The sequence below is a fragment of the Mus caroli genome, unplaced genomic scaffold, assembly GCF_978045245.1.
Source record: "Mus caroli unplaced genomic scaffold, Mus_caroli_1 scaffold_18, whole genome shotgun sequence".
Classification (NCBI taxonomy): domain Eukaryota; kingdom Metazoa; phylum Chordata; class Mammalia; order Rodentia; family Muridae; genus Mus; species Mus caroli.
The window spans coordinates 57,182,889-57,240,391 of NW_028227273.1; the positions used below are offsets into that span (position 1 = coordinate 57,182,889).

The 57,503-nt window shown below is 41.0% G+C and overlaps 1 protein-coding gene across 4 annotated transcripts; it reads left to right on the forward strand.

Moving 5' to 3' along the window:
- Positions 1 to 11,683: 11,683 nt before the first annotated feature.
- Positions 11,684 to 18,993, forward strand: LOC110287975 (class I histocompatibility antigen, Gogo-A*0501 alpha chain-like). Of its 4 annotated transcripts, none has more exons than XR_015045952.1 (7): positions 11,684 to 11,822; positions 12,054 to 12,323; positions 12,585 to 12,860; positions 13,437 to 13,712; positions 13,841 to 13,951; positions 14,405 to 14,482; positions 18,737 to 18,993. XR_015045952.1 is itself a non-coding variant. In XM_085833173.1 (6 exons), the coding sequence occupies exons 1-6, from the start codon at positions 11,750 to 11,752 to the stop codon at positions 14,738 to 14,740; spliced, it is 1,011 nt and encodes a 336-aa protein (XP_085689299.1). In that variant the 5' UTR covers positions 11,685 to 11,749; the 3' UTR covers positions 14,741 to 15,419. The 4 variants fall into 4 exon arrangements, 2 of the variants coding, with proteins under 2 accessions (XP_021010106.1, XP_085689299.1); XR_015045951.1 differs by lacking the exon at positions 18,737 to 18,993 and adding an exon at positions 14,736 to 15,420 and having other exon boundaries at positions 11,685 to 11,822; XM_085833173.1 differs by lacking the exons at positions 14,405 to 14,482; positions 18,737 to 18,993 and adding an exon at positions 14,736 to 15,419 and having other exon boundaries at positions 11,685 to 11,822.
- Positions 18,994 to 57,503: the final 38,510 nt, after the last annotated feature.

Below are 57,503 nucleotides of genomic sequence, written 5' to 3' on the forward strand. Positions count from 1 at the left end.
AATTTTCCAAGCAAATGGTCCAAAGAAACAAGCTGGAGTAGCCATTCTAATATCGAATAAAATCAACTTCCAACCCAAAGTTATCAAAAAGGACAAGGAGGGGCACTTCATACTCATCAAAGGTAAAATCTACCAAGACGATTTCTCAGTTCTAAATATCTATGCTCCAAATGCAAGGACAGCCACATTCATTAAATAAACTTTAGTAAAGCTCAAAGCAAACATTGCACCTCACACAATAATAGTGGGAGAATTCAACACCTCACTCTCACCAATAGACAGATCCTGGAAACAGAAAATAAACAGAGACACATGGACACTAACAGAACGTATGAAACAAATGGATTTAACTAATCTATAGAACATTTATTTAATTAATCTATAGGACATTTTATCCTACAACAAAATGATATACCTTCTTTACAGCACCTTATGGTACCTCCTCCAAAACTGACCATATAATTAGTCAGAAAACAGGCCTCAACAGATACAAAAATATTGAAATTATCCCATGCATCCTATCAGATCACCACGGACTAAGGCTTATCTTCAATAACAACATAAATAATAGAAAGCCAACATTCATGTTGAAACAGAACAATACTCTACTCAATGATATCTTGGTCAAAGAAGAAATAAAGAAAGAAATTAAAGACTTTTTAGAGTTTAATAAAAATGAAGCCACAACATACCCAAATTTATGGAGCACAATGAAGGCAGTCCTAAGAGGAAAACTCATAGCCCTGGAGTGCCTCCAAAAAGAAACTAGAGAGAGCATACACTAGCAGCCTGAGAGCACACCTAGAAGCTCTAGAACTAAAGGAAGCAAACTGACCAAGAGGAGAGTAGATGGCAGGAAATAGTCAAACTTAGGGCAGAAATCAAGCAAGTGGAAACAAGAAGAACTATACAAAGAATCAACCAAACCAGGAACTGGTTTTTCGAGAAAATCAACAAGATAGATAAACTCTTAACCCAACTCACTAGAGGGCACAGGGACAGCATCCTAATTAACAAAATGAGAAATGAAAAGGGAGACATAACAACAGATCCTGAAGAAATCCAAAACACCATCAGATCCTTCTACAAAAGGTTATACTCAACAAAACTGGAAAACCTGGATGAAATGGACAAATTCCTAGACATATATCAGGTACAAAAGTTAAATCAGGATCAGATTAATGATCTAAACAGTCCTATATCCCCTAAAGAAATAGAAGCAGTCATCAATAGTCTCCCAACCAAAAGAAGCCCAGGATCAGATGGGTTTAGTGCAGAGTTCTATCTGACCTTCAAAGAAGACCTAATTCCAACTCTCCTCAAAATATTCCACAAAATAGAAACGGAAGGTACTCTACCCAATTCATTCTATGAAGCCACAATTACTCTGATACCTAAACCACACAAAGATCTAACAAAGAGAGAGAACTTTGGACCAATTTCCCTTATGAATATTGATGCAATAAAATCCTCACAAACTGAATCCAAGAACACAACAAAAGGATCATGCATCATGACCAAGTAGGCTTCATCCCTGGGATGCAGGGATGGTTAAATATATGCAAATCCATCAAGTTAATCCACTATATAAACAAACTCAAAGACAAAAATCACATGATCATCTCAGATGCTGAGAAAGCATTTGACAAAATCCGACACCCCTTCATGATAAAAGTCATGGAAAGATCAGGAATTCAAGGCCCATACCTAAACATAATAAAAGCAATATACAGCAAACCAGTAGCCAACATCAAAGTAAATGGAGAGAAGCTGGAAGCAATTCCACTAAAATCAGGAACTAGACAAGCCTGCCCACTTTCTCCCTACCTATTCAATATAGTACTTGAAGTCCTAGCCAGAGCAATTTGGCAACAAAAGGAGATCAAGGGGATACAAATTGGAAAGGAAGACATCAAAATATCACTATTTGCAGATGATATGACAGTATATATAAGTGACCCTAAAAATTCCACCAGAAAACTCCTAAACCTGATAAACCACTTCAATGCAGTAGTTGGATATACAATTAACTCAAACAAATCAGTGGCCTTTCTCTACACAAAGGATAAACAGACTGAGAAAGAAATTAGGGAAACAAAACCCTTCACAATAGTCACAAATAATATAAAATACCTTGGTGTGACTTTAACTAAGGAAGTGAAAGATCTGTATGAAAAGAACTTCAAGTCTCTGAAGAAACAAATTGAAGAAGATATCAGAAGGTGGAAAGATCTCCGAAGCTCATGGATTGGCACAATTAATATAGTAAAAATGGCTATCCTGCTGAAAGCAATCTACAAATTCAATGCAATCCCCATCAAAATTCCAACTAAATTCTTCACTGAGTTAGAAAGGGCAATCTGCAAATTCATCTGGAATAACAAAAAACCTAGGATTGCAAAAACTATTCTCAACAATAAAAGAACCTCGGGGAATCACCATGCCTGACCTCAAGCTGTACTACAGAGCAATTGTGATAAAACATGCACAGTACTGGTATAGTGACAGACAGGTAGATCAATGGAATAGAATTGAAGACCCAGAAATGAACCCACACAACACACCTCTGGTCACTTGATCTTTGACAAGGGAGATAAAACAATCCAATGGAAAAAAGACAGCATTTTCAACAAATAGTGCTGGCACAACTGGTGGTTATTGTGTAGAAGAATGCAAATTGATCCATTCTTATCTCCTTGTACAAAGCTCAAATCTAAGTGGATCAAAGACCTTCACATAAAGTGGGAAACATTGAAATTTATAGAGGAGAAAGTGGGGAAAAGCCTCAAAGATATGGGCACAGAACTGCAGTGGCCTGTGCTGTAAGATCCAGAATCGACAAATGGGACGTCATAAAATTGCAAAGCTTCTGTAGGGCAAAAGATACTGTCAATAAGACAAAAAGGCCACCAACAGATTGGGAACGAATTTTTACCAATCCTAAATCTGATAGGGGACTCATATTCAATATATACAAAGAGCTCAAGAAGCTAAACTCCAGAAATTCAAATAACCCCATTAAAAATGGGGTACAGAGCTAAACAAAGAATTCTCAACTGAGGAATACTGAAGATCTCAGAAGCACTTAAAAAACTGTTCAACATCCTTAATCATCAGGGAAATGCAAATCAAAACCACCCTCAGATTCCACCTCACACCAGTCAGAATGGCTAAGATCAAAAATTCAGGTGACAGCAAATGCTGGCGAGGATGTGGAGAAAGAGGAACACTCATCCATTGCTGGTGTGTTTGCAAGCTTATACAACCACTCTGGAAATCATTCTGGTGGTTCCTCAGAAAACTGGACATAGTAGTACCGGTAGGTCCAGCAATACCTCTCCTGGGCATATAACCAGAAGATGTTCCAACTGGTAATAAGTATACATGCTCCACTATGTTCATAGCAGCCCTATTTGTAATATCCAGAAGCTGGAAAGAACCCAGATGTCCCTCTACAGAGGAATGGATACAGAAAACGTGTCACATTTACACAATGGAGTACTACTCAGCTATTAAAAACAATGAATTTATGGAATTCTTGGGCAAATGGATGTATCCGGAGGACATCATCCTGAGTGCGGTAACCCAATCCCAAAAGAAGTCACTTGATATACACTCACTGACTAGTGGATATTAGCCCAGAAACCTAGAATACCCAACATACAACTTCCAAAACACAAGAAAATCAAGAAGGAAGACCAACTCGTGGATACTTAATTCCTACCTAGAATAGGGAATAAAATATCCATGGAAGGAGTTGCAGAGACAAAGTTTAGAGCTAAAACAAAAGGATGGACCATCCAGAGACCACACCACCCGGGGGTCCATCCCATAATCAGCCACCAAACACAGACACTATTGCATATGCCAGCAAGATTTTGCCGAAAGGACCCTGATATAGCTGCTTCATGTGAGGCTTTGCCAGTGCCTGGCAAATACAGAAGTGGATGTTCACAGTCATCTATAGGGTGGATCACAGGTCCCCCAATGGAGGAGATAGAGAAAGTACCCGTAGCTGAAGGGGTCTACAACCCTATAGGTGGAACAACAATATGAACTAATCAGTACTCCCAGAACTCATGTCTCTAGCTGCATATGTAGCAGAAGATGGCCTAGTTGGCCATCATTGGAAAGAGAGGACCCTTAGTCTAGCAAACTTTATATGCCCAGTACAGGGGAAAGCCAGGGCCAAGAAGTGGGAGTAAGTGAGTAGGGGAGCAGGGCGGGAGGGGGTGTATTTGGGACAGCATTTGAAATATAAATGAAGAAAATATCCAAAAAAGAAAAAAGGAAAGAAAAGCAGACAATGGACATGCATTAAATATGGCCATATTTGAAGAAGGGCAAAGAGGTCCAGAGAATCCCACTGTTTCCATAGGTTCATCAGTAGGATGCTGACATGAGTCAGCATGTCATTAGAAGTCCTCCATCCCTTTACCCCTCTTTTATTTATTTATTTATTTATTTATTTATTTATTTATTTAATTATTCTGTTTTCTTATTTAAAAGTTCTAATGAACTAGAGATGAGTGGACATCAGTCATCTCATGTGATGGTAATCTCCTAATTTGCCCCATCTTATTCCCACCCCTATCATTCACATGCTGACTCTACAGGTGTGTGCTGTTTTTATCTAGGATTCTGAGAAATTTAAAAATTTGCCAACTCATCCAAATCTATAAGAGAGGGAGGGAAGTTAGCAATTGACATATTAAGTAGAAAGTGTAAAATTACAGTGCAATCCTTTTTGAGCAGTATTATCCTCCATTTTATGGAATCTATTAACATTGAAAAGAACCAATGGCAAAAATTTAGAATTGCTTACCAGGGAATGACATGGAATGTGGCTTTCGCTAACCTCCCAACATTTGGGCACAAGAGGAGCTCTGGGCTCCTGTGCACAGAAACTGAATATCAATCCTGGAAACAAACAAATTCTCTTAAAGAAGAACTTGTCAAAAATTGAGACACTGCACCAACTGCTATTCACATCATCTGGATCTTGTCTTCCTGTTTACCCTGAACTCCTTTTAAACATGCTTATCAAATATATTCTCATCCCCCTATATTATTGAATGTGGATCAAACAGTAGCCCAACATTTTCCCTAATCAGGTTCAGAAAGTATAATATGTAAGACCTCAATGAAACAATTGAATCTTGGATATTTGAATTCCTTACCCTAAATTTAAAATCTTCTTGTGCTTACAAAACTTGATGTGAAATTTGTGGTGATATGGATGGTGATTCTGCACAGGACCCAAGAAAAAGATTATAGAAAGTTCACCTGGGTCCATAATTTCAGAGATGTTAAATGGTAGCCATAACACGGGTGGCTGACATTTTTAGAAGGTCCTGTGAATGTGCAGAGAATTGTGCTGCATATCTGGGTCTTGAGAGTATGTGGGAGTTTAGCCCAGTGTCATAGGAAAACATTGGAGAGATTTTTGAGATCTGTCAGTAGTACATTATCTTTCTCAGCTCCTGGCACTTCTTTCTTGGCCTTTTAGGGACATCGTGGTCAAGGCCACTGGCAGAGTAGCTAACTTCATTGTACATTGCCATATCCTTCAAATTTCCATGATTTCTCATGGCAGGAAGCCAAGGCTTGGTGTAGGCATGTAGGTTGATGACCTGTGCACAGACATCTTGGTCCGCAGTCGTGCACAGGCCTTGAAAGCCAGAGACCTGGTAATATTTGCCTTCATGGGATGGTAGAAGTTTGCCCATGGCTCATGTATCCCTGGCTCCTGTTACAGCTATAGCTCTACAGCCCCCCAAATCCCTGCAGAGAAGTGTGTGGCCATTTGTCACAGAGGAGCAGCACCAAGCCCTCCCACATGCAAATCAAGTTTCCTCAAAACTCTCAGACCAAGCCAATGAGAAGTACCTATTGTCAATCCCTGTAAGAATCCTATTCAGAAGGATTTAAAGTGTGCAAGAACTACTCAATCATCTGAGACCTTCTGTCCTAAGAGCTATAACACTTGGGAAGAGGCCTGCTCTCCTGAAATACCCCTTGAAGCTCAGCAGCATTTTTCTCTGGCTAGTTGACCTCTCATTCACCCTCCCTGACCTGATTCAGTGCAGGGCAGGGCAGAGTATCAAGGGAGAGACAGAGGCAGAGCTAACTGCAGCATCTGAAGCAGAGGAAATGGTTTGCCTTAGCAGGAATTCTCGCACCAGACCAGGCCAGAGGTCTCCGTGATAAACTCACACAGGTGTCTTTAATATACCACTTAATGTCCATGATATTAAGATGCAGAAGTGATACCCCAGATGAGGAACCAGAATAGACACTTCAGTGAGAGATATTGGTCTTTTTTTCCCTTTCCCTTTCTTTACTTCATTGATTCTGTCAGCCAGATCAGTATCTGGTCTAGGATTCAGATGAATGTCAACAAGACAGGTATAGGCATCAGGGCAAGCAGGCTGTCCCTAGGCACTGCTGCCAGAAAACCAGGGACCATATTTGCCTTTGTAGTGAGGAAGCAGGGCTCTGGAGATTTCTCTCCCTAGTACTTAATCCTTCCATGGGCCTCTAGGTCTAGGTACATCCCACAGGACATCTCAGAGAAGCCTGGCAGCCTCATACAGAAGCTCAAGTATATATATAGTGATAAAGAACCAGTCTTTACTAAATCAAAAGCATCATGTAGGAAGAAGAACTTGTCTCTCCTATCCATCCTCTTGCTGCTGGCAGCAATCCTGGTCTTCATTCATACTTTCCCAAGTGAATATAGATCTTCAGAAAAAGAACCTCCTTGTGAAGCTGCATGAATTCTATGTAGCACCACCACATGCAAGGACACCTAGCCTTAGACCTAGATTTCCAGATCTTCCAGGCTCTGTATTCTATCTGTCCCATCCTGACTTCCTGCCCCATCAATTTCCAGAGTTCTGTGCCCTGTTTACCACCCAGCTTTGTGAACAACTTCAGGTCCCAGGAAGTAGAAGAATCCTATTGTGTTTGGCTTACTGTACTTGCAATATCTTTTCCCACATACATTCTTGTGGACTATTCATCCGTGTCATGTTTTACTCTACCCTCAGGAAGTGGGCAACCCTGCTTAGTCTGTTTCTGTTTTCTGTACCTCCATGAAAGGAGACCAGTATTCAGTATTTAGTATGAGTGTGCTGTCTTTCTCCTCAGGGTGTCTCTAGTTTCTGAGAGCAACAGGATCCTGTCTTTAATTGCCCCACAATGCAGCACCAAGCCCTCCCACATGCAAATCAAGTTTCCCCAAAGCTCTCAAACCAAGCCAATGAGAAGTACCTGTTGTCAATCCCTGACCCACCCCAAAACTGTATATGAGAATCCTATTCAGAAGGATTTAAGGTGTACAAGAACTACTCAATCATCTGAGACCTTCTATCCTAAGAGCTATAACACTTGGGAAGAGGTCTGCTCTCATGAAACACCTCCTGAACCTCAGCATCACTTGACCTTGACCACACACATCCCCATGGTGTTATTTTCATCAGAACATTTAGGGCCAAAACTTGTTTTCTGACAGCTGTAAGAAGCTAGGATCTTCCAACACAAAGGATAAAGAGACAAGCAGAAAAAAAAAGTCTTTGTTAAGTGTTACCATATTTGGAAGAAAAGCCAAAACCACTTCAGAGACTCCCTCTGTCTCTCCAGGTTTATGATTCATATTCTGACCTGTGTTTTAGTGCCTCAGACCCTCTGGGCCCCTTTGTCTGTGTGAAAGGAGTCTCTCGAGCAGATGGACAAAGAGTCGGATGAAGTGACAAACAGACACACACACAGGAGAGGTGTTGAATCTGAATGTAATGTCTGATCGAGCATAAGACTATTATATTACAGCAAATTATCAGGAGCTACAAATCACAAATAAGACAAGGTACACTGAAATTTACCAGATACAACAGAAAAGAATTTGCAGGAACTAATTAAATGTTTACATTAGGGATAACAAGCCCTGCCTAGGATCAGCCTAATGCCAGGCAAGAATTTCACACTTTAGTGTTAATAGCACCAGGGGGTTTTAACTCTTGACAGGCCTCAAGAATAATGTGGTGTCACGGAGCTCTAAATTCTTAGGTCTTGTAAAACTTTATCTTGTCTGGAGAATTCCCCATTTATCAGGATAGTATATCAACTTGCTCTTGACATGGAATGTAGCCTGTAGTAAAGATTTCTATCTCAGTGAGAGTCCCAGGCTCTTTCTGCAGATAACTGAGTTAATGGCCCTGATTTATAGTAACACTTAATTAGTTACTGAATAGGTTAGACTCCTTGCTATAATCTGGAATTTTGGAACACTGGGAAAGGCTTAACTATGTCAGAATACAATCTTAAAAGGCACTTATTATAGGGTAATGCTTAACAGAGGGCACGTGGATCCATACACTAGACTAACGTGGGAGTGGAAAATTAATTTTATGGGTTAGGGGGATGGCCAAAACTCCAGGAGGAAGTTTCCTTGAAACTCTTTTCCTCATGAGAAAGCTTCCAGACTTTCATCTGTCAAGCTGACTCAACTGGAGAGCTGGTTTTCGCCAGACTCCAGGAGGAGAGCTTCCTTGAAACTCTTTTTTTCCTCATGAGCAGCTTTTAGGCATCCCTGCCTGACAGGCTGACTCGACTGGAGTGTCATGGAATTTTAGATTTAAACATAGATATTGGAGGACTTTGCTTTCCCCTTCTGTTTCTTTTTTTCTTAATTTTAAGTTACTTATAACCTGGAGATGCTTAGACATCACTCATCCCTTCTGATAGCAGTTGCCTAATTTCCCCCAGAATTTTCTTTGGGGATTCTTGAAAACTATGTTTGAGTTTCCTTCCACACCCTGGGTCTCTGATGTTCGAACTTCTGATTTTTTTCTTACCCTACCTTTCAGGTGTCTACATTACAGGTGAGTTCTGTGACTCACAAGCTTTCTGTGTAGGTTTAATATCTGTTTACTAATCAATGATTATAAGAGATGGCAGGAATCTAGCAATTGACCTAGTCAGGTCAGTAGTGTTCAATTGCTGTGTGATTTTTTTTGGTTATTATTGTGGAATTGAGACAGGATCTGACATCTTTTATTATGGTCTTTATCCAATTGTATTTCTTTCCCTTTTGCAGGGCTGTATGTATGCATGTATGGGCCCTGTTCTTTTCCAATATATGAATTGTGGAACTATACAGACAATGTACATTTTTTTTAATTTAAAGGGTAAGAAAGAGTTTTTTGTGCAGTATTAACCTCTAGTATGGACTCCACTTGTATTTATAATAATTAATGGCAAAAATTTAGAATAGTTTATTTGGCATTGAGAAAGAATGCATCTTATGTTAACCTCCCAACATTCAGGCACATCAGCAACTCTGAACTCCTCTCCACAGGGATTATGGTGTCCCTGTGGAGAACCACCTCCAGTAGTGGTGAGTGTCAAAACTTCTACAGCTTCTTTTGAAAATAATATAGGGGTTATCAAAAAAATAAGAAGCAGGAGTAGTTCTACCTCAAGACCTTGTTATACCTCTAATGGACATATTCCCCAAAGATACTCTAGTGTACCACAGGGACACTTGCTCAACTATGTTCACAGCAGATTTATTCATAATAGCCAGCAACTAGGCACAACCTAGATGTTCCTCAACTGAAGAATTGATAAATAAAATGTGATACCTATATACAATGGGTTACTCTTCAGCCATTAAAAGAAAAAGATTGTGAATTTTGCAGGCTCATGAATGGAACTTGAGAACACCATCCTTATGAGGGTACCCAGACCCCTAGAGAGAAGTGTATATTAGTCATAAAGTATAGAAAACACAACATACATTAAAGAGACTTATAGATGCTTGGAGAGAAGGCTCAACCAAGAATGCTTGAATCTCATCTAGAAGGGGGAATAAAATGATCATATGAGGCAAATGGAGGGAGGAAACTGAGTGGTGGAACAGAAAGGGAGGGGAAGGGTAGGTTTCTGTATCAGCTTTAGAACAAAACAGAAGAGAAAGCCAGAAGGCCAGGAGAATGAAAGGAAATGTGCAGCATGTTTGGGCATGTGATTGGGAGGGTGTATTGAGGATATCTCAGAAGCTTGTGATGTTAAATATTCCTTGGAATCAATGAACCCCACCACCACCACTAATTAGCTGAGACTACCAGGAGATGGGACATTAAACATTTGGAGACCATGTACAAATTGTAGCCAGCCAAGTACTCCATTGTAGTAATAGGGACACTAAACACCACAATTTTTTTTTTTTTTTTTTTTTACCAAAAATGTATCCTATCTACAAGAAATGTGGAGACAAGGGATAAATCAGAGATGAAGGAATTTCCACCCATTAACTACCGTAAGTTCAGACCCATGCCATGAGAAAGTGCCAATCACTGACACTGCTAATGATGCTCCTTTTTGCTTGCAGACAGGATGCTAGCATAACTGTCCTTTGAGGGGCTATATCCAGAAGCTGACTGAATCACATGACGAGACAGACCCACAGAAAACATTGGATGGTGCTTGTGATATCTCATGGAAGACTTGACTGAGGAACTGAGGTCTGTGAAGAGGACAGAAATTCCACAAGAATACCAACAGAGTCAACTAACATAAACATCTGGGGGATCTAAGAGACTGAACTACTAACAAAGGAGCAAATCGGCTTGGACCTAGGCATTACTTCATCTCTGATCTATCTCTTCCCAATCATACCCCCAAACATGCTGAACTTGTACATATATTGCAGATATGGAACTCCATCTTCATGTGGTGCCCTCAACAAGTTGAGCAAGCTCTGTCCCTAAAAGTGTCATCAGTATGTGGAATACATTACCCTAATTGGAACACCTTTTGTGGCCTCAGTGGAAGAAGATGCACCAAGTACTGCAGAGCCTTGATGTGCCAGGGAAGAGATAAAATTTGGAGGGCCCTCCACCATTTCAAAGGAGATGTGAAGGGGGATACAGCAGGAACTCTGTGAGGGTATCTGGGGGACAGCATCAGGATGTAAATTGAATAAACATATTTTTAAAATCCCAAGGATATCTAATAGGAAATGTGAGAATAAAAAAAGGCAGAAGTTGTATTCAACTCAATATTGTATTTTGGAAAATAGTTGTTACTTTTTGTAAACATTCTCTTCTTATGTACTTTTTTGTTTTTTTTTTTTTTTGTCTTTCGAGACAGGGTTTCTCTGTATAGCCCTGGCTGTCCTGGAACTCACTCTGTAGACCAGGCTGGCCTTGAACTCAGAAATTCACCTGCCTTTGCCTCCCAAGTGCTGGAATTAAAGGTGTGCACCACCACGCCTGTAGTATTTTCTTAATATGTTTGATGAAGCAGATTTCACAAAATTAGAGGTTTAAATGTGATGAAGATTGGTTGACACAATCCACACAATCATGATTCACTCTAAGCAACATTCTCTTTGTCAGCCATTGTAGACATCCTGACATTAAAATTGGTGAGTCTTACTGAGTCAATGGTCTATCACATTGACTCAGAAGAGCATTTTGTTCATGGCTAGGAGTTCAAGCATCAAGGTAAACAACTTGTCTTACCACACACTGCACTTATGATCCCACGCCCCAGAGCTAGATCTGAGCTGGCGATTCAGGGCCCTAGGGACTGCTCTTACAGGAGTTCATCTTTCCATGCCTCAAAGCAAACACAGTTTATCACTACCATTGGGATTTCTTAGAGAAGCCAATCAGCCTCCTCCTTATCAAGATTATAAAATGAATACCTACTAGCAGAAACTCTGTCTGAACTCACCAAGAAGATGAAGAACTTTGAATCCCAGCCTCTCCTCTTGCTGTTCATGGTCACCTTGGTCATTGCAAAGCATTCAAATGGTGAGTGTGGGAATTTGAAGGAAAAGGACCAAACATGGGGAATTAAAGGGACTTTATCCCTGGGGTTGCAGTAACTAGGAAGCATTTCTCTTCCCTAACCCAGCAAGAATTTCTGTTCCCTTCTCCATTTTGCATCCTGCCCCTTGCTCCCTACCTTCCTTGGGAATAGGCCTGTGGACTGGCATTGGCTCTTAGGTGAAGAGTGGAGATTTAAAGACCCACTTCCCCTAGGTTCACACACTCTGAGATTTGTGTCCACCTTCTTCTCATGGCCTCGGCATCTGGATCCGCAGTTTATCCTTCTCATCTATGTGGATGAAACACTGATCATGGGATTCAACAGTATATCAGAGAGTCAGAGGATGGAGAGTCGGGTACCATGGTTGAATGAGCTAAATGCAGAGTTTTGGGAGTTTGCAACACAGGGTGCCCTGAAAGAAAAAAACTTGATGGCAGAAATTATGAACAAATTGCTTCACATCTACAATGATAGCATGGCTGGTGAGTAAACCCCAAGCAGAAATTCCAAACATCAAGCTGCCCATGTGTTTGCTCCTATGTGCTACATCCAGGCTTTATACCCAGAAAATGTGACCAATGGTTACTATGCTGCAGAAAGCTCAGTCACTGACTTGGGTTTCTGTGCAGTTTAAATCCAAGTTCAAATCCATTAGGAAAAGTCACATGGGCTGGGCAACCCACTGAAGATTCACACCAAGTAACATGCCCTGTACAAGTGGCTGAGAGTGAGGTCTTTTCCAGGATATCACATAATCCAGGAAACGTATGGCTGCCAAGTCAAGCAGAGAATGTACTTCAGTCACGCCTTCATGGAATTAGTATTAGATACACATGATTACATCACACTGAATGAGGATCTGCAAACATGGAGAGCGGTTGGCAAGGCAGCTGAGATACTTAAGGAAGTGTTTGAGAAAGTAAATCTTGTAAAGTCATCGAGGTCTTTCCTGCTGGGTGCATGTGTGGAGGGGCTCCTTCACTACCTGAACTTTGGGAAGAAGTATTTGCTGAGAACAGGTAAGGACAGAAACTGCCCCATCTGCTCTGAGATTGTAGCTCCTTTCCCTTGATGATGCTTTCCTCCTCAGCAGAAAGCAGCTGGAATGCCAACTCAGTCTTGCATCAAAGTGAGAAGTGTGCTTCTGGTTTTCTGCATTCAACTAGACAGAGTAACTCTCCAGAGAGCTAAGGCTTCTCTCAGCACAATTCAGTCTGTGAATTAAGCAGCAGTTCCTTCCACTTGCATTGTTTACCAGGGCCACACTCAAACCTATTCATGGTCCATGCACAGTGTCTTGTCCTCTGAGGTCTGACCATGGTCTTTCTCAGTATTTCATCTCAAACCCATCAAAACCTAAAATCCATATCACTAGGTGAAGATACAGCATCTCTTGCTGTGTGCTGGCTCATGTTGATTCTGAAACTTTCCCAGGAATAGATTGCTGCATCCATTTCCTGTGTTTACACTGCTCTGTGAGGTTGACACCTCTTCTTCAAGCTAACTCTCCTGTCCATTCACAGAAAGATACATGAGCATTGATGAATGTCTAGGAAGAATGACAAATGTCTTAAATTTCCAATTGTTTCCCTCAGACACCCCTAAAATACACATGACCTATAAGATCAGACCAGATAGGAAAATCACCCTGAGGTGCTGGGCCTTCAACTTCTACCCATCTGAAATCACCCTAACCTGGCAGAGGGATGGAAGCAACCAGACCCAGGACATGGAGGTGGTAGAGACCAGGCCTTCTGGTGATGGAACTTTTCAGAAATGGGCAGCTGTGGTGGTCTCTTCTGGAGAAGAGCATAGATACACATGCCATGTAAATCATGAGGGTCTATCTGAGCCTGTCACCCTGAGATGGGGTAAGGATGGGGAGTGAGCACCGAGACCATTTAGAGGGGGTGGGAGTCTAGAGGGACAAATGGAAAACGGTCAAGACAGAGAGCTGCATGTCAGACTCTCACACTCTTTTCTTTCATTTCCACCCAAGATCCTCCTGAACCCACCATCCCCTTCATGCCTATGATTATTGCTCTGGTTCTTGGGGCTCTGCTTATGGGAGCAGTGATGACTTTTCTTATATGGAAGAGAAGGACTAGAGGTAAGAAAGGGTCATGGTCTTAATTCATGTATCTATGGAAATAACAAGCCCAAGCTGTGGGAAGCCCTTAAACATGGCAGCAGATTTCATCCACATAACTTCAGTTCATAAGGGTAGATGTGCTGAGAGTACCTCCTCTGTGAATCATAAAGAAAATAATAAAGAGAATTATTATTATTAATATTAATATTCTTTCCAGAGCCTCCTGAGCCCACAATTCCCTTCAGGGTAAGAGAACTTTCTCTCAGCTCTAAGATATCAGAGGGACATTCCTTATTTTGCATAAACTTCCAGGGTTCTAGATATCACATTTCATAGACAGGTTTCCATCTTGATTATATTGATCTGGAGACACAGTTCTGAACACTTATCTGAGATAAAGTCCAGGAGATCTCCGTAGGCCATCTTCACCCTGCTGCCTCCATGGCCTCTAATATAAGGTCTTACTTCCAGTTTAAACAGGAAACAGCTATGTCCAACTTATCCTGTAATATGAGTTGTGACTCATCTATGGGAAACATATTGATATAGGTAAGAGCTCACTCAGTTTTGTTTTCCTTGCCACAGGGAGGTGAAATTCCTTTGATGCACAGTTTTTGGTTACAGCATTAAATAGTAACACCCTAAAGGGCCTCTTGTGCACCCGTGAGAGGGACAGAGGAGAGAATCTTGAGGGATTGGGACTCCTGGGATTGGGTCTCAATTGAGTGAGTGAGGAGCTGTTGTCTATGTCACCATTTAATGATACATATCTGTGTTTCTTCTTTATTCTTTTTACCTACAGGTTAAGACAGATGTGGTCCAGAGCCATTAAACACTGTTTCTGGCTTCTCCTCCCATTGTGCCTTCTCTTTCCACATCTGACTGTGACTATGTGTCTGTCTACTCTGAGCACACTGTAAGCAGTTTATCAGCAGGAAAAAGCCTTATCTTGACTCTTACTGTGTATATTCCCCAGTCATCTCTCATATTCCCACACAGGCAGGGCTGGGAAACCTCCATCCCTGATTGGAATTTCACTTTTCCCAATATAGCATTCCATGCTTCTGTCTTTACTTATTTGCTTTTGTTTGTGCAACTTCTTGGCAGATTGTGTGATTGACTGATATCCTAAAAATGAGTAAAACTTGATGGAAAAATAAATCTCAGAATCTTATGAAATTTCTGTATGCTGTGCTAAATCGCTTGCCTGTATGGCATTGGTTGCATTGTGGAGTCAAGGGAGCCCTGGGCTGTTTACCCTTGCTGCTGGTTCCACCTGGGCTTTCACATTGTCCCTTTCCTCCTGAATAATTTTCCTATGTCCTAATACCAATCTTCTAGTGCACCTGTTCCTCTGGGTCATGTGATCCAAAAGTCTCAGGAATTTTTCAGCCTCGTCCAGGGTCTGTGATGTTCTCTCCCATGGACACTCAGCCTTAGAATGACTCAGTCTGGTGCTAAACCAGGAGAAATTTGGATTATGGTTTCAAGATGAATTATACTTGTTCTCAGTTTTGTGTATGAGCCTGGTGTCATTGTCTTTTGTTGTGGACTGTCAATGACAATATTAGGAAGTTTTTCTGTCAAGTCACACAGCTGATCTCTGTGCTATTCTGTCACAGATGTGAGAGGTAAAGCCTGGTTTCTGACAGCCCTGGGTAGTATAACATGTCTGACAAATCCACAGAACTTGACTAGCCAACATGATGTTTGCAAGTTCAAGATCAAGCAGAGTTATATTCTGAGGACATGTTCTAAAATAAATTAAAAACTAAATATTGTATGGTGGATATAGATCTACTATGCTAATATCAGTTAAAAGAAATCTGAATTTATCTTTGCTTTTCTTATGGAAAGAAAGTTTAATGTAAATAATATTGCAAGGTAGAAACCTAACGGCTCAGTCTACATATTCCCCTTCTCTCTATCCATGCTAACCTCACCTTGTGCCCCACACATAGAGGGTCAAGGTGCCTCCTTGGTCATGATCAGGGCTCTGTTCTCACTCTCCTCATATTGACACTCTATGTGGTATTTCCATAACAAGATATCCAGGCATGGCCTCTGGAATGCCCTTTTGACCTCATGCCCTTCAGAAAAGAATGTGATCCACAGGATGAAAATCAGATTCAGTGAATTGACAGATTGGTCCTGAACATAGGAGAATTAACAGAAGGCCACCTAGGGCTAGGTAAAGTCTGGCCTAGGGCTATGGCCAGACTTTACCCATGTTCTTGTGATTTCAGCTATACTATTAGAATCAAAGATAGGTCTTTGAGGAAGCCCTGGCCAGATGAAAATCTTATTCTACTTGGGAGGGAGGAGGCAGTAACAGGAGGGGGGAGAGAGGGGGGGACATGGATGGGAAAGGGGAAAGGGAGGGGAAGAAGGGAACATGATCAGGTATTGTGGGGGGGGAAGACTGAAGCCCTGAGAAGCAGCAGATAGAATGGAGACAGGAATCCTTGGGAGGTAGGAGGTGGATGGATGCTCTAGAATGTACCAGAGACCTGTGAGTTGAGAGACTCTCGGGACTCAAAAGGAGGGACCTTAGATGAAATGCCCTACAGTGGGGAGAGGGAACTTGCAGAGCCCACTTCCAGCAGAAAGACAGGGCATCCAGTGAGAGAGGAATTTGCCATCCCACAGTAAAAAAAACCCTCTGACCTATAATTGCTACTGTCTGAAAGAACTGCAGTGATAAAAATGGATAAGAGCCTGGGGAAAAGGAGGTCCAGCAACAGACCCAATATAGGATCCAGCTCCTGGGGAAGGCCCAAGGCCTGACACTATTACTGAGGCTATGGAGTGCTCACAATAAGGGACCTATCTTGATTGCCCTCTGACTGACTCAATAAGCAGCTGAATGAGTCAGATGCAGATATTTACACCCAACCAATGGACAGAAGCTGCTGAATACTGTCATTGAAATAGGGAAAATGTTGGAAGAAGCTGAGGAGGAGAGCGACACTGTAGGACAACCAGCAGTCTCAATTAATCTGGGCTTCCTAGATAACTCAGACACTGGTCCACCAACCAGGCAGCATACACCAACTGATATAAGGCTCTTCATACATATCCAGCACATACCCAGCAGAGGACTGCCAGGTCAAGGTTCAGTCAGAGACGATGCACCTAAACTTCAAGAGACTGGAGGCACTAGGGCATGGAGAAGTCTGCTGGGGTGGGGCTTTGGGGAGGGGTGGGGACATCCTAGTTCAGACAAAGGGTGGGAGGAGATATGGGATGTGGACCAGTCAGAGAGTGGACTTGGAGGGGGATTAAATCTGGACTGAAAAAAATTAAATAAAATTTAAAAATTAAGAAAATCATAGGGTTAGAAAAAAAATCACAAACCATGCAAGACCCTATTAATAGGAACAAATATCCATGGCTCCTCAAGATTTATTTTGATCCAGTTTGAAATTATTATGTATCATTTTCAATAAAATAAAGGTCATAAAATTCTGTTCCCAACATTGTCAGTGTGGATAAATATAGGTGACAGAGGCAATTTATCTTGGAAATACAGGGAAATTGTAAATATGTACAGAAATGTCTAGATATATTTAGAATAAGATGGTCTAGAATTGTGAACATGTTGATCCCCATTGTTGTACTCAGGAGAAAGTTGTGACTCAAACCATTAGGTCATGGATCAGGGTAAAGCAATTTGTCCCCACATAATATTCCCAGGATTCTGTCTCCAAGATTTAGGTTAGAGTGAGGAGGCAGGCTCTAGAGTTACTAGATTTAAAGAGTTAATCCTTACATTACCCATCTCACCATGTGCTGTGGATTTGGTTTAATGCTTGCATTATATTATTTGGGCTTCCAAAATTGCACTGGAATGCCCATGTCTGCATGTAATACACTGAAGGTCTGCGCCTCTCATTGGCTGTGATTGGTAAGTATAGTTGCTGGTAGTGAATGGCTGGACAGGGAAACAGAGATATGATCCCTAGGATTTCCAGAGAAGGAAGCAGGAGGAGGAGAAAGCTTCCATGTTGGGAAGGAGAAAGTCCAACCCTGAGAAGTGTAGGACAGATATACAGAGACTGCCAACATGAAAAAGTCAGGAATTAGGCCTGGGAGGTCTGCAAGCCTGAGTCCAGGGTTGCAATGAAAGAATATGGATTTCAGTAAGTAATGGTTCAGTAGTATCTGAGGGAAGCCATGAGTAATGTGGAAGTTTGGATGTGGCCCATTGAGCTGCTTAAGGCATATTAAATAGAAGGCTGCATGTGTGTCTTTCATTCATAAATTCAGAGAATATGAGCAATAAAGGATCTCCTTCAGGCACAACTGGGGAGATTAGAGCAGACCCACACTACAGCAACAACCATGTCTGTCATTCCTATTGGCAATACCTAGAGACACCAACACCCTAACACCCACGAAGGTGATAAAGTGAAGAGAGACAAGTCCTGATTCAGCTGTAGGCATAAGCAAAAGAGGAATCCATTGACCTTGAACTTTTCTAATCCCAGTCCTTAACCCAAAAACATATGCATGAGTCCTGAGTTCAGTAGGGAAAGAGTCTCACAGAGGACCCAGGGCTCAGATTGGCTAAGGTGCATTACCTAGAAAATTCCATTTGTGTTGTAACTCACCTGGACTCTCCCTGTTTCCCTGTTGGAGAACTAGTTTCTGCTGTGACCACCAAACCTACCTGGTATTTCTTGAGGACAAGAATATATGGCAATGATGCCATATAGAAAGTAACAGAGAACTACAAGGAGGCATATCTGTTAAGTCCATTTGTTTCATAACTTCTGTTAGTTTCACTGTGTCCCTGTTTAGTTTCTGTTTCCAGGATCTGTCCATTGATGAAAGTGGTGTGTTGTGTACAACCACTCTGGAAATCAGTCTGGCGGTTCCTCAGAAAATTGGACATAGTACTACCGGAGGATCCAGCAATACCTCTCCTGGGCATATATCCAGAAGATGTCCCAACCGGTAAAAAGGACACATGCTCCACTATGTTCATAGCAGCCCTATTCATAATAGCCAGAAGCTGGAAAGAACCCAGATGTCCCTCAACAGAGGAATGGATACAGAAATTATGGTACATTTACACAATGGAGTACTACTCAGCTATTAAAAAGAATGAATTTATGAAATTCCTAGCCAAATGGATGGACCTGGAGGGCATCATCTTGAGTGAAGTAACACAATCACAAAAGAACTCACACAATATGTATTCACTGATAAGTGGATATTAGCCCAAAAACTTAGGATACCCAAGATATAAGATACAATTTGCTAAACGCATGAAACTCAAGAAGAATGAAGACCAAAATGTGGACACTGTGCCCCTTCTTAGAATTGGGAACAAAACACCCAGGGAAGGAGTTACAGAGACAAAGTTCGTAGCTGTGATGAAAGGATGGACCATTTAGAGACTGCCGTATCCAGGGATCCATCCCATAATCAGCTTCTAAACGCTGACACCATTGCATACACTAGCAAGATTTTGCTGAAAGGACCCAAATATAGCTGTCTCTTGTGAGACGATGCCGGGGCCTAGCAAACACAAGAGTGGATGTTCACAGTCAGCTATTGGATGTATCACAGGGTTCCCAATGGAGAAGCTAGAGAAAGTACCCAAGGAGCTAAAGGGATCTGCAACCCTATTGTTGGAACAACATGATGTACTAACCAGAACCCCGGAGCTCTTGTCTCTAGCTGCATATGTATCGAAAGATGGCCTAGTCAGCCATCAATGGAAAGAGAGGCCCATTGGACTTGCAAACTTTATATGCCCCAATATAGGGGAATGCCAGGGCCAAAAGAATGGGAATGGGTGGGTAGGGAAGTGGGGGGGCGCTATGGGGGACTTTTGGGATAACATTGGAAATGTAATTGAGGAAAATATGTAATAAAAATATTAAAAATTAAAAAAAAAAGAAAGTGGTGTGTTGAAGTCTCCCACTATTATTGTGTGAGGTGCAATGTGTGCTTTGAGCTTTACTAAAATGTCTTTAATGAATGTGGCTGCCCTTGCATTTGGGGCATAGATATTCAGAATTGAGAGTTCCTCTTGGAGGATTTTACCTTTGACGAGTATGAAGTGTCCCTCCTTGTCTTTTTTGATAACTTTGGGTTGGAAGTCGATTTTATTCGATATCAGAATGGCTACTCCAGCTTGTTTCTTCAGACCATTTGCTTGGAAAATTGTTTTCCAGCCTTTCACTCTGAGGTAGTGTCTGTCTTTTTCCCTGAGATGGGTTTCCTGTAAGCAGCAGAATGTTGGGTCCTGTTTGTGTAGCCAGTCTGTTAGTCTATGTCTTTTTATTGGGGAATTGAGTCCATTGATATTAAGAGATATTAAGGAAAAGTAATTGTTGCTTCCTTTTATTTTTGTTGTTAGAGTTGGCATTCTGTTCTTGTGGCAGTTTTCTTTTAGGTTTGTTGAGGGATTACTTTCTTGCTTTTTCTAGGGTGTGATTTCCATCCTTGTATTGTTTTTTTTTTTTTCTGTTATTATCCTTTGAAGGGCTGGATTCGTGGAGAGATAATGTGTGAATTTGGTTTTGTCGTGGAATACTTTGGTTTCTCCATCTATGGTAATTGAGAGTTTGGCCGGGTATAGTAACCTGGGCTGGCATTTGTGTTCTCTTAGTGTCTGTATAACATCTGTCCAGGCTCTTCTGGCTTTCATAGTTTGTGGTGAAAAGTCTGGTGTAATTCTGATAGGCCTGCCTTTATATGTTACTTGACCTTTCTCCCTTACTGCTTTTAATATTCTATCTTTATTTAGTGCATTTGTTGTTCTGATTATTATGTGTCAGGAGGAATTTCTTTTCTGGTCCAGTCTATTTGGAGTTCTGTAGGCTTCTTGTATAATCATGGGCATCTCTTTCTTTAGGATTGGGAAGTTTTCTTCTATTATTTTGTTGAAGATATTTGCTGGCCCTTTAAGTTGAAAATCTTCATTCTCATCAACTCCTATTATCCGTAGGTTTGGTCTTCTTATTGTGTCCTGGAATTCCTGGATGTTTTGAGTTAGGATCTTTTTGCATTTTGTATTTTCTTTGATTGTTGTGCCGATGTTCTCTATGGAATCTTCTGCACCTGAGATTCTCTCTTCCATCTCTTGTATTCTGTTGCTGATGCTCACATCTGTGGTTCCAGATTTCTTTCCTAGGGTTTCTATCTCCAGTGTTGCCTCACTTTGGGTTTTCTTTATTGTGTCTACTTCCCTTTTTAGGTCTAGTATGGTTTTGTTCATTTCCATCATCTGTTCGGATGTGTTTTCCTGTTTTTCTTTAAGGACTTCTACCAGTTTGGTTGTGTTTTCCTGTTTTTCTTTAAGGACCTGTAACTCTCAAGCAGTGCTCTCCTGTATTTCTTTAAGTGAGTTATGAAAGTCCTTCTTGATGTCCTCTACCATCATCCTGAGAGATATGCTTTTAAATCTGGGTCTAGATTTTCGGCTGTGTTGGGGTACCCAGGACTAGGTGGGGTGGGAGTGCTGCGTTCTGATGATGGTGAGTGGTCTTGATTTCTGTTAGTAGGATTCTTACGTTTGCCTTTCACCATCTGGTAATCTCTGAAGCTAGCTGTTATAGTTGTCTCTGATTAGAGCTTGTTCCTCAGGAGACTCTGTTAGCCTCTATCAGCAGACCTGGGAGGCTGGCTCTCTCCTTAGTTTCAGTGGTCAGAGTATTCTCTGCAGGCAAGCTCTATTCTTGCAGGGAAGGTGCCCAGATATCTGGTGTTCGAATGTGCCTCCTGGCAGAAGTTGTGTTCCAATCACCAGAGGTCTTAGGATCCCGTGGGGAGTCCTGTGCGGGTCCTTGCGGGTGTCCGGAGACACCTCTGGCAAGGCACCCCAATACTCGAGTGGACCGGAAGGGGTATAAGGTGTTTTATAGTTGAATTATTGACACATGAGGGCCTAACCACCTGACAATCAGGTGTTCTAGGATTAGATATGAAAGCCATTAAACACAAGTTGTTTATAGAGTGTTCCTGCCTCCAAGTCTCTGTCTTCATATTCCTGAATAACTATCTCAATGATGAAATGTGACCTGGGACTTGTCAGATGAAATAAACATTGTCTTCCACAAGTTAGTATTGGTCATGGTGTCCTGTCACAGCAATAGTAAAGCAGACAAATAAAAAGCCATCATTGGGCAAGAACTGTATCTTCACAACTAGCCCAAACTTGGTTTTGAGAGTGTGCACTGATTTTAATGGTTAATTTTAGTTTTACCTTCTGTGTAAGTTTGAGTGTGTGTGTGTATGTGTGTGTGTGTGTGTGTTACATGCTAATTAATTGGAGATGCCTGTAGAATTCAGAAGAGAGCATCTAATCCCATAGAGCTGCAATAACAGGTATTTGTGAGTGGGTCCTACATGAAGCTTTGAAATGACCTCAGCCCCACTCCATGAGCAGTAAGTACATTTAAAAACTAAGCCATTCTCCCAATCCCAGGGTCATGAATTCTGACTGCCTTTCTTTTCTGGATCTCAGGGTCTACAACAACTTAATTCATCAGTCAATTCTCAATCACTTACCAAGGAGTAAATCTGAGAAGTAGACCTCCTAATCACAGAGTCTGAATAAGGAAAGGGAGGCTTGTTGTAAATTTGAGAGAGATCTTCTCTCTCTCATGTGTGTATTATGAAATCTTGTCCACCACATTTCTGGAGACCTTCCTTGCCAGAAAGTCCAGACATCCTTAAAAACTGGGACATAGCACCAAGCTCTGGCAAAGGACTGAAATCTGAGGTGCATCTGACCTCACAGCCTGTGATTCAGCAGGGAGGGAAAAGCTGAGGTAGAGGAAGTATTTCTTATTTTTGCATGACCACTGATTTCCATTTTTGAGCCTGCCATGCAACAGCTATAGAGCCATGGAAGCTGTCCCAGGGCACATACTCAAACTTAGACACCTAGAAAAGATGAGATCTAATAATAGATGCCAGTGTAAACACAAATGTGTCATAGGACCCATGAAAAGGTTAAGGGCAAGGACACTTAGGTTCTTATCTCAGAGATATTAAATGATGGCCATAACATAGAATGTTGTACTGTAGGTCTCAGTCTTGAAGGTCTATGGGGGGGGGGGTCAGCCTGGTTTCCTAGGCAGACACTAGAGACAGATTTGAGTTGTAGTTCATCAGAGATCTGATAATACATTATCTTTCTCAGGTCTTGCCACTTTGATTGGCCTCCCATGGAAATAGTATGAATACCATGGTACAGGGATCAGGATAAACAACTTATACCTAGAGAGGGCTCCCTGGATACCAGGGCCCAGAGCTATATTTGAGTGGGGTGCAAGGTTCTAGGGATTCCTCACCCAGTGGTTAATCGTTCTTTCTTTCTTTCTTTCTTTTTTTATTTGTAAACAGTAGATAACTGAAATACATTTTTCTTTTTTTTTTAATTAGGTATTTTCCTCAATTACATTTCCAATGCTATCCAAAATGTCCCCAATACACTCCCCCCCCAGTCCCCACCCACCCCTTGGCCCTGGCATTCCCCTGTACTGGGGCATATAAAGTTGGCAAGTCCAATGGGCCTCTCTTTTCAGTGATGGCCGACTAGGCCATCTTTTGATACAAATGCAGCTAGAATCAAGAGCTCTGGGGTACTGGTTAGTTCATAATAATGTTCCACCTATGGGGTTGCAGTTCCCTTTAGCTCCTTGGGTACTTTCTCTAGCTCCTCCAATGGGATCCATCCAATAGCTGACTGTGAGCATCCACTTCTGTGTTTGCTAGGCCCCGGCATTGTCTCACAAGAGACAGCTATATCTGCGTACTTTCAGCAAAATCTTGCTAGTGTATGCAATGGTGTCAGCGTTTGGAAGCGTTTGGAAGCTGATTATGACATGGATCCCTGGATATGGCAGTCTTTAGATGATCCATCCTTTCTTCACAGCTCCAAACTTTATCTCTGTAACCTTTCCATGGTTGTTTTGTTCCCAATTCCAAGAAAGGGCACAGTGTCCACACTTTGGTCTTCGTTCTTCTTGAGTTTCATGCATTTAACAAATTGTATCTTATATCTTGGGTATCCTAAGTTTTTGGGCTAATATCCACTTATCAGTGAGTACATATTGTGTGAGTTCCTTTGTGAATATGTTACCTCACTCAGGATGATGCCCTCCAGATCCATCCATTTGCCTAGGAATATCATAAATTCATTCCTTTTAATAGCTGAGTAGTACTCCATTGTGTAAATGTACCATAATTTCTGTATCCATTCCTCTGTGGAGGGGCATCTGGGTTCTTTCCAGCTTCTGGCTATTATAAATAAGGCTGCTATGAACATAGTGGAGCATGTGTCCTTCTTACCGGTTGGGACATCTTCTGGATATATGCCCAGGAGAGGTATTGCTGGATCCTCTGGTAGTATTATGTCCAATTTTCTGAGGAACTGCCAAACTGATTTCCAGAGTGGTTGTACCAGCTTGCAATCCCACCAACAATGAAGGAGTGTTCCTCTTTCTCCATATCCTTGCCAGCATCTGCTGCACCTGAATTTTTGATCTTAGCCATTCTGACTGCTGTGAGGTGGAATCTCAGGGTTGTTTTGAGTTGCATTTCCCTGATGATTAAGGATGTTGAACATTTTTTCAGGTGCTTCTCTGCCATTCGGTACTCCTCAGGTGAGAATTCTTTGTTCAGTTCTGAGCCCCATTTTTTAACGGGGTTATTTGATTTTCTGGAGTCCACCTTCTTAGTTCTTTATATATATTGGATATTAGTCCCCTATCTGATTTAGGATAGGTAAAGATCCTTTCCCAATCTGTTGGTGGTCTTTTTGTCTTATTGACGGCGTCTTTTGCCTTGTAGAAGCTTTGCAACTTTATGAGGTCCCATTTATCGATTCTCGATCTTACATCACAAGCCTTTGCTGTTCTATTCAAGAATTTTTCCCCTGTACCCATATCTTCGAGGCTTTTCCCTACTTTCTCCTCTATAAGTTTCAGTGTCTCTGGTTTTATGTGGAGTTCCTTAATCCACTTAGATTTGACCTTAGTACAAGGAGATAGGAATGGATCAATTCGCATTCTTCTACATGATAACTGCCAGTTGTGCCAGCACCATTTGTTGAAAATGCTGTCTTTTTTCCACTGAATGGTTTTTGCTCCCTTGTCAAAGATCAAGTGACCATAGGTATGTGGGTTGATCTCAGGGTCTTCAATTCTGTTCCATTGGTCTACTTGTCTGTCTTTATACCAGTACCATGCAGTTTTTATCACAATTGCTCTGTAGTACAGCTTTAGGTCAGGCATGGTGATTCCACCAGAGGTTCTTTTATCCTTGAGAAGAGTTTTTGATATCCTAGGTTTTTTGTTGTTCCAGATGAATTTGCAGATTGCCCTTTCTAATTCGTTGACGAATTGAGTTGGAATTTTGATGGGGATTGCATTGAATCTGTAGATTGCTTTTGGTAAGATAGCCATTTTTACAATATTGATCCTGCCAATCCATGAGCATGGGAGGTCTTTCCATCTTCTGAGATCTTCTTTAATTTCTTTCTTCAGGGACTTGAAGTTCTTGTCATACAGATCTTTCACTTCCTTAGTTAGAGTCACGCCAAGGTATTTTATACTGTTTGTGACTATTGAAAAGGGTGTTGTTTCCCTAATTTCCTTCTCTGCCTGTTTATCCTTTGTGTACAGAAAGGCCATTGACTTGCTTGAGTTAATTTTATATCCAGCTACTTCACCGAAGCTGTTTATCAGGCTTAGGAGTTCTCTGGTGGAATTTTTAGGGTCACTTATGTATACTATCATAACATCTGCAAAAAGCAATATTTTTACTTCTTCTTTTCCAATTTGTATCCCCTTGATCTCCTTTTGTTCTCTAATTGCTCTGGCTAGGACTTCAAGTACAATGTTGAATAGGTAGGGAGAGAGTGGGCAGCCTTGTCTAGTCCCTGAATTTAGTGGGATTTCTTCCATCTTCTCACCATTTACTTTGATGTTGGCTACTGGTTTGCTGTATATTGCTTTTATCATGGTTAGGTATGGGCCTTGAATTCCTGATCTTTCCAAGACTTTTATGATGAATGGGTGTTGGATTTTGTCAAATGCTTTTTCCGCATCTAACGAGATGATCATGTGTTTTTTGTCTTTGAGTTTGTTTATATAATGGATTACATTGATGGATTTTCGTATATTGAACCATCCTTGCATCCCTGGGATGAAACCTACTTGGTCAGGATGGATAATTGTTTTGATGTGTTCTTGAATTCGGTTAGCGAGAACTTTATTGAGGATTTTTGCATCAATATTCATAAGGGAAATTGGTCTGAAGTTCGCTATCTTTGTTGGGTCTTTATGTGGTTTAGGTATCAGAGTAATTGTGGCTTCATAGAATGAGTTGGGTAGAGTACCTTCTGATTCTATTTTGTGGAATAGTTTGTGCAGAACTGGGATTAGATCTTTTTGAAGGTTTGATAGAACTCTGCACTAAACCCATCTAGTCCTGGGCTTTTTTTGGTTGGGAGACTATTAATGACTGCTTCTATTTCTTTAGGGGATATGGGACTGTTTAGATCATTAACCTGATCTTGATTTAACTTTGGTACCTGGTATCTGTCTAGAAACTTGTCCATTTCATCCAGGTTCTCCAGTTTTGTTGAGTATAGCCTTTTGTAGAAGGATCTGATGGTGTTTTGGATTTCTTCAGGGTCTGTTGTTATGTCTCCCTTTTCATTTCTGATTTTGTTAATTAGAATACTTTCCCTATGCCCTCTAGTGAGTCTGGCTAAGGGTTTATCTATCTTGTTGATTTTCTCAAAGAACCAGCTCCTCGATTGGTTGATTCTTTGAATTGTTCTTCTTGTTTCCACTTGGTTGATTTCCCCCCTGAGTTTGATTATTTCTTGCCGTCTACTCCTCTTGGGTGAATTTGCTTCCTTTCGTTCTAGAGCTTTTAGGTGTGTTGTCAAGCTGCTAAGGTGTGCTCTCTCTAGTTTCTTTTTGGAGGCACTCAGAGCTATGAGTTTTCCTCTTAGAAATGCTTTCAATGTGTCCCATAAGTTTGGGTATGTTGTGGCTTCATTTTCATTAAACTCCAGAAAGTCCTTAATTTCTTTCTTTATTCCTTCCTTGACCAAGGTATCATTGAGAAGAGTGTTGTTTAGTTTCCACGTGTGTGTTGGCTTTCTATTATTTATTTTGTTATTGAAGATCAGCCTTAGTCCATGGTGATCTGATAGGATGCATGGGACAATTTCAATATTTTTGTATATGTTGAGGCTTGTTTTGTGACCAATTATGTGGTCAATTTTGGAGAAGGTACCATGAGGTGCTGAGAAGAAGGTATATCCTTTTGTTTTAGGATAAAATGTTCTGTAGATATCTGTCAGATCCATTTGTTTCATAACCTCTGTTAGTTTCACTGTGTCCCTGTTTAGTTTCTGCTTCCATGATCTGTCCATTGGTGAAAGTGGTGTGTTGAAGTCTTCCACTATTATTGTGTGAGGTGCAATGTGTGCTTTGAGCTTTACTAAAGTATCTTTAATGAATGTGGCTGCCCTTGTATTTGGAGCATAGGTATTCAGAATTGTTAGTTCCTCTTGGAGGATTTTACCTTTGATGAGAATGAAGTGCCTTTTCTTGTCTTTTTTGATGACTTTGGGTTGGAACTCAATCTTATCAGATATTATAATGGCTACTCCAGCTTGTTTCTTCCTACCATTTGCTTGGAAAATTGTTTTCCAGCCTTTCATTCTGAGGTAGTGTTTATCTTTTTCTCTGAGATGAGTTTCCTGTAAGCAGCAAATTGTTGGGTCCTGTTTCTGTAGCCAGTCTGTTCGTCTATGTATTTTTATTGGGGAGTTGAGTCCATTGATATTAAGAGATATTAGGGAGAAGTAATTGTTGCTTCCTTTTATTTTTGTTGTTAGAGTTGGTGTTCTGTTCTTGTGGCTGTCTTCTTTTAGGTTTGTTGAGGGGTTACCTTCTTGCTTTTTCTAGGACGTGGTTTCTGTCCTTGTATTGGTTTTTTTTTTCTGTTATTATCCTTTGAAGGGCTGGATTCGTGGAAAGATAATGTGTGAATTTGTTTTTGTCGTGGAATACTTTGGTTTCTCCATCTATGTTAATTGAAAGTTTGGCTGGGTATAGTAGCCTGGGCTGGAAATTGTGTTCTCTTAGTTTCTGTATAACATCTGTCCAGGCCCTTCTGGCTTTCATAGTCTCTGGTGAAAAATCTGGTGTAATTCTGATAGGCTTGCCTTTATATGTTACTTGACCTTTTTCCCTTACTGCTTTTAGTATTCTATCTTTATTTAGTGCATTTGTTGTTCTGATTATTATGTGTCAGAAGGAATTTCTTTTCTGGTCCAGTCTATTTGGAGTTCTGTAAGCTTCTTGTATGTTCATGGGCATCTCTTTCTTTAGGTTTGGGAAGTTTTCTTCTATAATTTTGTTGAAGATATTTGCTGGTCCTTTGAGTTGAAAATCTTCATTCTCATCTACTCCTATTATCCGTACGTTTGGTCTTCTCATTTTGTCCTGGATTTCCTGGATGTTTTGAGGTAGGATCTTTTTGGATTTTTTATTTTCTTTGATTGTCGTGCCGATGTTCTCTATGGAGTCTTCTGCACCTGAGATTCTCTCTTCCATTTCTTGTATTCTGTTGCTGATGCTCGCATCTATGGTTCCAGATTTCTTTCCTAAGGTTTCTATCTCCAGCGTTGCCTCACTTTGGGTTTTCTTAATTGTCTCTACTTCCATTTTTAGGTCTTGGATGGTTTTATTCAATTCCATCACCTGTTTGGTCTGGTTTTTCTGCAATTCTTTAAAGGATTTTTGTGCTTCCTCTTTAATGTCTTCTACCTGTTTAGCAGTGTTCTCCTGCAATTCTTTAAGGGATTTTTTGCTTCCTCTTTAATGTCTTTTACCTGTTTAGCAGCGTTCTCCTGTATTTCTTTAAGTGTGTTATTAAAGTCCTTCTTGATGTCCTCTACCATCATCATGAGATATGCTTTTACATCCGGGTCTAGCTTCTCCGGTGTGTTGGGGTGCCCTGGACTGGGTGAAGTGGGAGTGCTGGGTTCTGATGATGGTAAGTGGTCTTGGTTTCTGTTAGTAAGATTATTACATTTACCTTTCGCCATCTGGTAATCTCTGGGGTTAGTTGTTATCGTTGTCACTATTTAAAGATTGGAGCAGATGCTGTGTTCCACTCACCAGAAGTCTTAAGATCCTGTGGCGGGTGTCGTGGGTAGCTGGTGAGTGTCTGCTGACCCTGTGCCCTAGCTACTCCGGTGCTGGTCAGACCGGGAGAGGCTTGTGGCCCTACTCAGGCCGGTTTTCTGCCTCCCCAACCAAAGCAGTCTCAGGTCCCGCGTGATTGGACTGGAGCAGAAGCTCTGTTCCACTCACCAGAAGACTCAAGATCCTCTGGCGGGTGTCGTGGGTAGCTTGCGGGTGTCAGCCGACCCGCGTCCCAGCCACCCGGTGCTGGTCAGACAGGAAGAGCGGTTAATCTTTCCATGACCGATTATACCAGTCTCTATCACTCCCACTGGGAATTCTTAGAGAAGGCTGAAGATCAGAGGTGTAAAATAAATAAGGACATGTGTGGACCCTGTCTAGGTCTGTTGATTCTAAGTGATTTCCTCTGAGTCTGGCCTCCTGCAGCCCTAGTTCTCATTGATAGAGAAATATAGAATGATATTTTGATAGTTAGACATACATACATACATACATACATACATACATGCATACATGTATACATACAGATAGAGAGAGACACACACAAAGACAGAGGGACAAACAACAACAGAAAGAGACAGAGATAGAGAGAGTGAGACAAAGAGAGAAAGATAGGAGACAAAATACTGAGAGACAGACAGAAAGTAAGAAGGAGAAAAAGAAAACACAGAGAGAAGAAACCAGAGAGGGAGAGAGAGAGAGAGAGAGAGAGAGAGAGAGAGAGAGAGAGAGAGAGAGAGAGAGAGAGAGAAGGACAGACAACAGAAAGAGACAGAGATAGAGAGAGTGAGTCACAGAGAGAAAGATATGAGACAAAATACTAAGAGACAGACAGAAAGTAAGAAGGAGTAAAAAGAAAACACAGAGAGAAGAAATCAGAGAGAGAGAAAGATAGAGAGAGAATACAGACAGGCATATAGAGCATCAGAAATAGAGAAACAGAGAAGGATACACACATACAGAGAAAAAGATTGTGTGTGTGTGTGTGTGTGTGTGTGTGTGTGTGTGAGAGAGAGAGAGAGAGAGAGAGAGAGAGAGAGAGAGAGAGAGAGAGAGAGAGAGAGAGAGGTATGTTCAGTGTTTGGATAGCTCAGTGTTGAGGAACTGCGGGTATTCTTGCAGAAGTCTTAGGTGTGTTCTTGCTTCTCTGGATTTTCAGGGAAATGTGGTAGTCATAGTGTATCATGGAAATACATGCATGTAAAACATACACATACATATAAACAAATGCATTTCTCAAAAGTGAAATTGTAAACTACAAAGAAAAGCCCAACCCTACAGTGACACACTTCCTCCAACAAGGCCACACCTACTCCAAAAAGGGCACATCTCTGAATTATATCACTTAGTGGGCCAAACATTCAAACACATGAGTGTATTTGTCCAAATCTATTCAAGTAACTAAACCCACTGCCTTAGTCAGGGTCTCTATTTTTGTACAAACCATCATGACAGGAAGCAAGTTGGGGAGTATAGGGTTTATTTAGATTATACTTCTACAAAGTTGTTTATTACCAAAGGAAGTCAGGACTGGACTCAAACAGGTCAGAAAGCAAGAGCTGATGTAGAGGCCCTGGATGGATGTTACTTATTGGCTTGTTTCCATTGCCTTGTTCATCTTATTTGCTTTATTATCTATCTATCTATCTATCTATCTATCTATCTATCTATCTATCTATCTATCTATCTATTTAGTTATTTTATTTTTATTAGATATTTTCTTTATTTAAGTTTAAAATTTTATCCCCTTTCCCTACTTCCCCTCCAATCCCCCCCCTCCAATCCCATTCCCCTTCCTCCTGCCCACTAACCAACCCACTCCAGCTCCCCTGCACTGGCATTCCCCTATACTGAAGCATCAAACCTTCACAAGACCAAGGGCCTCTCCTCTTATTGATGTCCCACAAGGCCATCCTCTGCTACATATGCAACTTGAGCCATGAGTCCCTCCTTGTGTACTCTTTGTTTGGTGGTTTTGTCCCTGGGAGGTCTGGGGATACTAGTTGGTTCATATTGTTGTTCCTCCTATGGGGCTGCAAATCCCTTCATCACCTTGGGTCTTTTCTCTAGCTCTTTCATTGGGGACCCTGTGCTCAGTACAATGGATGGCTGTGAGCATCCACTTCTGTATTTGTTAAGCACTGGTAGAGTCTCTCAGGAGACAGCTATATCAGGCTCCTGTCAGCAAGCACTTGTTGGCATCTACAATAGTGTCTGGGTTTGGTAACTGGATATGGGATGGGTCCCCAGGTGGGACAGTCTCTGGATGGCCTTTCCTTCAGTTTCTGCTCCAACCTTTGTCTCTGTATCTCCTCCCATGGGTATTTTGATCCTTCTTCTAAGAAGGACCAAAGTATCCACACTGTGGTCTTCTTTCTTCTTGAGCTTCATGTGGTCTGTGAATTGTATCTTGGGTGTTCTGAGTTTCTGGGCTAATATTCACTTATCAGTGAGTGTATATCATGTGTGTTCATTTGTGATTGTGTTACTTCACTCAGGGTAATATTTTCTAGTTCTATCCATTTGCCTAAGAACTTCACGAATTCATCATTTTTAATAGCTGAGTAGTAATCCATTTGTGTAAATGTACCATTTTCTGTATCCATTCCTCTTTTGAAGGACATCTGGGTTTATGTAGGATAATCCATTCCTTGGAAGTTTCAAAATCCAAAAAGCCAGCATAGAGCAGGCGACTTTTGATCTCCATCTAACAAGATTGCCCTCTGTATGGTTTGGAAATAAAGCACTGAGTGTGAACTTATGTGCAGTGGGCCTTTAAATTCCAAATGCCATCCTCACATCCCATGCTGGTTTATGGGTAATGAGGGGAAATCAAGCTGTGGTAGGATATGTTAAGGAGAGGGATACAGAGATTTCTGGCTGGGCTAGGGAGGAGAAAAGTCTTTCGTATTGCTGCGTAGGCTGGGGTGGACTCTTTTTTTCTTATTTATTCATTTATCTATTTATTTTTCAATTTTTTTTTACAGTCCAGTCATTATTACTCTTCTGGTCCACCCTCTGCACCCTCTGACAGTTCCTCATCCCATTCCTCCTCTGTCTCCCAGAGGATGCCTCCCACCTCACCAGACCTCTCCCCTCCCTGTCACCTCAAGTCTCTTGAGGGTATGTGCTTTTCTCTCACTGAGAACAGATCAGGCAGTCCTCTACTGTATATGTGTTGTGGTCTCATATCAGCTAGTGTATGCTGCCTGGTTGGTGGCTCAGTGTCTTGGAAATCTTGGAGATCCAGCTCAGTTGAGACTGCGTGTCTTCCTATGAGGTCACCGGCCTTCTCAGTTTCTTTCAGCCTTTCCCTAATTCAACCACAGAGGTCACTGGCTTCTGTCCATTGGTTGGGTGTAAGTATCTGCATCTGGCTCTTTCAGCTGCTTGTTCGGCCTCTGTGAGTGCAGTCATACTAGGTTCTGTCTGTAAGCACACCATAGTATCAGTAATAGTATGAGACTTGGAACCTCCCCTTGAGCTGGATCCTGATTTTGGCTGGTCACTGGATCTCCTTTCCCTCAGTCTCATCTCCATTTATCTTCCTACAGTTGTTTTAGACAGGAACAATTTTGGGTCAGAGTTTTTGACTGTGGGATGGCAACCCTTTCCCTCCACTTGATGACCTGTCTGTCTACTGGAGGTGGACTCTACTAGTTCCCTCTCCCCACTATAGGATATTTCATCTAAGGTCCCGCTCTTTGAGTCCTGAGACTCTCTCACCTCCCAGGTCTCTGGTACTTTCTAGGTGATTTCCCCATCCTGCTCCCCGTATCCTGTCTCATGAGGTTGCCAGTTTCCATTTCTCTGCTGGCCCTCAGAGCTTCAGTCCTGACCACCTCAATTACCTGATCACGTTCCCCTTTTCCCTTCTCTGTCCTCATCCCATGAAGGTCCCTCCCCCTCTGATCAACTTCACTTTTTTTCTTCTACCTTCCAAGTGGGATTGAGGATATTTTCTAGTTCTATCCATTTCCCTGAAAAACTCAAGATGTCTTCATTCTTAATAGTTGAGTAGTATTCCATTGTGTAAATGAACCACATTTTCTGTATCCACTCTTCCATTGTGGACATCTGGGTTGTTTCCAACTTGACTATCATAAATAAGGCTGCTATGAAGATAGTGGAACATGTGCCCCTGTGGCATGGCAGGGCCACTTTTGAGTATATGCCCAGGAGTGGTACAGCTGGGTCTTCAGGTAGATCTATTTCCAATTTTCTAATGAGCCTTGAGATTGATGGGTTGTACTAGTTTGCAACCCCACCAGCAATGGAGGACTGTTCCTCTTTCTTCATATCCTCAACATCATGTGCTGTCACCTGAGGTTTTGATCTTAGCCATTTTGATTGGTGTAAGGTGGAATCTCAGGGTTTTTTTTTTATTTGCATTTCCCTGATCTCTAAGGACTTTGAATATTTATTTAAGTGCTTCTCAACCATCCCCAGAAGTTCTTTTATTGTTGAGAATTACTTTACTATCCTAGACTTTTTGTTATTCCAGATGAAGTTGAGAATGGCTCTTTCCATGTTTTCCATGTTTGTGAATAATTGTGTTGGAATTTTGATGGCAATTGCATTGTATCTGGAGATTGTTTTTGTTAAGATGGCAATTTTCACTATGTTAATCCTACAATTCTGTGAGTATTGGAGATCTTTCCAGCTTCTGAGACCTTCTATTTCTTTTTTTTTTTCAAGTATTTAGAGTCCTTGTTATTACAGATATTTCACTTTCTTTGTAAGAGTTACACCAAGACATTTTATACTATTTGTGGATGTTGTGAAGGGTGTTGTTTCTCTAATTTCATTCTCAGCTTGTTCATAATTTGTGTAAAAAAAAAAAGCTATGGGTTTGTTTGAGCTAATTTTCTATCCTGCCACTCTTCTGAGGTTGTTTATTAACTGTAGGAATTCTCTGGTGGAATTTTGGGGTTGGCTTGTGTATACTATCATATATCATCTGCAAATAGTGATACTTTGACCTTTTCCTTTCCAATTTGTAACCTGTTGATCTCCTTTTCTTTAACTGCTTTAGCTAGAACTTCAAGTACTATATTAAGTATATAATGGGAGAGTAGGCAACCTTGTCTTCTCCCAGATTTTAGTGGGATTGCTTGTAATTTATCTCCATTTAATTTGATGTTGGCTGTTGATTTGCAATAATTTGCTATATATCAAGGCTATTTGTGCCAAGGGAAGTAATGTTGAGAGTGAGATGTGAAACAGTCCAGTCACTAACTGAATGTCTTCTAACCTTGGTTCCCTCTTATATTATGGCAATTGCTTCAGATACAGGTGTATTTTACCTTGAGACTGAGGTGGAAACAAACAGCTCATTGTAGAAGGAAGGAGATACTGTAGAAGGAAGGAGATAGACTGTAGTGCGTGTCTGTGGCTACTAGATTTCTAAAGCAAATGGTCTGATGAAGTTGAAATTTGCTCAGGAGTCTTATGATGAAAAAATAGAAAGAAATAAGTTTGCTACCAACCAGAGTGAAACTTGTCTCAGTAAAGAGAATATACAAGATCCCTTTAGATCCTTGGGTACTTTCTCTAGCTCCTCCATTGGAGGCCCTGTGGAACAACAATATGAACTAACCAATATCCCCCGGAGCTCGTGTTTCTAGCTGCATATGTATCAGAAGATGGCCTAGTCGGCCATCAGTGGAAAGAGAGGCCCATTGGTCGTGCAAACTTTATATGCCTCAGTATAGGGGAATGCCAGGGCCAAGAAGTGGGAGTGGGTGGGTAGGGGAGTGTGTGGGGGGGAATGGGGGACTTTTGGGATAGCACTGGAAATGTAAATGAAGAAAATACCTAATTAAAAAAAAGAATATACAAGATTTTGACAACCTTGTCAGATCATCTCCCAGGAAAGGATGGAGTCCAGAAAATAAAGTTCTCTAGGAGAGTGATAGTGATAATGATATGTTGGTAATGGAAAGATGGACTCCTGGAACCTGCATCTCTAGAGTCCTGTTTCCCACCTCAGACCTACCTCTGGAGACTGGTATCCTAGAAGCAGTGTCTGTGGACAAGTTGTTTACCCTAATCCTTCTGCTGCTCCTGTTTTGACAATATCCTGTTGAGTACATGTTGGGGTAAAGAAGTGAAGAATTCCCAATCATTTTTAAGTCAGGATATCTACACACTTAGAAAGAAAATGGACCTTAATGTAATTTCATCTGTGCACTTTTATCAATTTATTATAACCATGCTATGACCCAAGAGTTTTGAGACAGGTACTTTATTGAAAATATTGTATTTTTCAGGCACTAGCCAGTGCCTGACAAATACAGAAGTAGATGTTCACAGCCATCCATTGGACTGAGCATAGGATTCCCATAGGTTTTACAGAAAGAACCTAAAGAGTTGAAGTGGTTTACATCCCCATAGGAGGAACAACAATATGAACTAACCAGTACCCCCAGAGCTCCCAGGCACTAAATTACCAACCAAAGAGTACACAATGGTAGGACTCATGGCTCCAGCTGCATATGAAGCAGACGATGGCCTAGTCAAACATAAATGGGAGGAGAGAACCTTGGTCCTGTGAAGGCTCTATGCCCTAGTGTAGGGGAATGCCAGGGCCAGAAAGCAGGAGTGGGTGGGTTGGTGATCAGGGGGAAGAGAAGTGGGGAGGGGGTTTTCAGAGGGGAAGCATGGAACAGGGCTAACATTTGAAATGTAAATAAAGAAAATACCCAATAAAAAAAGAAAATATTGTAATGAATTATTAAAAAGAATGATATTTTAAAAGAGTATATATTTCTCAAGGAACAACTATGATGGAAAGAATAGATCTATATGTTTTCAGTGTTTACATTGTGGCATGGGCCTTTCATTTTCCTTACAGTAATGGGTGACTGTGTGTTTTAAAACAGTATTTTACTTTAAGTTTAGGAAAATTCATCTTACGGAAACATGTATTTGTCATATTGCGTGTGTTTGTGTGTCTGTGTTTGTCCATCTTTCTCAGTCTCTGTGTCTCTATCTGTCTCTCTCTGTGTGGGTTTGTGTGTGTCTCTCACTATCTCTCTGTCTCTGCCTATGTTTTACCCATGTCATGTTTTTATGTGTGTGAGATGTGTGTGTGTGTGTGTGTGTGTGTGTGTGCTCATAGAGTACTGTTGCTTGCAAAGGGTCAAAAATGTCATCATAAATACTGGAAGTGGAAGTCTATCTAGAAGGTTGTGAGTGCCATAATGCTGGGAGTCCAGTTCTGGTCCTTTGCAGGGACAGCAACTGCTTTTCATTGCCAAGCCATCTCAGCAACCACACAAAGAATATTTTATCAGTATTAAATAATTGCAATTAAAGATTTATCCTAGTAAACAAATATTTTATATAAAAATAATTATTTTTCTTAATATTATCAGAAGAGGATTTTTTTTAGATGAGATCTAAGTATATAAACTTCCCTGACTTGGTTCTTGCTATGTAGGTCATGCTGGCCTAGAACACAAAGATCCCTTTGTATCTGCCATTCAATGCTGAGCTCAAAGGCAATAGGTGCAGAAAGAACTCATTCATTCTGGATGAAAAATGTGCTCCAATCTTTATTACACAGAGAAAGAAAAGGCTTCTACCTTTTTAATGCTAAATGAATTAAACCCATGTTTGTAAGAAAAAAGCTTTGTTTCTTTTGTTTCTGTGTTATTCTCTTTTAATAAGACTAAGCCTGCCTTGCCCTTATCATGGGACCTGTTCTGTCCCATGGTAAGGAGAAGCCTGCCTGCTGCTTCTGCTCTCTGAAGCATCTTCTGTTTTCCTCTTTCCCTCTGCATTCTGCACATTGCTCTCTTAGTTACCTATAGTTTCTAAGTTATTCCACTCTGCATTCTCCTTCTAAAAACTCCTCAGCTCAGTTCCTTTCTCAGTTCAGTTCTTCTCACCTCCGTTCCTCTCACCTCATTCTCTCAGTTCTCACTCTTCTCTTTGTCCTCAGCCCTTAAACATCTTTCAGAATACATGATCACATGTTTAAAAGTTCATCAAAAGTTCACATAGAAAATCAAACTGTAAATTGAAATAGAAGTTTACATGCATATCTATTAGGAGTAATTATCTAGCTAAACATCCATCACTTGTCTTAGCTCCACAGGTTCACCAAAGTTTTAAAACCATAACTAAGTTATTAGTGAAGATTTGTATAGATAAACCCAGTCAATATTTTATCTTCTGTCCTAGCACCTATAATAAATCATTAGTTCCCTATTTATGACCTTCAGTTAATTGTTTTACAGCCTCTTGGAATGTGCTCTGTGTAGGAGAAAGTCTGGTTACTATCTAAGAGCAATTAACTGGTGACACTTGGGAGGCTAGCAGAGTTCTCATCACAGTTTTGACTATCAGAAAAGGACCTAATAGCTGTCCCACTATAAATGAGCTTAATAATCACTGTTATAATTTTAGGAATTCTTATAGGAACATCATAAAGACTTAAGCCATCTATTTATCTATATAGCATCACTATAAGACACATCTTTGTGGATCTGCTCCAAACGGGTGTGCTATTACTTAGTGACTATTATATGTTTAATAATAACAGGAAAAACATATTAATAGCAGGAATCTTTCCTAAAATGAATCCCTTAGAGCCTTGCACATCTGTCACAGATTATATAATAATCTGAAGCAGGCCATTTCAGGATGATTACCTGCTCGTTATTAGTTTGTCCCATTATGCTTCCTGACAATGAATATACCAGGACTTCATTTCTTTAGTGTCCTGATTGTAAACATGAATCAGCAGAGCTGGTATGACCTAAGAGAAACAACTAGGCCTCAGTGGAATCTGCACAAGTCCGCAGGAAGGAACAGAACCAGCATTGATGCCAGGTGAAATTCCATACCATGCCTCTCAAAATGAATTGGAAATCAGCCAAGATGTGGGACAAAAAAAGCATTTGAGTCCTATTTATGCTCCCTCCAAACATCACACGTCCTGCACAGGTCTTGCCTCTGCACATGAGTCTGTCTTAGCACACCTCCATGTGAGTAGCTGATATCAGTCTGCCCATGGGCCCAATATATGGAAGTAGCAAGAATCCACCAGAGCACCACCAGAAGCTTTTTGGTGCTTTTTTCTCTATGAAGTCACAACAAATGGATTTCATCTAGGCAATGTAAGGCAAACCAATACATGTATGTCCTTAGCGAAGAATCCTTCATTACAAGCATTTGCTCATGCTTGGTTCAGCAAAACTTTCTTTCATCTGTGTCTGCTTTAGTGAAACATTCCTTCACATGTCTGCCTCAGCAAAACACTAGCCAATACAACTGATTTTCAAAAGAAACCATAATTTTCAAATTCCAAGTCCTAGTACATATGACTGCTTACAACCTTCTGTGACTTGAGGCTCTGGAGACCATATTCTAGATTCTATATGAGTGGGATGAGAATATATTAAAAATATTCCAAATGAGTGCAGGGTGGGCAAATAGATAAGAATCAGAAGCTGTGACTGGCAGTGGTTGCAGGGCCTCTATTTTGGCCTAGTATTTGTTTTAATGACTTTCTTTGTGTACAATTTCCTGGAAAGCCAAAGTCCCTGTGGAGAGGAGTCCAGAGCTGCTGATGTACCCAAATGTTGGGAGGTTAGTATGAAATTCATTCCATGTCATTTTCAAATAAGCAGCTTTAAATTTTTGCCATTGATTAAGTTAAATGGGAATGGAACCCATAGCTAATATGTACAAAAAGCTGTTTCACGCCGTTTTAACTAAAACATGTTTTCTGACAGTGTATTCACATATTATAAGAACACATGGTCCATTCATGTATTTACTCCAGCACATCAGAAGTGGTAGAAATACCATGAGGTAAAGATCATGTTAAACTTCCTCTGATCCTGTCTCAATGCAATAATAAGAAAAAAATTAAAGCAACAATTGTATATTTCCTACCCATATATGTTACTTGATAAATTCCTGCCATCTCTTATAGACATGGATAACTAGACAGACTTTAAAACTGCTCCTGTGTCCAACAGTTCCTCTTCCCATTTCTCCTCCAACTTACTTCCCCATGCACCAGGTATCCCCCTTTCTGGGGCCGCAAGACTCTCAAGGTTTAGGACAGGTGTTTTAGTATTTAATGCTACACTGGACACATTCAGGGTGCATGGAAATATGTGAAGGACAAACAGCTGTACACATAATAAAAGTGAAAATTTTATTAAAGGGAGAGAAGGAGAAGAGAATGACAGATACAAATACTGAAAAGAGCCACATCAGGAGCGATTATAGAAAATGCTCCCCCTCAGGCTCAACTACATCAGCGGCCAAATCTGTTTTCTCTTTTTAAATTTATTAATCATTTTATTTGTTCACATTTCAAATGATATCCCTCTTCCCGGTTACCCTTCCACAACCCCCCCTTATCCCATCCCCACTCTCTCTCTCCTCCCTTTTGCCTTTATGAGGGTGCTCCCCCACCCACCCCCAAGTTCACACTTCACTGCTCTAGCATCTCCTTATGGTGTGTATCAAGCCTTCACAAGACCAGGAACTCCCCTCCCGTTGATGTCAGATAAGGCACTCCTTGGCTACATATATATTTGGAGCCATGGATCCATCCTCTTTGTTGGTGGTTTAGTCCCTGGGAGCTCTGGGTGGTCCAGTTGGTTCTTATTGTTCTTCCTTTGGGGTGGCAATTCCATGAAGCTCCTTCAGTCCTTCAACTAGCTCTTCCATTGAGGTCCCCAGGCTCAATACAATGGTTGGCTGAGTGTCTGCATCTGTCTTTGCAGCGAACATCCATACCAGGCTTCTGTCTGCAAGCACTTCTTAGCATCAGCAATAGTGTGGGAATTTGGTGTCTGCAGATGGGATGGATTTCTATGTGGGGTGGTCTCTGGATGGCCTTTCATTCAGTCTCTGTTCAATTTTTGTCACTCTCTAAACTTTGGATAGGGACATTTCTGGGTTAAAAACTTTGGGATGGATGGGTGGCCCTATCCTTCATCTAAGGGAAGTGCCTTGCTACTGCAGGTGGTCTCTCAAGTTCTATGTCCCCTTTGTTGGGTATTTCAGCTAAAGTCATACACCATTGGGTCCTGGGAGCCTCTTGCTTCCCTGGCATCTGGGACTTTGTACTGGTTACACTCAGTTCCCCACCCCCCACTGCTACATATTTCTATTCAATTTCTTGGCCCTCTGTACTTCTCTCTGGTCCCTTATAATGCTGCCCCCTGGGTTTTTTCCCTTCCCCTCCTTTACTCCTGTCGGGCTGGTCCCTTGTTATCTATATATTGACACTCACCATTCCTGCTCAGTCTGGAGTGGGAAAGCAAGTTGAGATCTTAATTGTTTCCCACTATCTTCATGTATTACACATAGCCTACAATAAAATATAAACCAGGGCTTCAGGAGCCCAGCCTAAGAGAAAAGGGTGAAGAAATAGCACAGCTGGTAGGAGCCTAAAGATAACATGACATGGGACCTTTCTCACCTCCTGAACCTGAAAATGTTCACTAGGCTGGGTGGTGAACAGGGCAGAGAGCTCTGGGCATAGATGATATAGAAACCCAGGCAGGGACAGCTAGGATACAGAGCCTGAAGTGTCTAGAAAGCTTATGGTCAAGGCTAGATTCCCTTGCCTGTGATGGTGGTGCACAGAATTCATGTAGCTTCACAATGAGGTTCTTTTTCTGAAGACCTGCATTCATTTGCCAGAGTCTAAGTGAAGGGCAGGAGGGATGCCAGAAACAAGAGAAGGGCTGGAATGGCAAGCTCTTCCTCCTAAATGATGGTACAGATTTAGTTCAGAATGGTTCTTATTCACAAAACAAGTTTGAACTTCTGTGAGAGGCTGACTGGCTTCCCTAAGAATACCTGTGGCAGGGACAAAGACTTACAGGGTCATGGAAAGATCCACTACTAGGAGCAAAATCACCAAAGACCTGCTTCCCCACTGCAGATGCAACTCTGAACCCTGGTATCCTGGGAGCAGTGTCTGGGGACAAGTTGCTTACAGTGATACCTGTACCTGTACTGTTGACAATATCCTGCTGAGTCCTATGCCAGATGGTGATCTGGCTGACAGAATCAAAAAAGAAAAGGAAAGCAAAGGCTCTCAATGAAGGGTCCAGCTCTGGTTTTGATCTGGGGGTTCATTGCCTCACATTCCTTTCATGGATTTTAAGTAGTATGCTAAGGCCACCTGCACCAAGGCCTAGCCTTCCTGGTGATAAAAGATCATAGATACCTGAAGAAGGATCAAGAAATTTAGAATGTGGTTGGATGCTCTGTCAGTGGTCATGCACATCATGCCCCTAAAATGCCAAGAGTAGAAGTAGCAGGAACTGAGAGAGATAATGTACGACTGAGAGATAACTAATGATGCCCAACTCAAAAATCTTGAATATTTCCCTATGACAATACGCTAAACTCCCACATACTCTCAACACACAGCCATGTAGCACAATACTCTGAACATCCATGGGTACTTCTAACTGTCAATACCAATGTTATGGCCACCATATAATATTTCTATGATTAGGTCCCAGGTGTACTTTCCTTAATTTTTGCTTGAGTCCTATGCAAATGCATAGGACTTTTCCCACACTCCATCATCTTTTATTAGGTCTCATTTTATATTGCTGCCATAGTTTGAGTATGTGACCTGGGGTAGCTTCCCTAGCTCTATAGCTGTTGCATGGCAGGGTGTGAAATGGGAAGCAGTGGTCATGCAGAATGAGAAAGACTTCCTCTCCCTCAGTTGTTCCCACCCTGCTGAATCCAAGGGCTGTGAGATCAGATATGGCTCAAAATTCATGTTTTTTTCCCAGAAGTTTAGGGCTGTGCCCCAGGTATAGAGTGGACTCTTGAACAATCTGGGCTGGAAAGGATGTATCATTACACACATAAGACAGAAAGTCTCCATCAAATCCATAAGCAACCCCTTTTTCCTCATCCAGACTTCACATTTAGGAGGTCTGCTTCTCACATTTACTTCTCAGTAAGTAATAGAGGACCTGCCAGGTGAGTCAATATCTTCTAGTCCCTGGGCTCCAACACAAGAAAGCAGGGAAAAAGTCATAACCCTGGAATTGGAATGGTGACTTAGGTTGTAGACATGCTTATTATTTGTGCAGTGTACTTGAGGTCATTTTCTAGCATCCTCAAAGGGCCAGTGTTAATCCCTTGTTATTGCCACTCCATTGGATTGCATGCCCTCTTCTGGATCCCACAGTGATCTCCATTCAATTGGCATGTACTACATACACACTAACATGCAGAAAAGTAAAAACTAAATCTAAGCATGAAACCCATGTCTTGTCGCAAAAATTAGTTTAGGGTATTCTGGAGTTGCCATACATGCCATTGATGGTTTATTTTATTTTATTTTATTTTATTTTATTTTTTTATTATTAAATTATTTTATTTATTTACGTTTCAAATGTTGCCCCCTTTACTGGTTTCCCCTCCCCAAGTTCTTTCCCCTTCCCCCTCCCCTTTGCTTCTGAGAGGGTGCTCACCCACTCATCAACCCTCCTCCACCTCACTCCTGCCAGCATCCTCCTTCCAATGCACAGGCACCAAACGCTGATACTATTACTGATATGATGGTTTATTTTAGTTTGCTTTTCTCTTGCTCTGACAGAAGAAAATTATGAAACCAACTTGAGAAAGAAAGAGCTTATTTCATGTGACGAATTCCAGGTCACATTATGTCAGTGAGGAAGTTAGCACAGGCATTCAAGGCAGGAACAAGGCAGGTCCATGGAGAACTGCTGCTTACTGGCTTGTTCAACCTGCTCCCATATATAATCCAGAAAAACCTGCTGATCTGGGTTCTTCCATATCAATAAAAATCTAGAAAATACCATACACACTTGCTTAGAGGTAATCTGCTGACAGTGTTATCTACAATAAATTCCTTTTCCTGTATAAAGGTAGATTGTGTCAAAGTTTAAAAAGTAGATCAATAGCCAGGACATGGTCTGAATGAGAAATGGCCCCTAGAGCCTCAATTGTTTTCTCTCTTGATTTCCAGTTGATAGCATTTTGAGGGAAGTTATGAATCGTCTTTGTTTTGTTCATGCCATCTGAAACTTGTCACAGTTCAGAGGTCACCTTCACATTTAGAATATGCAAAACATCTTGGTACTTGGTAAACAGCCACCTGACATATCCCTCACCCATACTCTGGAGGACCTTTAACATAGAGCATGACTCCCTAGCATTATCACTGTCTCTCATGACTGAAAAAAGAGGCTTGTCTCATTCTTCAACACAACTCATACTACTCAAGGCCGGTTTGTAGATTGAGCCTATTCATAGTTCTCTGATAGTTTCTACATGGTACTATTTCCTATTATGTGACAACCCTGAAGAGATGTCAGGTAGATTGTGTGGTGATTTCTTATTTCTGCTCTCCATTAGGGGAATAGGGGGAATCTGATGATTTAAAGCAGAAATGGAGATTCCCTGCTTCTGCATCCCAGCCAGTCTGAGCCCTAGCTCCTCTGTGCAGAGGCTCTTTCCCTCTTAAACTCTATACTTATTCATATTACCGTGGATGGAACAAATAGGTTCGGGGTACAGGGGTCCTCATTTAACTTTAAGAGTACAGGCTGAGTCAGAACTAATCTCCATTCAGTTTAAAACCTTCATCTGTACTGAGTAGTTGCTGTCTCTAGGAATTGCCAATAGGAAGGAAAGACAGGGAGACTTGAGTTTTGGAAGGATTAACTCCTGAGAAATAGAAACTCTAGACCCTCCCACCTTATTCTAACCCAGCTCTTGGGCTTTGTATTTTGGGGTTCAGTTTCTGAGGACAAGTTGTTTTACCTTGATCCATGTCCTGATGGACTGAGTCACAACTGTCTTCTGAGTCTCATTTCAGGGACAATATGGTGTCAATTCTAGGTCAACCAAATGTCAATATATGCTTAAAAGTTTTGCATATCTTATAGGTAAATTTTTATGTGGATTATGTGCATCCATACTGACTATGATGTGAACTGAATTTTGAGACCTTTATTGAAGTTAATATAAAATATCTGCAACCTGTGTTCAAAATATGTCTCGAAGATCCAAAGACACATGTTCCTATTGGAGTGGAACTGCAGAGTGTATGAATTGAGAACCTTGTGATTTTCATCAGGTTCAAAAAGACCTCCCTTTGGTTCTAATATCAGAGATGGGATCATGGGCACATGGATATAATTCAGCCATAGCCCTAGGCATCCCTCCTTTAGTGCTATGTTGAGAACCAATGTGTCATTTATGGCTCAGCAGTGAAAAGTAGCTGCTGTTTGTGTGAAGAACTAGAACTGGATTCCCAGCATAGGAATTAGGCAGCTCATAAACTTCCGTATTCCACTTCCAGTATTTATGATGACAAATTTTGGCCTTGACATGCAACAATACTCTGTGATCTCCTCAGACACATACAAAGAGTGACACAGGCAAAAACCAGACAGACAGAGACATAGTGACAGACAGATATAAACTCACACATAAAGAAGAGACAGAGAGACAGAGGGACACACACACACACACACACACACTGCCACAAATGAAATATATACAGCCTATATGTTTCTATTAAGATGCATTTTCTTAAATTAAAATGAAAAACTGTTTTAAAAGACACAACCACCCATTACTTGAGGGAAAAGATAAAAGACTTTGCCAGAGTATAAACATTGAAAAAAGATCATTTTTCCACCATAATTGTGCTTTGAAAAATACATAATTCTCTTTTAAAATATCATTCTTTTATGAAATTTCTTACAATATCCTCAATAAAGTTAGTGTCTCAAAACACTTAGGTCATAGCATGCTAACAATGGATTGATAAAAATGCATATATGCATATTACATTGAAGCCCATTCACTTTCTATATGTGTAGAGATCCTGACATGAAAATGATAGGGAATTGCTGACTTATTCTTCCTGAAACTGCACTCAGAAAGATGTAATCAACAGGAGCAACAGAAGGATTAAGGTAAATAACTTGTCCCCACAGACTGCTTCTAGGATACCAGTCCCCAGAGGTGAGTATGAGGTAGAAAAGAGTACTCTACAGATGAAGCACCCAGGAGGGCATCTTTTCATTACCAACCTATCTCTATCACTGCCTGAGAGAATATTATTTTTTTAATCCATACTTTCCTGAAAGATAATCTGATAAGGTTGTCAAAATTTTGTAAACTCTCTTTCCTGAGATAAGTTTCCCTCTGTTTGGTAGCAGACTTATCTCTTTCTTTCTATTTTTTTTTCATCATGAGATTTCTGAGAAAATTCCAATTTTATCAGACCCTTTGCTTCAGAAATCTTGTAGCTACAGACTTACATTACAGCCTATCCCCAGTATCTCCTTCCTCTGACAGAGAGCTATTTGTTTCTACCTCAGTCTCAAGGTAAAATATGCCTGTATCTGAGGCAACTGTCATAATATAAGTGGGAACCAAGGTTCATGACAGGATTGTTTGACAACTCACTCTCAACAATGCTTCCCTTGACTCCAATAGCACCAACATACTGCAAACCAATAGCCAACATCAAATTAAATGGAGAGAAACTACACGCAATCCCACTAAAATCTGGGAGAAGACAAGGTTGCCTACTCTTCCATTATCTACTTAATATAGTACTTGAAGTTCTAGCTAAAGCAGTTAAACAACAAAAGGAGATCAACAGGTTACAAATTGGAAAGGAAAAGCTCAAAGTATCACTATTTGAAGATGATATGGTAGTAAACATAAGCTACCCCCAAAATTCCACCAGAGACCTCCTTCAGCTGATAAACAACTTCAGCAAAGTAGCAGGATATAAAATTAACTCAAACAAATCCATAGCCCCCTTTTTTTTAACACAAATGATGAACAAACTGAGAAAGAAATTAGAGAAGCAACACATCTCACAATATCCATAAATAGTTCTGGTGTCGTCCCTGGGGCAAAAAGTAGGATATCCAGACCCTCATGACCCTGCTTTCTTCCTAACCTTTCCACAGGTCAGAGTGGGTACCCTGATGCTCCAACTGCCTGCCAATATGGTGTGCTTTTGTCCTTGAGACCCATGCAGTAACTTATGAGCTATGAGCCATCTGAACTATTCCACAACTCCTATTTTTTCCCATCTCTAGTTTGCTTTGATTAGATCCTCTTTTGATTCCATCCACTAGCATTTTGGATGCATTTTCTTCTGTAGCAGCTTTTAAAATGTTATCTGCTACAGAGCAAGGTAGCTATATCAGGGGAGATTTAGATGGGGAAGACAGAGGACAGATTCTCGAATTGGAATATTTTGAGTATGTGAATGGCTGTGCAGAATGTTACAACTCACACATACTGGTCTGAATTGCTTCATTTTTCTTCTCTACAAAATGAGACAGTGGCCTCCTGTAATATTGAGTTATACAAGTATGGTCCTGTTTCTGCTTCTCCTACAGTAATTCCAGTATTTATAGAATTTACTATCCATATCTGCCACCTGACTGTGACTTGAAATCTGTCCATTATCATCATAGTGTCAAGAAGTGAGCACCTCATACAAAACACCAAGCTCTCTCCCTACTTGGACTTGAGTCTCTTCCCCAATTATCCCTCTGGTTACAACAGAGGCAGGGCTGGACATCCCCCATCACTAACTGAACTTTTGTTGTCACTGAGATGCAAATTCATGCTTCCTTCTTGTAACACGTGTTGTACGTGTGAATATGTTTTGCAATTTATTGCATGGTGGGTGTAGTGATTTGAATAGGTTTGGACCAATAGGCTCATGTGTTCAGATGTGTGGCCCACTAAGAATGGTAGTACTGGGAGATGTGCCTTTGTTGAAATAACTGTGACCTTGTTGGAGGAAGTGCATCCCTGTGCGGGTGTGGGCTTATCCAGTCTTCTCTTGTTTGTCTTCAGAACAACATGTAGAAATCTTAGTTCCTCCAGAGCCATTCATGCCTGCTGATATGCTGCCATGTATCCTGTTATAATAAAAGCCTGTGTTTCTGAAACTGTAAGCTAGCTTTAATTAAATGTTGTCTTTTATAAGAGGTGCTTTGGACATGATGCTCTTCATAGAAATGGAAACCCCACCTAAGAGAAAAGACTAGTGAACTAAAATGGAGTCAAACTTAATGGAGAAAATATAGGTGAGGGTTCTTATAGAATTTTTGTTTGCTGTGCTAATCCCATTGCTTCTGGAAACAGGAGAAGGCTGTAGAAACAAGTTTAGCCAGGGCTGTGTCCCATTGTTCTGTGAGACTGGGATTTTACAAGGTAACTCTCTGAGCTGTGTCATCATGCTAGCTCAAACACTATCCTTTCAGTAAAATCTGTTCCACCAAGACTTGTGATCGCAAAGATTCAGGCATTGTCCATTGTGAGGGACCAAGGCTTCATGCTCAGCCTGTTCAAGCCAGAGACTATGCTATAATAAAACAGACAGACCTTATTTACAATTTACAATTTCACTTTTGAGGGATGCGTTTGTTATCATGTATGTGTATGATTGTTTTGCATGCATGTATTTCTTTTTTTAATTTTTAATATTTTTTATTACATATTTTCCTCAATTACATTTCCAATGCTATCCCAAAAGTCCCCCATACCGCCCCCCACTTCCCTACCCACCCATTCCCATTCTTTTGGCCCTGGCATTCCCCTATATTGGGGCATATAAAGTTTGCAAGTCCAATGGGCCTCTCTTTCCAGTGATGGCCGACTAGGCCATCTTTCGATACATATGCAGCTAGAGACAAGAGCTCCGGGGTACTGGTTAGTTCATCATGTTGTTCCAACTATGGGGTTGCAGATCCCTTTAGCTCCTTGGGTACTTTCTCTAGCTTCTCCATTGGGAGCCCTGTGATACATCCAATAGCTGACTGTGAGCATCCACTCCTGTGTTTGCTAGGCCCCGGCATAGTCTCACAAGAGACAGCTATATTTGGGTCCTTTCAGCAAAATCTTGCTAGTGTATGCAATGGTGTCAGCGTTTAGAAGCTGATTATGGGATGGATCCCTGGATACGGCAGTCTCTAGATGGTCCATCCTTTCATCATAGCTCGAAACTTTGTCTCTGTAACTCCTTCCATGGGTGTTTTGTTCCCAATTCTAAGAAGGGTATGCATGTATTTCTGTGTACTACCATGACTACCACATTGCCCAGAAATCTAGAAAAGCAAGAACAAGCCTGAGACTTATGCATCAATACCAACATGTCAGGAGCCATAATGGGACAAGTTAATAACTAGCAGGTGATATTCCTGAGATGGCCTGCTTTGGAGTATTATATAATCTATGACAGGTTTGCGCTTATTAAACAAGACTATATGGGATTCATTTTAGGAAAGATTCCTGCTATTTATATGCTTTTTTCTGTTATTATTAAACATATATAACAACTACTAAGTAATAACACACCCCTTTGGAGCAGATCTCTGTAGATCTATGAAGATGCACTGTCTTGAAGTGATGCTAGAAAGACAAATAGATGACTTCTTAAGTCTTAATGATGATCCTAAAAGAATTCCTGAAATTATATCTGTGATTATTAAGCTCTTTTATAGTGGAACTGCTACTGGGAACTTTTCTGATAGTCAAAACTGCAATGTAATCTCTGCCAGTCTCCCAAGTGTCACCAGTTAATTGCTCTTAGATAGTAACTAGACTTTCTCCTACTCAGAGCACATTCCAAGAGGTTGTTAAACAATTAACCAAAGGTCATAAAAAGGGAATTTATTATAGGTTCTAGGACAGAAGGTACTATATTGACTGGGTTTATCTATAAAAAATTTCATTAATAACAGTTATGATTTTCAACCTTCAGTGAATCTGTGGAGCTGAGACAGGTGATGGATGTTTAGCCAGATAATTACTTCTAATTGATATGCATGTAAACATTCTCTGTTGTAAACTTTTATTTCAATTTATGATTTGATTTTTTTGTGTGAACTTGTGATGAACTTTGTAACATGTGATCACGTATTCTGAAAGATGTATAAGTACTGAAGACAAAGAGAGAGAGAAGAATTTTCTTGCTTTTCCCCACTTAGAATAGAATTTTTTTCCCTTAGAGAAATTTTCCCCTTCCCCGCTTAGGATCTTTCTGCCTTTCCCTTAGTTAGCTTTCATAGGAACTTTTTACAACTTAGTAACAAATGCTATAATCATTTTTCTTTCTTTTATAAAATTAAATTTTCACAGACAAATGCTCCTACATACTTGTGCATACCTCCCAACATGTCAGTCCCCCTCTCAGATAAAACAGTATCCATCAATATCTTGTTGGAAGAACTGAGGTCAATAGCAAATTGGAAATATTCAAGGTAGATGAACATAATGTCTCTGTCATGTATTTTTTTATTGGATATTTTATTTACTTACATTTCAAATGTTTTCCTCTTTCCAGGTAAGTGTCCCTTTTTCTTCCTGTGACTTCCAACTAGCAAGCTGAAAGTTAGAGGCAAGCAGCTCCTGCTGAGATAGTACAAAGGCAGAAGTGCTAAGTGCCAGAGACTGCTGTTTCTAGCCTCAGAGGATCATAGAAGGCAGGCCAGCTACAGTAGCATAGTAACTTAGACTTAGATAAGTAAATTTTTATTATTATAAAACAACCCTAAATGTCTCAGAAGACCAAGTCTTACCCCCAAATTATAAGACTAAAATCTTAGCTTCTGCTGTTGCTCTTCCCAGTCCATTGCCTCAAGAAGACCCCTCTCCCCCTGCTGGGGCTGGTCCCCAACACCAACACTTCCTCTGCACTGAGATATTTCTCCAATCACAAAAATTATGTATCTCTCTCTTCCTCTCATGGTCCGTGTCTCACTGTCTCTGTTGATTTCTGTCTCTTTCTGTCGCTCTCTGTCTCTCTGTGTCCTTGTCTCTATCTATATGTCTGTCTATATGTATGTCTACCTATCAATATATCATTCTCTATTTCTCTATCAATGAGAACTAGGGCTGCAGGAGGGCAGCCTAGAGGAAATCACTTAGAATCAGCAGACCTGGACACGGTCCACACAGGTCCTTATTTATTTTACACCTCTGATCTTCAGTCTTCTCTAAGAATCCCCAACGGGAGTGTGGTTTAATCAGCTATGGAAAGATTAACCACTGGGTGAGGAATCCCTAGAGCTTTGTATCCCCAGCTCAAATTCAGCTCTGGGCTCTGGTATCTAGGGAGCCATGTCTGGGGACAAGTTGTTTACCCTGATCCCTGCACCTGTCCTGTTGACAACATCCTTCAAAGTCATACCCCAGAAGCTGATGTGGTTGACAATCAAGGAAGGAAAGGAAAGCAAAGGCCTTTGTCTTTCATTGAACTCTCCAGCTCTGAATTCTATTTGTAGTTCCATTGCCTCACTGTTATGTCAAGATCCTTCTCAGGCCAGCTCAGACCACCTGCATTAATCCTTGATATCCTGCTGGTCAGAAAACACAGAAATTTATGATGGAGTTATCTGCTCTGTCAGTGGCCATGCATACCATTTCCATGAGAGGCCAATCAAAGTGGCAGGCCCTGAGAGAGATAATGAACTATTGACAGATCTCTGAAAAACCCCAACTCAAATATCTCTCTAACGTCTCCCCAGGAAACCAGGCTGACAACCCCCACATAGACCCTCAAGACTGAAACCTGCAGCACAACATTCTATGTTATGGCTACCATTTAATATCTCTGAGATTAAGAACCCAACTGCCCTTGCCCTTAACCTTTTCATGGGTTCTATGAAGATGCAGCCTCCTTTTGACACATCTGTGTTCATATTGGCATCTATTATTCGTTCTGATTTTCCTAGGTGGCATAGTTTGAGATTGTGGCCTGGGGAAGCTTCCATGGCTCTATAGCTGATGCATGGCAGGCTCGAAAATGGGAAGCAGTGGTCATGCAGATGAGAAATACTTCCTCTTCCTCACTTGTTTCCTCCCTGCTGAATCCAAAGGCTGTGGGGTCAGATGCACCTCAAATTTCATCTGTTTGCCGGAGACTTGGTGCTATGTCCTAGTTTTTTTTTTTTTTTTTTTTTTTTTTTTTTTTTTTTTTATGGTGTCTGGGCTTTCTGAGGAAGAAGGTCTCCAGGGCTGGGGTGGACAAGATGTTTAATACACACATGAGAAGATTTCCATCAAATCCACAGTCAACCTGCCTTTCCTTATCCAGACTCCATGTTTAGGAGGTCTGGTTCTCATATTTACTACTCACTAAGTGGTTGATAATCTTCCAGGTGAATCAAATTGTTACAGACACTGAGAACCAGAAAAGAAAGGCAGTCAGAATTCATGACCCTGGGATTGGGAGAATTGTTTAGCTTTTAAAAATGCTTACTGCTCATGCAGTGGGGTTGAGTTCATTTTGATGCTTCATGAAGGGGCCACTTACAAATACCAGTTATTGCAGCTCCATGGGATTCCATGATATCTTCTGACAATTACAAGCATCTCCAATTGATTGGAATGTACCACACATAAACAACCAAACATACACAGAAGGTAACACCAAAATTAACCATAAAAATCAGTGTACACTATCAAAGGCAAGTTTGGGCTAGTTGTGAAGATGGCATAGGTGCCCAGTGGTGGGTTTGTATTAGTCTGCTTTACTATTGCTGTGACAGGACACCATGAGCAAAACTAACTTGTGGATGAATGCATTTATTTCATCTGCCCAGTCCCAGGTCACATTTCATCATTGAGATAGTTATTCCGGAATCTGAAGACAGAAACATGGAGGCAGGAACACTCCATGGACAACTTGTGCTTAATGGCTTGATGATCCAGCTTTCATATCTAAACCGGAAACACCTGCCTGTCAGGTGATTGGGCCCTCTTGTATCAACAATTCAACTGGAAAACAGGTTTCCTAGAGCCAATCTGATTGAGATATTTTTTCCATTGAGGTTCCTTTTCCAGTATACATGTAGCTTGTGTGATACTGACAAAATTAAACATCAGCTAGAAGATGGTCTGAATAAAAAGGTTCTGTACAAGATCAACTGCTCACTTTATCCCTAGCTGCTGAGGCTTTGGAGGAAATTATAAAACTTCCTGAAACCTAGCTGAAGGAATCCTTCCTGCTCTTCAAATCCTCTTACAGCTCACCTTATCTTTTCACCTATGGCATGCATGCTTTCCCTGCATGGATGCTTTTTGTGACTCTGAAAAGTGAGTCTCTCATCTTGGTCCATACAGCTCATACTACAGAAGGTTGTTTTGCAGACTGGGGCTCTATATAGTTCTCTGATGGTTCCTACATGGCACTATTTCCTAATTTTATACAATAGCCTTCAACAAATGCCAGGTATATTTGCTGATCACTGAAGAGACCAGTTACCAAAAGGAGGAGAGGGAGAGTCAAGTTGACTTAAAGCAGAAATGCAGATTCCTGAGTGACACAGCCCAGCCAGTCAGAGCCCTGGTTCCTCTGTGCAGCGACTCTTTCCTCCTCAGCTCTAGACTCACACATATGGTTCTGGACCTAAGACATGGATCATGTAGATTCAGGGTACAGGTGTCCTTATGCTGCTTTAGAAGGTCAAACTGAGTGAGGACTAGTTTTGCTTCACTGTATAGCTTTCATTTGCATTAGCTGATTGGTGTCTCTAAGAATTACCAATAGGAGAAACAGGCATAGCAAGTTTGGTAATGAAAAGATTAACTTTTGGAAACCAGAATTCTAGAAGCTCCCATTTGACTCTAACCAAGATCATGAGCCTAATATCCTGGGGATTAATGTCTGGGGACAAGCTGCTTTACCCTGATCTCTATGTTCTTGGTCTGAGTCACAAGTTCCTAATAAGTTCCAATTCAGGGGTCAATAACTTAGCAATTCTAGACCATTTCCCTCTCAAGATGTTTGTATATAATTAAAATTTCTGTGTACCTCCAAGGTAAATTTGCTTCTGTGGATTATTTCCATCCATAATGTCTATGTTGGGAACAGAATTTTGAGACTCATTTCATTGAAGATTATATGCAATAAAGGTCACCTGGGGTCAAAATAGGTCTTGTAAATCCAGGGACACTTGTTACTATTAGAGGGAACATGCATGGTTTGTGAATTCTGATCCTTCTGGTTTTTACCAGGCTAGTGGTTTCTCAAAGGCCTCTCTTCAGTTCTAACATCAGAGCTTGGATCCCAGGCACATGGGTAAAATCTGTCAATGTCCCTAGTTGAGCCTCTGTTATTTCTCCCATGCTAAGGGCCAAGCTGTGCATTGACTGCATCCGAAGTTCATCCTTGGATTCACTTCCTTGCCTGAAGGGCTTGAGGTTTAAGTTATAAATGGATTGTAGTAAACTCTATTAATTATTAATATGACCTCTACACCTTTCCATAATTGAGGCAGTCTTGTGGATTTCTAAATCAGGTTTAGCACAATTACTGGGTGAATTACCCCTAATCTATTTCTCTATGAGTTAGATTGTTAGTCTCCCAACTGTGCTGCCCAAGTCCTTGTTCTCTGAGTGTTGCCTAGTATATGTCTGCTCTATCTGCCTGTGCTCAGGCTCTAATTCTCCTGGCCACATGCTCATGATTTATCTGGCCTTAAGGTGAATTTCTCTTCTCTCCTCCATCTTTCTTGTTCTATACTCCCTCTATCTCTCCCTTTCCTTTCCTCTCTCCCTCCCCCCTCTCATTCTCTCTCTCTCTCTCTCTTCCTGGTCACTCCATTTGACCCCAACCCTGTTACCAAAAACCTACCCACATCATCTATTCTTCCCTGTAATTGCCTGTAGCCAATTTGTTTAACTGATGACTTTTAAGTTTTGGGAGCAAGTTTATATAACTAAGACTGGTAGACCTTGGAACTTTCCATGTAATACCTATAGAACCATGCAAGCTGCCCAAGGATACATACCCAAATAAGGTACACAACATCAGCTCTAATAAAAGATGCCAAAGTCATTAATGATATAGCAAGTGGAGGCTGCATCTGCATAGAACCCAAGAAAAAGATAAGGGCAAGGACACATTGTTCCTCCATCTTACAGAAATTCAAATGTTTATAACATGTTTGGTTGATGATTTTAGATGGTTCTTAATGAATGTGTAGAATATTGTCCTGTATTTCTGGGTCTTAAGGGACTGTGAAAGGTCAGACTGATGTCATAGGGAGACATTAGACAGATTTTTGAGCTGGAGATCATCAGAGATCAGAGAAAGATAAGTACGCTACATTTCTCACCTTCTGCCACTTCTATACTTAATCTCCTAAGGACATGGTATGCATAGGCACTGACAGAGCAGACAACTCCTTCATAAATTTCTTTAAAACTCTATAATCTGTAGTCACCAGGAAGCAAAGTCTTTGTGTAGGTGTACTGAGTCTCCTAGGAAAGACCATGACATAACAGGGAGACAATGAAACCTGAGGATCATGAACCACAGCTTGATACTTCAGTGAGAGATACAGGGCCTTTGCTTTTCTTTGCTTGATTATTCAAGCCAGATCAGCATCTGGCCTAGGATTCAGAAGGATCTTGTCAACAGACATTTATAGGAATCAGGGTAAACAGCTTGTCCCTAGACATTGCTCCCAGGATACCAGGGCTTAGAGCTGAATTTGAGGTGGGGAAATTTCTATGGAAATTTGTCTCCTAGCGTTAATCTTTCTATAGCATTTCAGGTCACTGTACCTCCCACTGGAAATTCTTAGAAAAGACAGCCTCATCCTGTAGCTTACATTTGTATTGTGAATGACCAACATTCAGGATTAAATTGGTACCATCATTTAGGAAGATGTCATCATCCATAGCCCTTCTCATTCTGCTGGGAGCTACCCTGTCTTTGACTCAGATGCTGACAAGTTGAGTGCAGGTCTTCAGAGAAAGAACCTCATTCTGAAGTTGCTAGGACAATGTATAACACCATCACAGACAAGGGAAGCTTAGCCTTGACCCAAGTCTTGCCAGAACCTCAAGGATCTCCATTTAGCCTATCCCTGCCTGGCTTTCTGCATTATCCAGGTCCAGACATCTGTGCCCTGTCTACCACTCAGCCTAGTTACATATCTTATGTTCCAAGAGGAGGGAGGGTCTTGATACATATTGGGTTTAGGCTTCTACCAACTATAGTGTTCTATGCTGGTACCTCTGAGGGTGGTCTCCTGCAGCCCTGGGTCATGTTCAGTTCTGTCCTATAGTTAAGAATTGTAGATTGTGGGAAACATTAAAAGTTGAAGATAAATAGCAGGATCCCCCACACTGTCCACCTTGCAGTACTTTACATTTGACACTTTACTAACTTTGCACATGTGGCACTTCTTCAAGTTTGGTTACCTTGTGGACCTGAGCAGTTCTCTATCTAAGTCACAAGCAACCTGCCTTTCCTAATCTAAACTCCAAGTTCAGGTGGTCTCCTTCTCAGATAACTCCTCAGTAGGTGGTTGAGATTCTGACAGGGGAATCAAATTGTTACAAACCCTGGAATCCAGCAAAGAAAAGCAGGTTCACTACCCTGGGCTTGAAAGGAAGGCTTAGATTCTAAAAGCCCAGTGGACTTGAGTTCATTTCCAAGCATCATCAAAGAGCCATTCACAACCTCCTGTTATTCCAGCTCTATGGTATTAGATAATATCTTCCAGATTGCAAAGCATCTCCAATTGATTCGAATGTAGTACACAAGCACACACACACACACACACACACACACACACACACACACGCACACGCACACGCACACACACACACAGAAGTTAAAACTAAAATTAATGACAAATAAGTGCCTGTCTCCAAAACAATTTTCAGTTAGTTGTGAAGTTGCCATACATGGCCAATTGTTGTTTGTGTTACCCTGCTTTGATATTGCTGTGACAAAACATGACCAAAAATAACTTGAAGATAAAATAGTTTATTTCATCTGACAAGTCCCAGATGACATTTCAACAGTAAGGTAGGCATTCAAGGGAGGAACACGGGCACAGGAGCACTCTATGGAGGACTGCTGCTTAATGGCTTGCTCATCCTGCTTTCATATATAATCCAAGAGCACCTACATTTAGAACTTGCCTAGAGGCACACTGATGAAGGCATTTTCTTCATTATGTTTCCTTTTCCAGTTTAAAAAAGTACATTTCAAATTGACAAAACCCAAACAACAGGCAGGACATGGTTGGAATATAAATGTCCTCTACAGGCTCAAGAGTTTGCTCTCTTTGCTTCTCAGGCTTGGGGCAAGTTATGAAACTTCCTGATGTGGAGCCTAGCTGGAGGAATCCTTCATGTCTTGCAAATCTGCTCTCCGAGATCACTGATCACACTGAGGCCATGCTAAAACCCTTAATAACGAGTCACCTGACCTGTTCCTCACCCATATTCTAGATGACCTTTCACATACCTCTTGCATGTCTGGAATCAACACTGCCCCTTCTGAAGGAGTGTGTTCTATATTTAAACAAACAAACAAACAAACAATACTCATACTACCCAATGTTGGTTAGCAGTTTTAACCTGTTTCCAGTTTTCTGATAATTTCTACATGGTACCTTTCCAATTTTTATATAACAGTCCTCAAGAAATACCAATTGGAATTTGTGATCACTGAAGAGCATTATTCTCCAATTGGGGAACAGGGAGAGGCCAGTTGAGTTAAAGCAAAAATACAGTTTTCCATGTAATGTATATAAGCCAATCGTAGCCTTGGACCCTGTGTGAGGCTCTTTCTCTCCTGAACTCAGGACTCAAGCACATGGTTCTGGATCATGGATATGGATCAGAAGGGTTCAGAGTGCATAGATTCCTCATTTTACTTTTAAGGTACAGGCTGACTCAGGTCTTGCCTCGCTTCACTTTATATTGTTTATGTTCATTAGGAAACTGAGGTCTCTAGCAGTTACCAATAGAAATGACAGACATGGCAAGATGGATAATGTGACGATTAACTCCTGGAATCTAGGAACTCTAGGGCCTGACTTCTCACTTTAACCTACCTCTTGGGGTTAGTATCCTGGAAGTAGTGTTTGGGGACAAGTTGCTTTACCTTGACTCGTCTTTCTGCCTGAGTCACAAAATCCTTCTGAATCTAAATACAGGGACTAATATGTCAGAAATTCTATAACATTTTATTTTAAATACGTCTGTTCATGTCTATATATACTTAAAATTTCTGTGTATCTCCAAGGTAAATTTCCTCTTGTTGTCTATATTCATCCATACTTACTATGTTGGGAACTGAAATTTGAGACCCTTCTTTTATTGAAATAATATATAATATCTACAAATTGGGTCACAATAAGTCTTATACATCCACAGATATTTGTTTCTATTAATGGGGACTTGAATGGTTTGTGATTTTTTTTTTATTCTTGTGATTTTCATCTGGCCAGTGGCTCCTCAAACACTCTGTTTGATTCTAATAGCATAGGTGGGATACCAGGAATATGTGTCGAGTCTGACATGAGCCCTAAGAGACCCTC

Excerpts from the sequence above, each read along its gene's own strand:
- LOC110287975 (XM_021154447.2), top strand. The coding sequence starts at position 11,750 with ATGAAGAACTTTGAATCCCAGCCTCTCCTCTTGCTGTTCATGGTCACC. Across the intron at positions 12,861-13,436 it reads GAAGTATTTGCTGAGAACAG|ACACCCCTAAAATACACATG; the intron begins GTAAGGACAGAA and ends TGTTTCCCTCAG. Across the intron at positions 13,713-13,840 it reads GCCTGTCACCCTGAGATGGG|ATCCTCCTGAACCCACCATC; the intron begins GTAAGGATGGGG and ends TTTCCACCCAAG.